Source organism: Chelonoidis abingdonii, chromosome 5, assembly GCF_003597395.2.
Source record: "Chelonoidis abingdonii isolate Lonesome George chromosome 5, CheloAbing_2.0, whole genome shotgun sequence".
Taxonomy (NCBI): Eukaryota; Metazoa; Chordata; order Testudines; family Testudinidae; genus Chelonoidis; species Chelonoidis abingdonii.
In genome coordinates this window covers 42,062,653-42,134,741 of record NC_133773.1, presented here as the reverse complement: position 1 = coordinate 42,134,741, position 72,089 = coordinate 42,062,653, and the positions used below count along the sequence as shown (strand labels likewise).

General features: G+C 39.6%; 2 protein-coding genes across 2 annotated transcripts in view; both read left to right on the top strand.

Moving 5' to 3' along the window:
* Positions 1–11,238, top strand: part of TNIP3 (TNFAIP3 interacting protein 3) — a 123,388-nt gene extending 112,150 nt beyond the window's left edge. Inside the window, exon 14 of the mRNA XM_032762526.2 lies at positions 6,463–11,238. Coding sequence (XP_032618417.2) covers positions 6,463–6,494 — 32 coding nt within the window. The 3' untranslated portion in view covers positions 6,495–11,238. The remainder of the gene's footprint in view (positions 1–6,462) is intronic.
* A 21,100-nt stretch (positions 11,239–32,338) lies between these two features.
* On the top strand, positions 32,339–60,474 carry NDNF (neuron derived neurotrophic factor). Its single transcript, XM_032762533.1, has 4 exons — positions 32,339–32,668; positions 55,433–55,621; positions 56,943–57,067; positions 58,708–60,474. Exons 2-4 carry the CDS (start codon positions 55,434–55,436, stop codon positions 60,099–60,101), a joined length of 1,707 nt encoding a protein of 568 aa, XP_032618424.1. The 5' UTR covers positions 32,339–32,668; position 55,433; the 3' UTR covers positions 60,102–60,474.
* The last annotated feature ends 11,615 nt before the right edge of the window (positions 60,475–72,089 follow it).

Here is a 72,089-nt window from a genome sequence, read left to right as displayed (position 1 = left end):
GCTGTCTTGTCTAGTCAGTTGTCCCCAGAGCAGCACCAAGCTGGCTGGCCATAACTGGGGAGAGCTGTAGAAAGCTGAACTCAGTTGGGAGAATCTGAATGCAGATTATGAAGTCTGCAGCAGCAGCGTACTTGATTATCTCCACCCTCAGTTATTCAAAGGGCTTCACTTGTCTCATGAAAATTTGATCTGGACTACAGCGCTGCAGATTCCTAAACAGTGACACTGGGTTTATAAGGTGTATTTATGTGTAACTGTGTATAGCCAGTTTGTATTTTTTTTTGCTTCAGTCTACCTACTACTGAACATTCCAGTTACTTTGTAAAATTGTGTCTGCAGCTTTCGGGAGTTTAACTTAGATATTAACCAAATAGTCACTCACCCAGAAATTGTTTTAATAGGCCCAAGAGGTTAGGAAAAATGTATCCTCCAGAAAAGCTTAGGAGCCAGGAGACTGCGTAGGCTGCCTCTAGCTGCAGGTTATGGAAACAGTTTAACCACTTGAAGCCTAATTTTAAAAATGTACATTAAATGTGTTTCTCCTTTTATGGTATGTTTAATGACTCAGTGTATTCCAAGCCCTTGCACATTTGCAGGGCAGCATTTCTTAAAGGAGACCCTTGTTGCTGCTAGTGGTCTGGTAAGAAACACCAGGCTGTAGCCCAGGGTAAAGTCAATAGGCCATGAATGTGCCCTTTGGGAGGAAACATGCTCTATGTCCACAGGAACCTAAGTGATTAACCTCCAGGAGTCTTACCAGTGGGATCAAAACTGAATCCAGGACTATTAAAACAGCTAGTTGCAAGTGGAAAGGTATGGGCTGCACTCCTGGTTATTGGTTCTAAGACAATAAGATTTTCTTCCCATTCATATCCCTAAAGGTGCACATTGTATCTTATTAAAACCCCTTAGTGAAGCTCATTTTGTCTGAGGGCATAAATCAATGTGGGGGATTGCAGAGCACAGCTCTTCCTCTTTTGTGTGCTGTGTTCTGTGCCTGCAGAGACATGCATTTAGCAGCCTATGCCCAGAAAGTGGGCAATACGGGATCAGGTTGCCAGCAAGAGACCATTTAATAAGAGCCTCTGATCCAAAAGCCAGTCTCCAGAGCAGAGTAAGAAAAGCAGGGTGACTAGAGGAAAGTGGAAAGGATGGATACTGGGAGTATGGGTAGGAAGAGAGGTGGCCTGTTCTATAACTTACCTCTCCTTTAGGCCTGTGCATCTTTCTCCCCTTGATAATCCAGATGCCATAGATGGGGAAAAACCAGAGGGGAAATAAATCAGTTGGTTAAAAGAGGGAAAAGGCCAATATATAAAAGTGGAGGAGAGGACAGATTTGGGTCCAGGGAAGAACCACGTGCAGGGGAGGTGGAAGTGAGCAAGCATAGCAGTGGCCTGACTTTAATGGAGCTGCACCTGCTTCCAGCAGGGCTGAACCTGGCCCCTCATCTTTTTACTTTGTGCCTGGATTTGTGCTGGATCTGAAGTCTGAGGCTTTCCTCACTTTCTTGCAGTCTAGCCTTGCTCTAATGTTCATGCTGCCCTTGTGTGGCACCAGTTCCTAAACCTCTGCTATATCACTCAGTGTTCTTGGAATTTGTTTTTATTTGCTATAGGGGCAAAGGATAAAGAATTCCAGCAAGTGTATTTAATTTGAGTTTATTTAGCAGGTGTGCAAAATTGAAAAGAAGGTTGGGAAAAAATTGGTTTTGGAGACTTTCCCTGAACCCTCTTTTCATAAAGATTTCTCTGGAAAAGAGATTTTATTGCTCGGAGCTCACATGTCCTTGCTGCTGGCATGTGTTTTCTCTTTTGCTTCCAAGATGCATCTTGGGGTTTTTTGATTTTGGCAGAAATAACTAGTGGTCCCCCAGTAGATGTATTCAAGAACCACACTTATCACTTCAAAACACCTGATCTAAATACAGGAACTCTTAGTCCTAATGTTTATATACTCATTATATATTTTAATTTGGGGTCAAATCAGGCCTGGCTTAGTGCACAAGGAGAGAGTAAAACGAGTCCTTCCTCATCTAACTCCCTGCTCAGTGGGCAGTACTGATTTTGTTGCAAGATCCTAGGAAGAATGGGAGCGGTCAGCTAATGGTGCTAAGTAGGCTTAGATGGGGTAAGCAGAGTTCAGCATGTGGAACTCTAGGCACACCATTTCACAAATGTGGCAGGACATCTGAACATCTCTAGAGGTGAGATGTGTCCAGGTACCCCTAGGGTAGTGCCACCTCTCATTCTCAGGAGCCAATGTTGCCTTTAACATACACATTCTTCTGCTACTAATATTATAATTAGAGCTAGTGGGAGAATGGATTTTTTCCTGTTGAAAATTACAACTTTTCAGAGAAAAAATGAAAACCTGAAAACAAAGTTTTGGTTTTTCAATGAAAAGTCAACACTTTCCACGGAAAGTGCTGAAAACTGTTTTGATGGGAAATTATTGACCGGCTCAAGGCGTGTTTACATCCATGCATATTTGAAACCGCACAAGTATTTCAAAATTGGCCTTTATAAAGCTTGAATCTCTTCCAGCAAACCAGGACATATTCATGAGCTGGTCTTCGCATGGGAAACTAAGGATTTGACAATTTACTCCATGTTTAGCTCTTTCAAACATTTTTAGAAATTCTGCTCAAATAATACTTTCTCCCACTATAATGCAAACTATAAACACATTCAGGATGGCCTACAATTTCTGTTTCCTGAAATGTCAGAAGTTTTCATTTTCTGATTTTTGTTTCAAAATCTACCTTCAACTTAAGATCACAGAAAATTCCATATTGTTTCAGCTGAATACCAGTTGGAGATGACCGCTGAGAAAGTATGATACGAAATGTAAACAGTAGTATGGCTTTAAACGCTAACAGCCCCACCTCCTCAACAGGATGTTCCAATATGTACTCATTTCCTGCTTTTGCTGTCAATACATGGTCCCGGCTATTTTAAATAGCTTCAGATGCATTGATAAGCTAATATTAAATTAGATTGAAGACACTGGGAAGATATCAAGGCATTTTATAGTAACTTGGTTTTCTCTGGTTTCCATTGTGAGTTCATATGGCAGTGGAAATACTGGTATTTCAGTAACATACTGTAAATATGCAGATGTTAATTAATTAGATTCTTTCCTGTTGGTTTCATGAAACATTCGTTTGCCATGTGGAAATTCCTTCTTTCTCATCCGTTATCTGAAGGAGATGCAAAATTAGTTCCATGCTATTTGTTCACTAATATAGATGCACCAACTTTGAAAGTACTGTGTTTATTACTTTAGTCTATCAAAAATACACTATTCCTGCTTAAGTGAGGGCCCAGTTCCCTTTTTCTGTTTTCACCGCAGTGCATTTTTGAAATACAAACTACTGTGGGCTGCTTTGCACTGCTGCAAAGTAGCCAGAAAGCCAAATTAACCAGTTGACAGGGGATTCTTCTTGTGTAAAGGTAATTCTTAAATTGTGGCAGCTGAACATCACCCCATTCCTGACCATCTGTGGAGGGAACATACCTGGAATGCCCTTGCACTTGGCTAATTCTCAACTGCTGGACTGTCCCTTTTGAGGGACACCTCTGTGCTGTTCTAATTTATGCCAGGAACTGAAGTGGTCCCCAGCAGTTATTAGGATCTAGAGATACCAAAGGTGGCTTGAGGCCATCAACACCTCAGTTCTGCACGAAGCACTGAAAATCTAGCTCTTCCATTATAATTTTTTCAATAACTTTTTAAAAAGTTACAGATACTGACACTTCACAGACACCTTTGAAAAATCTTTTTTTTTAGAAATAATTCTACTTATAAAATTATCTTGGTTTTTTTACCTTTGCTTTTTTTTTATTACTGAGGATGTTAACAGGAAAACAGTGAACTGAATTCGCCATTGCCTTGTACCTTGCATAGGTAGTTATGCCTATGTAAAATACTGCCATTCTGATTTGGTAGGGTTTTCCATTCACTTGGATAGGTGTAAAATGACTACAAAAGCCCCCGGGGCCATGGAGAATCAGTCCTACTGCTAGCTTCTTACCTGAAATTATCATTCCTTCTTGTGATAAATACATTTCTGTAACAGTCTTTGCTGATGTTACAGTGTTACGACTTGGGATTCAGCTCTCTATACAAATACAGATTTGGAGTAACACTGATTTATATTTGTCAAGGTTCCTTCCCCACTCTGAACTCTAGGGTACAGATGTGGGGACTTGCATGAGAACCTCTAAGCTTAACTACCAGCTTAGATCTGATTTTGCTGCCACCACCCAAATTATTTATGAGTTATTTGGGAAACTCTGTCTACCTCCCCGCCAGAATATTTCCCTCCTAAGTACTATAACCTTTCCCTGGGTAGCCTTGAGAGATTTCTCCACCAATTTTCTAGTGACCACCGATCCAAACCCTTGGATCTTAAAACAAGTAGAAATTAACCGTTCCCTCTCCTTTCCCCCCACCAATTCCTGATGAGTCCAGATCCAACCCCATTGGATCTTAAAACAAGGAAAAATCAATCAGTTCTTAAAAAGAAGGCTTTTAATTAAAGAAGGAAAGGTAAAAATCATTTCTATAAAATCAGGATGGAAAAACTTTACAAGATAATTGGATTGAAAAAGTTCCAGAGGAACCCCCTCTAGCCTTAGGTTCAAAGTTACAGCAAACAGAGGTAAATCCTCTTAGCAAAAAGGAACATTTACAAGTTGAGAAAACAAAGTTAAACCTAACACACCTTGCCTGGCTGTTACTTACAAGTTTGAAATATGAGAGACTTGTTCAGAAAGATTTGGAGAGCATGGATTGATGTCCTGTCCCTCTTAGTCCCAAGAGTGAACAACCCCCAAAAATAAAGAGCACACAAACAAAAGCCTTCCCCCCATGAAGATTTGAAAGTATCTTGTCTCCTTATTGGTCCTTTGGGTCAGGTGTCAGCCAGGTTACCTGAGCTTCTTAACCCTTTAAAGGTCAAAGGATTTTGGTGTCTCTGGCCAGGAGGGATTTTATAGTATTGCACACAGGAGGGCTGTTACCCTTCCCTTTATAGTTATGACAATATCAGTATAACTGAGATCAGAATCTAGCCACAGGATTGTATGTTTAGGCAAATGTCCCTAGTAAGAAAAAAGAAGGGAAGAAAATATCTCTGTGGTCCTGATCTTGCACTGTCAGGTGTGAGGGGGCCCTAGGCCAGCACAGCAGTCTACCTGCCTTTTAGACAATGTTGAATTAGGCCTAAATAAACCTTTTTCAGAAATTTACCATGAGTCATTGATTGCTTTGTAAATTCTGCTTCTTTTTTTAATTGTGTGGGTACGCCACTGTAATAGTACTGTGGTCAAAGGTGAAGTGATCCTTCCAGGTATGACGATGTGTAATCCATGTGGCATGTCAGATGAATAGACACTCTACATATATACCTTCACAAATGGAAAATAGTCATCAACTAATTGTCATCCATCTCATACTCATCACTTAATTTATCACAGAGACATAAAGTGGCTTCTAACTGTTACAGACAAAGGAAGAGTTCTATTATGTAAACCTGGAATTCCAACAATGTTGTCTCTTCATCTCCTGCCACAAATATGGACCTTTGGATTTAATTTTCTCTTTTCAGCATGTTCATCCAAATTCTTCCCTCAATTGGGAACCAAAGGGCTGGTAGGTTTTGTGATTGGCTTCTGAGTACAGGACTAACTGCATTTGGATGTCATTAGTACTGTACATTTCAGAAGTAAGTGACAGATGTAACATGTTGGAGCAGTACATTATTCTCTCTGACATAGTCAGAACTCAGAATACGCTTGGGAGTATTTCCTATTGTTGTTTTAATGTTTTGCTTGTAAGTGATGCACTGTGTGCTTTTTCATGGTGTTCCTAGCAATATGTTACAACATTTCAGGAACTTCTGCTGAAACTTCTTCAGAAAGGATGTATGTGTTATATTGTCAATCTTGTATTATCCTTTCTGTGGTGACATTTTTTCCACGCTCACTTGCGTTACTATCAGAGACATATGCTTGTACCACAGATGTGCTAAGAGTTAATACCACTAGATGTGTCACTGCCTTATGCCTTGAGTAGTCTTCTACACTTCTGCAAAGTGGACGTAAACCTGTGCCAAATGAGAGTGACACATTTTATTCCCACTTTGCAGAAGTGTAAAAGGCTACACTAGGTGCAAGGCTGTGGCATATAGGTCCTAACATATACTTTAGCAGCTGGTATTTGAGATTGGTCACAATTGACTATGAGATGGTAACCACTGACCACTGTTTAAAATAATGACATTCCTAACCCATCTTGTTTCTCTTTTGGTTTATTGTATACTTATGGGGACTGTAAGCTTTTGATTATATGGAACTTAAATTCTTCAAGGAAAAAATCAAGTAAGAAAAAGGGAAATTAATCACAAGTGAGTTAATATTTTTAATTTTAAAACATTTTGTATTCATTTACTTGCAGATACTCCCTCAGAGAAAGAAGTCCATCACTGAAAGCATATGAACTAGAGAAGTGCAGATGAATTACACATGCTCCCATACTGTGAAAGACTGGGAACTAGCCTGATGTTTCCTCGAAACTTTATTGTTCTTTGTTTTTGCCTATAGCTCCTTATCTCTCCAGTGCATGTTACTTGTACCTGGTAAAATCCCAGTGGGGGTGGTGATGATGATGGAGATACAGATAAATCCTTCACAGATGTGATCTTCAAGAACTGGTTAAATTATCTGGGGAAACATCACTCCTTTCCCTTCCTTTTGTGGAAGATGCTGCCCGTACTGGCTACACGGATCTATAGAAACATCTTATGATACAACATTTAACTACTGCTGGGAATTAAGAGGATGTTGCGTCTGATTTGAATATAAAATGCTTAAGCACATTAATATTGTGATCTTGTATAAGAATGACAATCCATTGTATTTAATTTCTGAAAATTATTTGTTGTGCCATTTTGAATTCTGCACTCATTTCTCTTCATATATATTTATGGAATGATAGCTCTTCAGAGAAGCAACTGTCTACTACTCTATGTTTGTATTGTGCCTAGTATGAATGAGCCCCATATTTAGTTGGTCCTTAGGTGCTTCTGTAATAAACATGATTATTATTAATAATAGGTTGACTGATGAAAATGACAATCCTACTTTTTAACAACATTTGCATAATAACTGTAATTGTATCTCTCGTTGTTCAATTTTCCATGGTAGACACTGAACCTGCTCCCATTTAAGTCATGGCCAATTCTTCCATTTATTTCTATAGCAGAAAGCCTGGGTCTGAGGCTTGCAAAGGATATGATCATAATTCTGTGTTTGTATATATATTTGTATAAATGGAATATTAATAGAAATATTCCACTGATTTATATTGAGAGTTGAAACAAGTTTCAACTTATAGAGGATTTTAGTAATTAATAATGCTAAACATAATGGTCCAACCTTTAATTTGAGAACACAATTACATTTTAGATAGAATAGTTTATATAGAATATTTAAACCATGAAACATTATGGGAAATCAGCATGACAGATGTTTAGCCAACACTGCATGATGTAATCTGCTCACAGTATTACTGCTCTTTCCCTTCATATATTTTAGTAGGACAATTCTTGTAGGGATTCTGCCACAGCCTGTTAGGGCTCTGCCTTACATAGGGGGAAGTCTTGTACCTTAAGCCGTAGGTCACATGAAAAGTCTAATGGATGTTCTTGCTGGATCAGTAGAAATTTCTTAGTGTGAGTCTAATTTCACACCACACCTTCCTAAATTGTACCAAGGCAGAATTTTCAAGTGGACCTACCAGCCCTCATGGCCATATGCAGGATAATTCCCACATTAATAACAATCCATTTTTATTCCCATTAATGTACAAAGACTTTTGCATTAAAATAATAAGCTTCATGGATTAAATGTTTTCAGCATTTGAATTCAGACCCAATGGAAAACAATCCCTGGGAAAGGATTTCTCTGCAATTAAATTAATTCCTCCAACAGCTTTGTTTTTTTCATTCAAGGAGACAAATCCCACCCTATTTGGTCATGCAGACCAAGAGAAACATGACTAAAATCCTAAATTAACCATTCTCTTAGAATAACTATTTTTTCTTGATTTTTTTAGAAACCTGTGGCATAAAAGCCCAAGTGTCCATTGAAGCTGCTATCTCTGCATGGGTATGAAGCTGGCTTACAGATACTGTAGCAGCAGATAATTTAACTAGCAGACAACTGATTAATGATTTGGCTAATAAGGGTGAGATCATGGAAAATGCTAATGCAGTACCTTAGGAAAATCCAATTATAATGTAACCTAATTCAATTCAAACTCTCAGCAGGTGACCAATGTTGTGGGAAGAATATCCCACACTCGGCTGTAGTGAATGTTCAAAACAGACAAGCTTCTGTATATTTAGTGTTACAGCCAACAAACCTCCATTTGATTCACTTCAGCCCTTCTGCTCAACTAACTATGAAGGTTGTGCCTTCTATTTGTGAAGCTTAACTCATTATATAGTTTGAGGAACCATTATCTGACCTAAGCAGAGATGACTCAACGTGAGTCATTCACGCTAAGAAAACAGAGTTTGCAGTGCTAACTTTTTTTTTCTTGGTATGGACGCAAGGTTTTTAATGGTTAGTTGGCTAGGACCTGATGCTGTAAATATTTACTTGCACAAATCCCAGTGAAGCTAATTGTGAGACTTTGCTTCTAATATGGTGGGAGTGGAAGGAAGGCGTCTGTTTACCTTTTGTGTGATGCTACATTCCCCAAATCCAGGCACTGTCTTCTCTCTGAATTAGTGTTGTCACATTAGGACAGCACACACCAAAGAACTGTTTTTTCTGTTTGGTGGGGGGAGGGGGAAATCAATTAGATTAAACCTATGGTGATTCATTTCTACAGAATTGTTGTCTCCAGTTCCAGTGCTTTGTCTGATCTGAATAATGGATCTTCTTTCACTTTCTTTGGAAGATTATTGCACCTTTTATCAGATCTCCTGTTACTCCCCTATCTTCAGTCAATATTTTTATTTCCCAAATATCATCCCATTTCTCCTTTTTAACCTTCTCATTTAGCTTTCTCAACTTATTTGTATTGCAGCAGTGGATAAGGGAGACCAAATATACAATCAAGGATGTGACATACTTTTGTGGCAGGCTAGCTTTTTCATAAAGGTGTCCATTGGAAGCTGTTTAAAGTTTGTGAGTCTTAAAATAAATTCTAGAGAAGGGAGATTAGTGGGCCGCATAAATCAAGCCATCAGTGTTGACATATGATGATGATAAAGAATTGCTGAAAGAGTCATTTTTTTAAATACTGAATACAGAACTTTATTCGAGTAAGGAAAAGAGTATTTATTAACCCTAAAACTATTGCTTCTCTCTGCTTTACTGTAGAGCTGCTGCCTTACAGCCTTTCTCAGCCCCATCACACTTCCCTTTCTGCTACAGATTTAATGAAATAGTACATGCACTCCCAAAATGCAGATACTAAATACAGCATACCACACAGCTCTGCAGTTTACCTCATGGGGAGAGAGGAATAAATATGTATTCTATATAATATTCTATACTTAGATACCTTGAGATGTGATGTAAAAGTTTCCCGGGCATAAATTTGTGATGGCTGTATTACTCACTGAATAGTTTCCTGCCTTCATTTCAGGCCATACTGTACTTTAGGGATGAAGAAAATATTTTTGTCCAGATTAATGAAAAGGAAAAGGTGAGAGCTGTTTGAAGTTGCTCAGAAGTTCTGAATACTAGAACAAGTGTTTGAGGATATGGATTAATGAAAAGAACATGGGCAGGGCAGTGAAAGGTATCTGGTACAATTTGTCTGATGGGTCTGCACATAGTAACACAGATATGACAACCTATGTGTGCAATTCTGTAAATAAAAAAGGAAAAACCTGAACCACTTTACTCTCTGCTTTGAATTCATTCGTTGGTTTTCTTGCTTGCCACATCAGTCCACATAAACTGAACCCCAACTACATCTCTGATCTTGACTCAAACTTTTCCTTCTACTGTCTAACCTTCTCCCAGTTTTCTCTCGTTGTTCCCTTTGTCTCCTTCCAGTCTTTTGTATTGCATCTTTTGTCATGCAGTCTTATTTGCTTGAACTGTCTTCAACATTTTACCTGCCAAGCACCCTTTTCCTTCCTCCTCCAAATCTTCCCTTAAACCTCACTTCCAGGAGTCCTTCCAAATTTGACTTCTTCATCATTAAGTTTCTATGCCCTCCTGCACCTGCACTGCTATTTCATGTTCTGTCTTACCTATTTTAGTCCATGTCTATGCAGTGGTTTAAGCTCCTTGGGGGATTGGGGCCTTAGACTGTAATCTCTTTGGAGAAGAAAATTGGGTGGTATTCTGCATTGTGTAAAGTGTTATGTTGCTGTGTAAATGGTCATTAATTATAGCAAGAATGCTTTCAAGCAGCTCAGCAACAAAGGCCTTATTGTCTGTGAAAACAGTAGTTTATTATACCCAATTAATTAAAAAAAGAGTTTATACATGAATTATATAGGTGTACTGGCAAAAGATTATTCTATTTGATGGCCCATGTTGTATGCCAGCCATGAGTCTGGGGAGCTCTTGATGATAAAATGCTTTGAGGTTCTAGGAGCATGAAAGGCCATGTAAAAACCTTAGTCTAGTCTAAGCATTAGCAAGAGTTTGGCATCACATGAATACGATGTATGGTAAGCTAAAGCTTCGCCTTCCTTGCTCCTGTTTGTCTGTCTTACCTTACCTTGATAAACTGCAAGTTACATGTTCAACCCTACCCCTCTCACCACCCTCGCACTGCGTTTACAATATACACCTCTACCTCGATATAACGCTGTCCTTGGGAGCCAAAAAATCTTACCGCATTATAGGTGAAACCATGTTATATTGAACATGCTTTGATCTGCGAGAGTACACAGTCCCGCCCCCACAGAGCACTGCTTTACCGCGTTATATCCAAATTTGTGTTATATCGGGTGGCATTATATCAAGGTAGCGGTGTACCTTTGCTTTGGTTAAAATAATCCCCCAAATTCAAAAATACTTGTGAGATTTATTTAAACCAGATCTTAGTATTTTAACTTTACAAAAGAAATTTTTTTCTTCCCTTGCTGTAAATTGTAGACAGTGTCTTTGATTTTGCAGATAAAAGTTGAAAGGTATATAAGACACCATGGCAAAATAATGTATTTTCTTGATTAATAAAACACACTCCCACCATAAACCTGGGTGCTGGTTAATTCTGTGTTTTCATTTACAGCAGCCACTGCCTCTGTTACTTCTCCACCTGCCCCATAAATGGAGAACACCCAGGTGCTTCCTGTTTTGAGTATTGCTTCTGGGAGAGCAATGGCCCCACGCTAATTACAGATCATGCAATAAGCTTGTGGGGAAAGTTGTGTGTATGGAGACAGAGGGGTCAGATAAATGAAAGCAAACAAGTCAGGTATGTGGTGAAGCACATTTATTAAAGCAGTCTGTCAATCAGCATGTGACATGAGACCTATGGGCTTGAAAACGTGGCTCAGAACTGTGTTGGCCCAATAAAAGGCAAGAGACTAGATTAACTATCCAGCTTTTCCAGGACTGATATGGCTGATGGCATTTCTCATAGCTGATGGACATGCACTTGGGCAGGGAGAAGGGTAACCTGATAAAAGGATAGGTTACATCTCCAAGGGAAGAACAAATCTGCTTTTTGGCACCTCTGTCACCAGTCCATGATATCATTCAATTACTGTTATGGGTTAGTTGGGATAGAAAAGCGTCTGTCAGAGAAATGTATTGGGAGGAAGTTTCTGTTCCAGCCTACAAGCAGTGTTCCTTCTGCATGCACAGTGGGTCTGATTATCAGCACACACTGGCGTAAACCGAGTTAATCTATTCAAGTCAATGGCATTACACTGGTGTAACTGGTATAAGCACAATGCTTCTGCTGAGAGCTGTTGCTGGTGCCCACCCAGCTCCCACTGGCCCCCGCTAACTGTGGCAGTGGCTTAAAGCCACAGTGTAGCCCTAAGAATAGGCAAACTGGCATGGATTTAATAAAAACCAGTTTGACCATTTCCCCAAACTAGGACTTGACCTGAACTGAATGCTCTTGGAGTCTAGAGAAAGTTCAGGTCACATCTACAAAAATATTTATATTTGCTGAGTCTCTTCTTGCCGGTTCACATTCAGCCTGGAGGCTGCAGACCAGACCAGAAACTAGAGGTACTAGAAATATTGCTAGAAAGCCTGTCCTAATATTCAGATAAAGCTCAGACGAGTTTCTGAACATTTAGGTGCTATCCAAACTTAACCTGAGATTTACCTACAGGGTTTATTGATCAGGTGCTGGCTGGGTCACACAATACTAACATCATTGCTTTGCTGATCCATCTAAAACTAAACATATGTACTTTGGTGGCTAGTACACACACACACACACACACACACACACACACACACACACACACACACACACACACACACACACACACACACACACACCCTTGAGCTGGAAATTACATCTCTAGCTCCAGTGTAGACATACCTTGAATCTGCAGATCAAAATAATGGGCCAAATTTATCCCTGATATAATTCCACTGAGGACATAGTCACACTGACTAGGATGCTATGGCGATGCACAAGGTATATGAATCTAGATGGAAGAGCATAGAACAGACATTCAAATAGAGATCTTAATTCCACAGAAGTCAGTTGATTTATACCAGGAATGAATTTGGTCCAAATGAGCAATATATGTGACTTGCCCAATCATATTCTCTCTAGTGCTTAATGTCAACAATTTAAATAGCAGTATTGTTAAATATTTCACTATGGATAATTTTTGCAGAAGCAGCCAGGTATTTTGGGGCTATGGGTGTAGCTGGGGCAGACTATTAGTGCTGTGTATCTATTTTAGCCTGGTAGACAATAGATTTAGGATGTCTTTGACCCACGCCCCTCAAAAAAAAGTCTCCAGTATAGGAATACACCTGTTAACCAAGGCTTTGTATTAACATATATCTGTTGAGCCATATAAAATATATTGCCAGAAAAGTGCTGGTTAATCTGAGTGTGCCATTAATTTAATAGTGCTCCCATGGAGATGCTTTGACAGGGCTGCTACTGACAAACTTTCCGTAAATTCTCACTGTTCCACAGATGCTTATGACAGTGTCCGGTTTTCTCACTCCTTTCTCTAAAGTCTTTTGCTTTGTAGTCACAGCAAACCATCCCTTTACATTTTATGAGCCAATTGAGAGTTGAGAAGTAGAATTCCCATGTGCAGGGGGCTTGGAATGCTATTGCTGTGCTGATAGAAATCTTTCCCCCTTCCCCGCCCCAAAGAACTGAACCCTGATTAATAAAAGTGTTCTCTTTAGTGAGTGCAAACTTTGAAGCTATAAAGCACTTGCAACCCATTTGTAGTCAGGTGTTACCATTAAATCATGGATAAGAGACACACAGGAAAAGCAAACAAAAAACTTTCTGTGGTGGATGGAGTGAAGGGTGCTGGTAGGAAAGTGAACTTCCTTACAGCTTTCAAGTTTAGTGTGAACCAAATCCATGTTATGAAAATCTAACTAGCTCCGCAGCTCAACTTAGTTTCTCCCCATCATTGTGGGTCTGGGCGTTTTTAATAGCCTGCCTAATGTTTGAACATGCTGGCTCTTTCCATCATCATTTTAAAAGAAAATGACAAATATATAATGTATATTGAGTCGTACAAATTAGATGATATGTCAATACTATATGTTGTATTTATAATACCGAGGGCCTTCAGGATCACTAAATATATGCTATTCATTCTGGCTAACCTTTGTTTAGAATGCTATATTTGACTGAGTCTATACATTTCTACTGAAGGGATATTAATTTCTATTAAATTCTATAGGCTGTTTAAAATTTTTTCTCTTATTCTCTTCATTCTACAGTCTTTTAGAATACATTCTATAGACACCTATTGAAGTTCTATACAGTTCTATTGGTTTTGTCACTATTAAATTCTACATGACTTCTCCGTAGTCACATGCAAAAAATGCATGCACATAGCTCAAGTACTCAGCACTGTGAGTGTATGCGAGATGTGGGTTGCATGTACACGTGTATGGAATCCCCATTTGTGCACACATTGGATACTTGCATGCTAAATTATGTCCATTCAAGTGTGTATATACCTATATGAAGATTTGAGCCTTACAAACAAACACAGAAGTATACACATGCTCTTTTCCCAATGTACGTGTTGTGTTTCCTTAACACACAACTTTTCATGGTCCTTAATTTGAGTAGGAGCAACTGTCCTGCAGTGCACTAAGTGGACTAAGACTGAGACACAGGAATGTTGGTAAGAGGTTGCTCTCTGTTTACTGGCCCCAGTCACAGGATGTGGTTACTAAAAGTTTTAACTGTAATATGCCAAGGGTCAGTGTCCACTGTCTCAAGTGGCTAGTGTAGTACAGAGAGTGAATATGATTTGTTTAATGCCATTGAGCTCCAGCTTCATCAGGCCTCACCCAAAGCAGTGCCAGTCCAAAGACTTTCCCCCACTCAGAATATTTTCTTTTCTAGGCTAATGGTGTCTCCATAGCCAGAACTTCAAAGTACTGGCCACTAGATTTTCTTTTTCAGCTGCTATTTGCTTTACAATAATTATACATCAGTGAAGGGGAAGGACTCAGCCACAAACTGGTCTCCACACTAGGGTACATCAGGCTCCTTTCCATGACTGTCCACATGGGGTAGTGGTTGATTAGCTCCAGGAGGCCTACTGCAAGCGTAACACCAACAGACCCCAGGCATTGGTGGTCAGGATTGAACCAGGGACCTCTGGAGCTTAGTGCCTAAGCCTGTACCGCATGAGCTAAAAGCCGACTGGCTGTTAGCTAAGGCTTTAGAGCAGACTCATTTAACTCTCTTTAAGTGGTCTCAGTGTCACTAGATGGGACAGAACACTGCCCCCAGATGATGTGTATGTTACATCAGTTTTGTGTGATGACTTCTTTCCAGCACCCTTTTGCTGCTCAGATCCAAAGTTATAGAACATCTCCTATGGGTAACAGGAGATTCCTATGTTCTATGTTTATTTGACCCTGCCTTGTCTCAGGTTTGATCTTGTATACCAGAAGAGTTCCTTATGTTTCCACTATCACGTAATGTAGTGTCTTCAATGTCTGCTATCATGTGTCTGCCAGTAACACCCATATTTTTCAACAGAACTCCATCCCCTGGCTGGAGCATTTGGGAATACACCCTAGCATCATGCTAGTGGTTATTTCTAAAGGCTCCTATGGACTCCAGTTAGAGCTAGGCAGCAAGCATTTCTTAATTTTTCTCTTAAATGGGCAACATTGTGATGATGCATTTCATAAGCTATCTCCATTCTCTGATATGTCAAAGCATGAGTCTATAGAGGATCAAGATTCTTGCCCAAACATCAGGAAATACAGCCTGACTCCAGTAGCAACATTCTTTGTGGAATTGTATGCATGCACCAAAAATGCAACATGCTGACTCCAATTTGGTTTCTGCTCCAGTCATAAGGTCTTTAGCGTATTCAAATAGATCTAATTCAGGGGTAGGCAACCTATGGCACACATGCCGAAGGCACGCGAGCTGATTTTCAGTGGCACTCACACTGCCCAGGTCCTGGCCACCGCTCTGGGGGACTCTGCATTTTAATTTAATTTTAAATGAAATTTCTTAAACACTTTAAAAACCTTGTTTACTTTACATACAATAGTTCAGTTATATATTATAAACTTATAGAAAGAGACCTTCTAAAAATGTTAAAATTTATTACTGGCATGCGAAATCTTTAAATTAGAGTGAATAAATAAAGACTCAGCAACATCATGTCTGAAGGTTGCCGACCCCTTGATCTAATTAAACTGCTCTGATTGAGAATCACCTTGCGTGATAGGGGTTGTTCTGGGCTTAATTCTGTCATCTTTCAAGAGGTGACTTTCAAAATCCCTTGCTTGTACAGATGCATATCCAAGTTTCTAGAAATCCATACACTGAAATCTATTTCTCCTAGCACTTCGAGCAACAGCGGGTCTCTATGGTCTTGGGTTGGATATGCCTGTTTGTATAATGAATATAGTCAGTCATGCTAGAAAATTTCCAGCATTCTTTTTGTCCACTTCTAGAATTGGGTGTGGTATGCCACTGACATCTAGGTCTGCTGCTGGTAATGTTCTCCGGCACACAGCCCATCTACACTGCGACTTTAAATCGGTAATGCCGATATACCGATTTAACGCTGTATCCGTTCACATGACGTCGTCATTAATATCGATTTTACCGCCTCCTTAAATCGATTTCGGAACTCCTCCCAACGAGAGGAGTAGCGCTAAATTAGATAGATTAACTCGGATTAGGGTTCGTGTGGACGAAATCGACGTTATTGGCCTTCGCGTGGCGGTATCCCAGAGTGCACCACTGACCGCTCTGGACAGCAATCTGAACTCGGAATGCAGCGGCAGGTAACAGGAAGAACCCGGAACTTTTGAATTACATTTCCTGCTTGTCCAGCGTGGAGCTTTGATCGCACGGTGGCGATGCCAGTCTCAAATCCAAAAAGAGCTCCAGCATGGACTGTACGGGAGATACTCGGTCTGATCGCTGTATTAGGAGACAAATCTGTTGTATCCTGCTCCGTTACAGAACACGAAATGCCAAAGCGTTTGAATAAAAAACTGCAGGTACACAGCGCTGCGTGACAAGCGTAACGGGAAGCCAGAGACTCAAATGGACGCTCATGAAGGGAGGGAGGGGTACTGAGGACTCCCGCTATCCCACAGTCCACAGCAGTCTCTGAAAATTATTTCCATTCTTGGCTGAGCTCCAAATGCTGTAGGTTCAAACACAGTGTCTGGCGTGGTTCAGGGAAAAGCTCCTCAGTTTATTTCCCCCCCCCCCACCAAGTGAAAAAAAGGGAAAGATTGCTGTGCTATGCGTTTGCTCATGCACTCTACGAAAAAAGGCGCCAAAGGTTGTCTGCTGCCTTCACAAAGGGAGGGGTGAGGCTTTACCAGCCCACTCCGGGCAATGTTTTCTGCCCCATCAGGCACTGTGCTCTCAACACGGAAGTGGGAACTATGGGATAGCTGAGGAACAGCTACCCACAGTGCACCGCTCCTTAAATCGATGGTAGCCTTGGACCAGGGACGCAAGCAATCGATTTTGTGATTGCACTGTGGACGCGCAAACCTGATTTTATAACATCGGTTTTGTAATATCGGTTTAAACTACTTCGAATTAATCGTGCAGTGTAGACGTAGCCCTAGTGACTAGAGTTTTTCTTTGAACCCACTGAGCATGTCTCACATTTCCTGCAAATGTTCCTAGCCCTCCAGGGCCAGTAGAACCTAGTCCAAATAAATTCCAGAGTTCTCTCCCTTCCCAAATGTTCAAGGTTGTCATGCAGGGCTCTCATGGCAAGAGCTCTTCACTTCCTTGGCTGCACTAGTAGTTTTGCTGAATTTGTTATTTGGTGTAGCTCTCTCTCTTGATCAGCTTTGCTTTACTCCATTCTCTCAATAATAGTTTAACTTCAATTAAACTGACTGGCTGGATTTCGTCCCTTCTTTTTAGCAGTCAGTGTGTCCTGGATATCACTGTCCTACAACTGGGCTTCTTGCCAGTCAGCCACATTGCGCTGAGACAATGGAGGTTGATCCAACACAACGGAGTTCAGAGACTAATTGAACACTTTCAGAGACCAGACCCAAAGTTTCTGTGACCCTAGATGACTTATACTGTAAACATTTCTTACTCCTTCCATAGGAATCACAACATCTCTATTGCATGTGGGTGGCAGGACAATGCATCAGATCTATATAATTTCTCCTTGGTTGGTATTGAATTCATACCTAGCTAGCCAAAGTGGATACCCATCTCTGCTCTGTAGCATCCAGGTTGACACTTGTTAAGACATAAGTCAGTAAATTGTTGTCCATTCACGTTTTAAGACCATTTTCTTAAGACAATTTTAAGACCAAAATTCCAGCTTGTGAATGGAGCATCGAGTCTCATTATAAGAATTCTCAGCTGGCAAAAGTGACAGGTTTCTCATTTGCCTTCACCTTCTTACTTTAGCACTGCTCTCATACCTTCAAAATTAACATTAATTTGTAGAATAAAAGGCTTGTTTGGTTCAGCAAAGACTAGGACTGGGGCATGAATTAAGGAGTTGTTTATTCCCTGAAAGGCCTTGTCTCATCTCATCTGGTCCCAAAGGCTTTCCAGGGATCATAATGTTTCTGTTCAAGAAGTAGGGTTGCCAGGTATCCAGTTTTCAACAGAACACCTGGTCAAAAATGTACCCTCCCTATCATGGTGAAAATGAGTGAGTGAGTGACTGAGGGTGGGTGGGGGAGAGCAAGCAATGAAGGGGAGGGGAGATAGAGTGAGCGGGACCTCGGAGAAGGTGCGGGGCAAGGGTGTTCGGTTTTGTTTGATCAGAAAGTTGGCAACCCTTTCAAGAAGCTTTGTGACTTCTTAGTTTTTTACTTGCATTTCCTTTTCTCTGTGCTGGGCTGGTATTCATTCAATGGCTTCACACTAACAGCATAATTCTTCACAGATCTGGAGTAGTAGCCACTAAATCGTAGGAAGATCTTGATGTCTATATAATGTTGTGGGCACTGCCATATAAGTGTGTGCCCATATTTTATCAGGATCTGTACCTTCATCTTTTTAAGACACAATATGACCCACCTATTTGACTGATCTCTGACAGAGGTGGTATTTATCAATTAATAGCTTCAGTCTATAGGCTTCTAACCAGTCTAATGCTTTTAGAAATCTTTCTTCATCTTCAGCCAGAGTTCTTCCAAATGCAATCAGGATATCCAGAAAAACTAATACTTGTAACAAATTCATGTCTCCCACAACTTTCTTTCTGAAACGTTAAACATGGCAGGAAAGAAGTAAACTTCAAATCCTACCTTTGGTGGGAAGAAAGCTCTCATTCCTATATTACATTGATTCAGTTAGAGTCAGAATCAGAGCCAGCCTCTACCCCACAACTAGAGTTACAAACACCTCAGGAATGGAGGTTGTTCATAACTCTGAACAAAACATTATGGTTGTTCTTCCAAAAGTGTATGACTGAACATTGACTTAATGCAGCTTTGAAACTTTACTATGCAGAAGAAAAATGCTGTTTTTACCATGTAAATTTAAATGAAACACGCACAAAAAGTTTCCTTACCTTGTTAAATCTGTTTTCAAACTTTCCCTTTATTTTTTAGTAGTTTACATTTGACACAGTACTATATTTTTATTTTATTTTATTTGTCTCTGCTGTATATTTGCAGTTCCAAACGAGGTGTGTGGTTGACCGGTCAGTTCATAACTCTGAGGTTCTACTGTACCTGGAAATGTTAGAGCCAGTCTCAGTTTTCCATTATTTTTATTTTAAAGGACGTTTGTTGCAGCTAGAAGGTGAGAAGCTCTCAAAGCTCCTTGAAAATGTAACCAATGCAAACCTTTACCTGAGGATGAAAGCTGGTTGCTGATTTTTAAGATATAAGGACCTTGTTTTAATTCACATTCCCTCTGTGATGTGGTGTCCTCCTCACACTTGCCCTGACCGGGTTAAGGCAGGTCAGAGGGGCCAATTAGTCTATGAGGCAGCAAGATGGGGCGGGGGGATTAAGGGGCAAGAGAAGCCTTAATTAGAAGAATGTCATCTGGGCAGGAACAGGTGAGGCCTATATAAGCCCAGAAGCTGGCAACAGATGGTAGTGCTGTAGTCATTCCCTGGAAAGAGGGAGGAGTATTTGAGAGGCTGCAGAAATGTGCAGGCTGCAGTTGCTCTCTGGGAGGAGGGAGCAGTAAAGCTGGCAGGCCCAGAGAGGGAACGAAAAGCAGGTAGGTTAGGAAAGGGCTCAGGGAAATACACCAAGGTACAGGGTGGAACAGACCTTGACTGCTGAGTAGAGGATCCCTGAGCTGGAACCTGGAGTAGAGGGCAGGCCTGGGTTCCCCAATGCATAGGCAGGCTGAGTCACAAAGAGGCCACAGCAGCTCCTGGAGCAAGAGAGGGGCTGAAGACAAAGAGACAGAGGTGGAGGGAGCCATGGGGAGAAATGTCAACCTGGAGAGCTGTTCCCCAGAATGCCCAGGAGGAGGTGCCTTAACTATGGTGAGTACAGCACTCTGTCACACAACCACACAGGGCTGCCCTTTGGGGACTGTTGAATCTATAGATGCGAGTCCCTTGATTTGGGTGAGGAACCTCACCCCTGTGAGCAGCACTGCTGCCCAGGCTGCCACCGGTGAGACTAAGGTCATTCCAAACCTGCTTCCAGAAGGGCAGCTCAACAACATGAGGGCTGGTGTGGTCTCCTGGACGGAGCATGGGCCGAAAAACAAAAAGATGCCTACATTTTAACCCCCACCTCAGCTTTAACATGTACTCTATCTACAGCCTTGTTCATGGAGTTTAATCTTTCCTACACTGTAAAATGGGTATTATAATAATAGTGCTTCCTCACTGCCTAGTTTTAGCAGTGCATGTTTGCATATAGCTGTATTAGTGTTTATAGTCGCCAGAAGGTGGGTCTCTGCAGTGGTCTCCCAGACCTGGCTTATTTGGATAGTTCTCCCTTACAATTTTTTTTTTTTAAAAGATTGTCATGTTTGTATAAACCCTACCCCTAGCTGCTTGGACTCCAATTCTCCTGCAATAGGTGGTTTGGGGTTCATGAAAATTCTTGCATGTGTATTTTTATATTAAAGTAGATTGATTAAATGTTGGGTTGTCCCAAAGAATCATCTTGATAACCATCTTCAGAATCCTCAGGTCTAGTGGTGTTTACAATGGACAAATGTTGGTTATGTTTGCTGGGTGTGAAGATTGGAGGGCAAACTGATCAGGCATGAAAAATTGTTTCACTGGCCTGTCCAAAAATGCTTACAGTGACTCTACATAGAGTAACCTATCTTTAAGTAGATGATTCCAGTTTTTCCAGGCTTTTAGTTCAAGAATATTCTTTCATCCTGTATATCTGGTTTATCTGATTCTGTGCTCCTGCAATCGGCATTATAAAAATGAGAGGGAGGATTCAATAAGTTTATCCTGTCCATTCCTTGCTGGTCTTTAGGACTTTGGTTGTGTGTCTACACAGATTTCTTAATATCTTAAGGAATATCCATTACCATGGTTCTCCATAAGACCACACATCTCTTCAGTTCTTACTCCAGTTATCTTTGCTAACTGTCCATCTTCAAGCAATCCTCACTGTTCTCAGGATATTCAAAACAGATTTATTTGGAAATCCTCTGGTGTGCTGCAGAGCTTCCCCCAGGAAACTGTAAATAGAATTTCTCTCTGTCTTTTGTTTTTTATGAAACATTAATAATAAGGGAAAACTCCATTAACAATGTTTGCTAACTGTACATGAACATGCAAGGCTTAGCTATATGCATCTTGTTGCTTTGGCTGATTTCTGGTGGCTCCCATCGCATAGAACACAGTGAGCTCCACTAGAGGGCTCAGGAAGCTATTTAAAGGGCTACTCCTTTATTCCTATACACGATGCTCTTTTTTTTTTTAACCAAGAAGAGATTGCTGGTGTGGTGGGTATCTATATAGTCTAATTTTTCTAGTTGTTACATGACTGTGTATTCTTTGGATTTGCACATGTACCCAGGTACACTGTACTGGGCAAAAACAAGGAGGGAAATATTACAGATCAAATATTAGTTATTGATTTCCTGGCCAATAAAGTCAATGAAGTGTTTTTTTCAGTTTTAGAATTAATTTGTAATCTTCTGCATTGGCTTTTAACTTCCATTAACTTAAGACAGGAAGCACAGATCCTTGAAATAGCTTCTGTAAGTAAACTCAGCAAAATATCCGTAATAGTAACTAGACACTGACTCAATGTCCTATTATTGAATTCACAACTATAACAACAGTCTTAAGAACAAATCTGGAAACTCTCTCTGGAATATCTGTTTGTCCCATTAGGTGAGTTATACAGATAGGCTGGAGTAGGCAACTGAGAATGGTTTCCACTCCTGATACTGTCACTGACTTGTGTTGCCTGATGCAAGTCACTTACACTCTCTGTGCCTCATTTTCCCCATCAGTAAAATGATAATACCTGCCTCATAAGGATGTTGTAAAGTGTATTTAATATTTTCAAAATGCTGTAAGATCATTGTATAGGTTATTTTCATGTTGCGTAAAGAGGGAGACTTTCTCACCAAAGCTTATTTGTGACTTTGTCTTGCAAGATCTAAATGTTTAGGTGGTGGGAATGCTTTTATAATATCTTTTTATGCTTTTATAATTACACACACAGAGCACAAGCTGTGAAAAGAATACTTTAGTTATATAAAAATAAAGTGAACAATTAAAATATGACTTAAAAATGGAAAATAGAGAGCTGTTTGTTAGAATTGTTCTCGTGACAAAATCTTGCTCTCAACAAATCAGATAGTAAAATAATCATCAACCGCATTGTGGCCCGGATTTGGCCCGTAGAAAAAAGCGCTATCCCGTGCTATTTTGACCATTTTATGATAACCCACTAGATGGAGCTGTTGTTTTGATGGATAAAGCTCTTCCAAAGAGGTTACTGGAAAAGCTGATAAAATAGTATGTAGAACAGATCTGCACTGAATTTTTCATGTCAGAGCTGAACTGAACGACAGTTCTGACTTTTAGAGATGCTTCCCTTTAATGGACAACTCCATTGGGGTTAAACTTCCATATCTGAGAAAGAAATGCTTTTCTGCAGCCATCCATATTTGTCTGCTTCAACCCTCTTTGATTTTTTTTTTTATCTCTAGTTTGGAGGTGAGGGAGCCTGCTGAAAAGTTGCTGTGTTCATTCTTAAATTTATCCCTCTCCCACTTCACGGACAATAATTTAAAACAACTTAAAACACCTTTAGTTATAAAACATGTCTAAAGTCAGTGCACTGAGAAGCTTGCTTAATGGGTTAGAGAGAGAAATATACCATTGGGAAGGGGGGAAAGAAACCAACCGTAAGCTTACAGTGCTTAACAAAAAAGTTATTCAAACCTTTAAGTGTGGGAAGGAAAACAAGTATTAAGTGTGATTGTCTATTAAGCATGTTTGTCAACTTTTTCCAAAAGAATAATAATGTGTATTCAGAAACCACAGATACATTCACACGCCACTGCCACCGGGTACCTCAGTATATGCTATGCAGGTACCCATGGCAGCCCACAGAACTGTCTCAAACCTTTTCAGAAGCACATTTGTTATCCAGGTAACCAAATAACTAACTTAATACATTACTGAATAGTGTAAACAGTTTGCCTGGGAAGGCATTATGCTTATCTTCAATATGGGTGGTGCAGGCAACAATGAGATTACCCTCCCACTCCAAGAGTATAATGTGTAGCAACCTGTCCTAAGAATACTTCAAGATAAGAAGGAATGACTGTACACCAGTTATACAACATTATAATAGGAAAGAATAGAATTTAGCCAGTATTTCTGAATTATTACCCTTATGTAACTCTTCTAACATCAGTGGAGTTGCTCTGAGTACATGAGAGCAGAATTTGGCCCATTAGTTCTAAGGCTTACTTTAGGCTTGGCGTTTAAGCACGCAATCAATGTTTAATCTTTCTGTTTATCTGATTCCATGGCAACAAATTTCCCTGGTACCTAGGTTGGACCCAGTGCCGTTCAGATTAGGATTGCACCACTGGGAGTCTTTTATGGGAGAATTATTTGGTACCAATAAGTAGCTTCAGCCTCATTTGAAGCTACCTAGAATGAGTTTTCTAAAACTGAAAGCTGTTAGACACAAATTCCAAAGTTCAAAAGCATCTAAAGTATCTTTCTGTAGCCCAAACTTCCAGAAGAGGCTTTCCAGAATCCGGAAACATCCAGAACAGGCTTTGCATGAATCATCCCAGGTTCTCTCTACAGTTCCATGACACTCTTATAACAGCAGCTCTCCTTGGTTTATAACACTTCTCTCCACTTATTTTTCTTTTTTTAAATGTTAGATGTCAGAAAGGAACTAATATGCAACTTTTCAAAAGGAAAAATAGTAAATCCCTGTTCTATGGGGAAAGTGTGATGTAAACCAACACCTCAGAGAGAAATGAAAAGTTTCAACCATGTGGTGAACTCTGCACAAAGCACCATGGCTTGAAAGGCACTTGTGGCCAGATTTTTAAAGGTATTTAGGCACCTACGGGGATTTTCAAAAGCACCTAGGCACTAAAACTCACTGATTTCAGTGGGAGATAGGCAACTAGATGCTTTTGAGAATAGGGTCTAAATATCTTGTAAAAAACAGACCCTTGTTGGTCATCTACTGTATTTGTGTGTAACGCTTTTCATTCTTATGTTTACTTCAGTTTGTCTAGATGTTAGTCAGATGCTGCTCATAACCACCAGAAGTATGTTCATTTGGCTCTGTATTTGTACCTCTGAATTCAATCTTAAAGCAGTAGCTTCTATCTTCAACAACGCCTTTGCTGTAATTTGCTAACTGGTATGTTGTACCTTTCTGTCCTTTTCCTGCATAAATGAATGTCTAGCACACATGAAATGTTGTAATCAGTTGTTACACCCACTGGGAGCGCTTGGGTGAGAAAAAAGTAGGACATCTAAGTTAGCATAGATGGATACACTCTTTGATCTAAGTGCTTTATAGCTGCTAGTTATTATTTTATAGAAGCCACATGCTCTATCATGCCTAATTTAGTGTGTTTTGTAGTTTCTAAAGTTAATAATGCAGAATTTGAATTAAAACAAATAAGGCTGAAGCCCAGGGGCCATTTTCTTTTATTTTCAGTTACTAGCATACTCCCTAGTCATGATACCAGCTTGTCGTCTTCTATTGCTCCATGTCAATAATTAGGGAGAATCAAATATGATTTGAACTCTTCCAGACAAAGACAATAACGTTACCTTATTTTCCAGGATCTGGCCAATAACCAGCTATTTTCCTTTAGGTTCTTTTTTGGTGTTATGCATAAAATAAGCTGTTCCTTCCAGACCGTGTGTGAAGATTTTCTCAAACATAGTTACTCATCAATTAAATAATCCTGTTACGAGAGTTTGATCAATGTAGCTTCAGTGTTATCTTATAAAGTGCTATATACATTTATGGTGATATTGTATAGAAATGTTAATCCTCCTAATAATTCTGAATTTCGTTACCTGTGGTGGGCACTACATGATCCCTTGTGGATCCTGCTTTTTCTGGGGAAATTATGATAGAAAAAGCCCATCACTAGTTAATTCCAGATACTTTTATGCAGTTCTGATGATGTCAGTTTTCAAACTGTTTTCCCAATGTCACTGGAGTTACCAAATGGTCTTAAAAGGGCAGTGCAAGATGCCTAAGGACCATATATTGCCTTAAGATCGATGGAAGTTCCATGCACAGACTGAAGGCAATATATAGCCTTTAATGCCATTAACAGGTACCAGAATTATATTCCTTGGCCTTGAGAGTGTCACAAATGCTTTTGCAGTGTCATAGGTTCTATACAATAGCTATTCCTTCTGAGTCATGAAATATAAAATAAAACCAAATTCCCAGTAGTTTAAAACTATTCTGATTTTGTTTGTTTGGTCTTTTTTTTACCTATACATATTAAGTTAAAACCATATATAAAGAGGGAGAGAAATGTTTAAGGGGGCCTTAGGCTGGACCTCAGAACTGTAGATGTCATTTTCAATTTAGGATTTTTCATATGCAAAAAGTCAAACTTGTGTATGCAGGCTGCATTTGCACATGTCAGGTAACAAGTTTTGTGTGCAAGTTCATAACTTGGGTTTTGGGTACACAAATTAGACAAACAATTTGAGATACAATTTTAAATGCCACGTCTGAATATCTGGCCATTAGTGTCAAGAAATCAATTTATTGGCCACTGCAAGAATACATAATACATATACTTCAAATAATAACCTACATAAACAGCTTTGGACAAAGGGCTTAAGAAGAAAATTAACAAAAGAGAAAGTACAATAGAAATTGTGGCCTGGAGTAGCTCTATGTGAGAATCTAGTGCCATCAAAATTAAAGAACAAGTGCTCAGGATCAAAGTGGACTACATGTCTTATTTAGTGCACTGAATTCTCACACCTTCTCACCTTTAACAAACTCGCATGTTTTAACTAGAGCAATACACAATCTTACATCAAATTTTAATGGGGCCATTGTGTACTTGAAATCATTTAAATGATTCATAGACAATTTATTATCCAGAAAATCGTTTAATCTTTTTTAAACAGCTTGTTATAATGCATTTTTTTCTTCCCCTCAGAATGTAATTAAGATTTGCGAAACAGTACTTGGAACATGAGGAAGCCCTGTTTCTCATTACCATGCACATGCAGATTTTGGATTTTACAGTGAAGCCACTCATTTTTGATCTGGTTTTATACTATTTTTCAGATTTGGCAAAGCTAAAACAAATACCCACACATTCTCTTCACAAGAGATGTTTTTCAGTTGAGATGTGACAGCCCTGTGTTAACTAGTCTGATTTAATAAGCCATATTTTAGTGTTTATATTAATCAGTTCATAATACAGTAGGACTTTAGGGTGAATACACTATAGATATAAAACTAGCTACATGAAGAGACTTTAAAAGGTGTCCCCAATAAATAAAACATGATGTGTATACATATTGTCCACATTTTATTAACAGATTGGATAATGAATCCAAAACCAGCCCCAGATAAAGAATCAAAAACAGCCCTCGTGTAAAGTGGCTTAACTCCATTGATTTAAATGTTAACATGCCATTTTAAACCACAACTGGATTTGGCTTATTGGGTGTGTCTTAAATTTACATAAATCACTGTTTGCTGCTGAGTCTTCTCATTTCATCCTGACCTTTACTCACACCAATGCATTTAAGTAATGCAGCATAAATATTCTGTTGAATCACAAGCTGTGCTCAAACTGCTGCATGTGCTTTTGATTTGTTTTCTTGCTCTTGTGAGAGAAAATAAAATGTCTCATTAAAATCTATAAGAAACCATAATTGAAATGACAGTAGATCCAAGACAACATTGATAGAAATATTATAGTCCTGCCATTGATTGTAGTGGTTGTTGTGAAGTATTATGATCTGAGTGGAAGTGTTAGACACATTGCTTTATGCTCTTTGAGGATTTGAGTTGTCAAAGTGGCAGTGTAGCTAATGCAAAGATTCAAATAACTCAACAAATTTATCAGTCTGATTAAAACTTATGCAGTGTATACAGAGGCCATTATTTCATCCATCTCTGAAATGCAACCACCTGTCAGGTGCATGCAAGCCATCATACTTTAAGCCACACCCGCTCCAAGCCACACAACAGTTGAGGAAAGAAAGCTGATGTCTGTCTTATGCAATTGAAACTACAGGACAACCTTAAGTAAGCCAATATAATTATCAAAGTAGAATGTATTTAGGACACTACCATTAACACTTCTATTTTACTGAAAAGTGCCATCACAAGCTCTTTCAGCTTATGACTCATGTGAAAGACAACAGTAGCCAGAAGGATGGTCCCACTAAGACATACCAGAGCACTAGTTCTCTGCTGAGTTAGAAAAGTGACAACTAGAGAATCTCAAACTCCACTTCCTAGACTTCTATGGAGGCCTCCACTTGGACCTGCTTTGCTCAGGTGATGAGGTGATCACAGCCTGAGGTGGTACGGCAGCAAACCTTGATGGTCCATGAAGCATTCCCAAAGCGCCTCGTAATGGACTGACAGATAGTTAAAAATCCTCTAATTGCCCATTATGGTGGGAATTTGTTAGTCTGCCATCCCAGTGGTTACTTGGGGAATCTTTAATTTGCTGAATGTTGGCACATCAGACTGTAAGTGTTTCTGTTTTGTCAACATATATTTAGAAAATTTTAATCTATGGATAATTGACTTAATAGACCTTCAGTAGCTACTTAGCTTTCATTTAGATGCTAGACAACACACTTTGGAAAAAAAAATATTGTCACTGCAAGCATGAGTGTTAAATTTCTTTTGGAAAATGCCTTTAAGGTAAATTAGCACTGAAAAAACAATTTGCAAGGAATTATTTAATGGATGAATTCAGCCTCTTTCTCTGCTTTTGAAATTTTCAAATGCTGATTGATATTTTCTCAAAGGTATTTGTTCAATTTTATTCAATAGATGTATTTCTGAACTCTTACTATTTTTATGACAATAATTAATACATTTTTATGATGGGAGCATCTAAGAACTCTAGTCTAGTAAATAATAAAAAGTCAGTTCTTGTTTCAGAGAGCTGGCAATCTACTCCATGCACTCATTGCAAATATTCAAGATATTTGCAGTTGGTCAGATAAGTCACATGGTATTAATTTTCTGTTCCCTGACTGAATGAATGCTCAACAGCTTCTAATGGCAGTAAATGTACATGTGAATGCATCATTTGATTTCCATTAATACTTGCATGTACAACTTTGATACTTTTACTGGCAAAAATACTCACAAAAACTAGATTGCTTTAAAGTTCGTAGTGAACACAAACAGGGAAGAAGAAACATGTCCAAAGTAAATTAATTTAAAAGTTCAAAAAATATTCATAGAAAATGTTTTGTATTTTACTCAGCTCTACTGCACATACATAAATAATTGCCTTTCAAACCTGCATTGTATTGCATGCCATTAGATGACATACTCTGACTCCAATCCTGCAAAGACTTACTTTGCAAGATTCAGGTGAAAAAGCACCTGTGACCATGGGAGTTAAAAAGTCCCTAACATCAACAGGTTTTCAAAAATCTTTGTCCAACAGAAATATTCCTTATTGTAGATTAACATCATTTGATTTTTTTTTTTTAAATTAAAAGTTGGTATTCTTACTGTAGGTATTGAAACCCAAAATGTGTCTTTAGACTACAATTCTATATTTCTGCTCACTAAAAAGTTTTATGCTTCCTAAATTTACAAAAGTATAATTGTTCTTTTGCCTGAGAAACTTCATACCATCCTTTCAAACCCAGCAAATATTAATAGCATTGTACACATCTAAAACTTGTTCTTCCCAGCAAATCACATCCCTTGTGTGTTATCTTACTTCCACTGAAATCACAAATAGTCATACACTCCAAGAACAATAGCACTAAAAATTGTCCTCAGGTTAAAAATAGTCTGCTTGTTTGTGCATATAACACAATCTCATGAACTGTAGGGGGGGGAGTTGTTTTGTCCCCCGCCTTCCCCCTCAGCAATATTTTACTACTATTGACCACAGAGAAGCAAAATCAAAGCCAGCCTTAGCGTTTTGGGCAGGTTCTAAAAATATGTTGCTGCTATCATCCCAAACGTAACTGCTGCCCCTACTTTGATCAGAGATCACTCCAGTATGTTCAGAGCTGGCCTGATGGTTTAGGAGAGAGTTAGTGAGATCATTCTTTATACACACTCCCAATTTAACTGACTCATGTTACATAAAAAGTGTGCATGCAGGCATCCATAAGTGAGAGATCGTTAGGCCACCTGAATCCCTGAGGCAGAAGTGAAGTCTGTCTGACTTAATCTGAGATTCTGGCAGATATGCCATTATTTGAAAAGATTTCCTTTTCCAAGAGCAATTGTCAAAATAAGAGGGGGTCTTGGAGTCCCTGCAGGGCTGTGTATGAATTCTGGTGACTATTAGCTTTTCTACAATCACAAATTAATTATGAATGCCTGTTGCTACCCACCATGTGAATCAGATAAATATTATCTCAGTTTTTAAATAGGGAAACTAAGGGAGAAAAGTTCAATGATTTGACCAAGGCTCTAGGAGGGGCCTTTTTCTTAATCCCATGTTTTGTATTTTTGAGCTACCCCTTGCAAGAATTCTACCAGTTGTAGAAGAATTAAGTCACCTTCAGGTAGCCAGGTGTGAGGAAGTTTGCAGCAGTCCTAGTGTCTTTAGCAACTATCTGGCAGAATTGGCCCCTAGAGCACTGAATTTTCTATTATAATATTTATGTCAGCTCACCTCCCTGGGAATATAATTTACACTCTGATGATCTGCCCCTAGATTTATATTCAAATCCTCCCTTCAAAAATCTATAGCTTGTGTACTCCAAAGGCCAAAATGTGGGCCGGCATAGGAACAAGAATGAATAAACTGATCTTTAGGAAAAATCAGTAGCAGACTTTTATTACTAGTGATTAGTTTAAATATGTTTGCAGCAGTTCATAATTTCAAGAATAAATTACCAAGACACAGCAATACAGATTCTCTTTCACATTACTGCCCCCAATAAATAGTGAGCCATGTGCTTCCTTTCACAAATGCCAAAGCTGTCTCTAGTTGTGACATCAATGTGATAAATTCCATTTATCATGGACTCTTGACTACTTCACCTGCTCTTTTCTTACTCATCTATCTCTTCTGGGATGTTTTGTAACATTCCAACAACCTGAGCAGCTTCAAATGGATCTCGCTTTGTAAAAAAACTAGAGCAATGTTTCCTCTTTTACCCCAATTTGCAATTTACTCCCCAAGCAACGCTGGCTTGAATTTCAGGATGAATAATAGTCCTTTTCAAGTCTGACATCTTGATATACAACTCATTTCTATCCCAGTATTAGAGGGGTAGCCGTGTTAGTCTGGATCTGTAAAAGCAGCAAAGAATCCTGTGGCATCTTATAGACTAAGAGACGTTTTGGAGCATGAGCTTTCGTGGCTGAATACCCACTTCTTCGGATGCAGCCGATGAAGTGGGTATTCACTCACGAAACCTCATGCTCCAAAAGTCTCTTAGTCTATAAGATGCCACAGGATTCTTTGCTATTTCTATACCAATTATATATAAGGCCCTACTTAAATTGTGGGCTGACAGTCAAAAAAATTGCAGCCGAGGTGTGGACAAGCCATGGAAAATTGCAGAAAAATAATTATGGACCTTATTGTTTGCAGTAATAAATTCTCATTATTTTTCTGAAATTTTTTTTCTGCTGTTGGCTGCCCAAGGCTGAAAGCAGGGGCTCCCACTGTCAAAATTGAGTTGGAAGCCTAATATTGCAGATTCTGCAATATTGCAAGTTAAGTAGAGGCTTAGTTATATATCATTTAGAAATATGAATCTATTTTCCAAAGAGCTGTTGGACTTTTTTTTTCTCGCTGGCATATGCAGAACCCATGACAGTGTGGTGTGGTATAATTTTTTTTGGCACTCATTTGGGATAACTCATTGTTTTGTGACTCTTGAGTAATGTTGCTATCCCAAACTTTCATATCAATCTAGATCAATACAGCTCTTCTAGAGATGAGTCTGAGCCAAACCTCCAGAACTGATCAACCCAGAATACTGGAAAGAGGTAAAAGAGCTCAGATCAGAACTGAGATCAACTTCTAAACTTCACAGCTGGTCCCCATGTCCTTAGTCGACTGAAGTAAAATCATGTCTCCAAACACCCACAAACTTTAATAGATTTGTATCCACTCATCTTTTTTACAAATGAGGGCCTCCTTCCATCATTATTTATACAGTGCTATAAAAGAAACATGCCTCCCTCAGTGACTTACTGTGTGACCTTGGGCAAATCACTTAACCTTTCTGTGCCTCTGTTCCCCATCTATACAATGGGGATCCTATTAAAGACAATGCTAATCATAATCTTTTACCAACTTGGGACAGGTGCAGCAAGGGTATATTTAACTATATATTAGTGAGCCAGTGGGCTGCTCTATGGACACAGGTACAAAGGGAGTTAGGAGTGTTGCAGGACCAGGCTAAGAGCAGGCCTGTTGAGGCCAGTGGAACTATGCTTGCCCGTAGACATTGAACCTATGAGCAGTGGCCTGGAGGGTCAGCTCCTAGCTAAACTAGGTTCCCTGTTCTGCATGCCAAGTGCCATGCTCTAGCCCGGAAAGCGCTCACTCCCTAGTGGGGGTGAGTTGGTCTATAGCCCCAGGCTCTCCAGCCGGGGGAAGCCCTGGCCCTGGCGCTTCTCCACCCTGGCAGAGCCCCCACCCTTGTTCTCCAGCCGGGTGGGCTGCGTTCCCTGCGGGCCGGGGCGGTGATAGGCTTTGCCTAGCTCGGTGTCCCTGCGCTGTGTGTGTGGCAGCGAGCGGAGGAAGGGAGGAGGGAGGGGAGCGGGCTGGCTGGGGGAGCGGCTCTGCGCTGCACCAGTGACACTCGGTGCGAACACGCTCCTCACCCAGCAGCCGGGGCTCCGCGCAGCGCCGAGAGCGTCACCCAGCGCTTCGCGTGGCAGCCCCACGCCCAGAGCATCTGCCGGGCGGCGGCCGAAGGACCCTGCTCGCCCAGCCGCCGCTGCCTCTGCCCGCGCCGTAGCATCCTCAGCCCCGCGCCGCCGGCCGGCGCTGCCCCTCTCCGCCTCCGGCTGATGCTGCTCCAGCCGGGGGCTCGCCAGGAGTTGCAAAGAGCCGAAAACACCTTGTCGCCGGCTGGCGCGGTCCCGCCCGGGCCACTTGTGCGCTTCTGCAAACTTTGTCCGCCCTCCTGCCCCCGCTGCTCTCTCCTGGGGGCTGAGCTTCCTTGCCCAGGTCGCTGAAAGGCAAAGCGGGGACTCGCCTTCCCTTGCCGCTGGGATCCTGGCTGTGCTTGGGGGGAGGGAGGCCAGAAAGCAGGACAGACGTTCCCAGTGTCTTGTAACCAGCACCTGCGAGCCCGGGGCTTTTACACACCTCCCCGGGAGGAGCAAGACTTTTAAAGGTAAGCAAAGCGGAGCGACGTGGAGTTCCTCTTGTGTGTGTCCCGGGAGGAGCTGAGACCAGACCCCGGGAGAGGGGGCTCATCGGGGGCGTTAGAGAGGAGGGTCACCCATGGATGGGGAGGGAGGGAGTCATGCAGTGGGTGTCCTGCATCGCAGGGCTATGAGGAGAGGGGGACCACGCACTGGGCGCCAGGAGTATTAGAAGAGGTCCGATGTGTTTTAGGCGGTCGCCCATCTGGTCCCATGACTGCCTCCCAGTCTGTGCGCAGGGCTAAGGACTCTGGGGAGTGGGATGAACTCTTGGGCAGCAATGTAATGAGGAGTGGGGCCCCTGACTCCTGGGAATCCCGGGGCTGAGCAGTTGCCTTGCCTGAGAATTACCAGGGTTGAGGGGCAGGAAGATGGGACGATTGGGTACCAGGAACGTTCCTGCTTGATCAGGCACCGGTGCTGCTTTACTCCAGATTTGGAATGAGCTTTGGAAAGCAGGATGGTGGATGGGGGCTGGTTGGTTAACCTTGTGTGCCCCGCCTCCCCCCAGACACACACCTCTTCCAGCTGCGGGGCTTTTCACTTAACACACCAACCCAACCCACGGGGATCCAGTGGCAGGAAACGTTTGCCTTATGAATAGATTGAAGCAAAGCCCCATTTAATGAGCAAAACCTCGTGTCGGTCTGCCCTGATCCTGCGTCTGATCTTTTGTGGCTTCTTCCCTGCAGGGGCGGAGGGGTGAGAATTAGCCCAGCCACAATTAAAACCCCTTTAACTATTCAGGGTGCCAGCTGCCATGCTGGAAACTCTTTGTAAGGTGCTCTTGTTTTATGAGTACTTCTTGCTAAGGGAGAGCGATGATACGGGTGATGAGATGCAGACAGCTCAGCTGAAGGGATCAACACAAGTTCAGCCACTGGAGGCCTCTATATACCAGCTGCAGATACTTGTCTAAACGGGATGCCATCCGCTCCCCCACGGGATTGGATTTCTCCCCTCTCACAATCCTCGATCCAGTCCCGTCCTGTCCCTTCTTCCCATCCTATGCACGGTCAAATCTCTGGGGCCTCAGGTGGGGTTGTGGATCAAGCGGTCACACAGCTTCGGCTGTGGAAGGCTGCTTCGTAAAGTCACCAGGAGCATGTGGCTCTGATCAGATTTCCTCTTTTCTGTGACGTTCGTTCGGTAGTCTTGTTTTGTGTCTCTTTCTACTTTCTTTAAACTCCCAATGGCTCTCCCTGCATTTCTCTGCCGCATCGCAATACAATCCACTTGAGAAAAACCACTTTGGCTCCCTATAGTCTTTCTCTCCCCGCACCGGGAGCAGTTGTTGGGGATTTGCTGGGGTTTAATTTTTTATTATGATTATTATCTCGAAGAATAGGATGGATGGAAAGGTGAGAAGGAAATAGGCAGGGATATAGGCCAGGGAAAGTCATGCTTTTTAATGTACTTTAATGCCCCCCCCCTTCTGTCAAGCTCTGATCAAACAGTGCTAAAAGCTCTGTTTGGGGGAGTGCTCTGGGTATGACACTTTCCCGCAGCTCACCGCATGCTGCTCAGAATAAATATCAGACAAACTACATTTTAACGCTGAAGTTGCAATGATTACTTGAAATGCTGGGCTAAGGTTTTCAGTGGGATCTCAAGGTTCTTATTTTTCTCCTTCCTTTTTTAAAAAAAAATTTAACCCTAAAAGAGACAACTAAATTATTTACATTCCCATTTTCAATGTCAATGTGTTTTAGGGATTATTTTGAATTTCTTCCAATACATTTTTATTTTGAAAGGATGAGATAAGATGTTTTAGATAAAGTTATATTCAATCCTTCTGGGAAACACTCCTATTCAAGACAAAGAAAGCTGGCTGCTGACACCTTACAGCCCCCCCCCCCAACTCTAAACTATGAATCCTTACCAAACACTCTAGAAACAAACATTGTTTTCAGACAGCCTGTGTTATTTTTATTTTTGTCTGCACTTTTTAACATAGAGTGAACGGGTACATCAAGGAAGCAAGCAGGTCAGGCAGTCACACCATTTGAATTAGTAACTATAATTTAAAAAGAAGGCTGTAGCAAGATGAAATTGCTACAAATTATATGTAGTTTGGGTTACACTTATTTCAAAAGAACAGACAAAGACAATACATAATCTTTTAATCACTTGCAGATACAGCTGTTATCTCTTTTAAAAAGTATTTAATTGAAGGGTGTCCCTAATCTAAAAAAGCCACTTCCACAAATTTATTTGTTCTGGACCCTTTTAACATTCAAGTGGTAAAGCATTGTGCTTATTGTTATGGATAAATGTAATATCCTTGCCAGTGTCATAATGACAGAATGCTGCATTAGAAATAGCCACAGCGGGTCACTCTAGGGATAAGGTAGTTTCTTTAATTATTGGTTTCAGGGACCCGCTGGTGCAGTTTTCAGTGTCTTCTTCCCCAACCAAAGAGTGGGGAAGAGTGTCTTCTTCCCCAGACTCACAGAATTATATCATTATAATTGCTTTTTTTATTGATGTCTATTAGTGTGCTGGACAAAATCTAGAAGAAGACAGGGGCCCTAACAGTAAATATATTCTGTTTGTTTGTCAGTCCATCAGACAAGGTTTTATGACTCAAATGGAGAATCCGTTCTCAATGCTGGGATCTATGCCAAGGCCCATGTAAGGCAGTGGTTACTCCAGCTTTACACGCATGTAATTCTGCTGATTTTTAAATCTGATGAAATTTAAATCAGTAGTTATATCTGGGTAACACTGATGTCCCATCACAGTGAATCAGATACAAGATATCCAGCTGTAGGCTAATATTGAGCTATTATATATCAGCTGCTGACAGGTAATGCTGATTTACTCATAGTCTACCTTGCATAAAATAGTACTTAGATCTGTGGTGATGAATGCTATCAGCAAGTGGAATTAGAGATTTTCAGATCCACTTGAAGCCCCATGTTCCTATTCTATCCACACCCAATTGCTGTGATTTACCTATTTTAAGAATGGCAAGTTTCAGTTGATCCTTGTCAAGAATAACTTGTGCTCCCCACGCCTTTCTCATATTTACTCAGGAGATATGCAGAGATATGTGCCTGTAGAAGTAGATCTGCTGAGGTCAAGCTCACAGTACCACTGAAAAAGCCTTTTTTATGTATTTGGAACATTGTCAAGAATTTGTTTAATATTTGAGGGTGAAGGGATTTTTGACTGATGTTGTCTCCTCTTTCTCCTACAGTTTTGACCTTGTTAAACAGAACTTGATGCTACAGAATATATGCACAATCTTGCTTCTACATATTATGCTATTTAAAGGGGAACTGTAACAACTTTTCTTAGACCTACATTCTCATATGTCAAAAGATGACAAGTATGTCTCAACTTGTATAAACTCTAAAATGTGCCAGAAATGTGTTTGAGTTTTGTTGCTGTTTGGTTGGGGGTTTTTTTAGTGTCATCTTTAGGCATGTCATATTTCCAAGATGAGAACGAAACGGTAGAGATCACAGCAAAATAAAAATTGTTTCTCTAATTTTAGTGTGGGTAATTCAGCTCTTTGTCATATGCATGTAAATGAAGTGAAGATATGTCACACATCTGTGTATAGACTGCTACATGCTATCTAAACTGTATCAGTCTTATACCAAATTAGCAGAAGCATTTCATGGCATACGTGACATGTCCGAGCCAACAGCATGTGTATGACATGTTTTTAATTTCATGGAAATATACCACGTTACATAATGCTGCAACCAACTTTCTTTCTTTTGGAAGCTTGGCACAATGATAATAAGCACAATGTAATTGAGAACAGAAACGTTACACAGTCCAGGGCTGAACAGCATCTACGTTGTGGAGCAGTTACTCATGCAAGTAGTTCGGTTGAAATTAATAGGGCTGCTCACCAATATCAGGAAGAGTTCCATAGTCTAGTTGTGTGTGACTATTTAGTTTTGGCTGACTGCTTTGGAAAACATTATCTGAGTATGGAACAATATTTAGGTTTCCACAACATTTAGGTTACAAACAGCCAAGCAAGCTGTTTAAAATCATGTAGTGCCTGCGCTATGTCGCCAATTAAGTTTAGATGCATTATCCACCATATATTCAACATTCGGCTGCTAATTGAAGATCCCAGCATAAAACTATGGACTATCTGTCCTGTTTCCCGTGTTTTACAAGGTGCTTCTAATTTTCATATCAGCTCCATTGGAGGTTCAGGATTAGAAAGAGTCAGATCTCCGAGTATTAATTTACTAAAAGGTCTAATCCTGCAAGGTGCTGAGTAGCAACTCCCATTTAGGGCAGTAGAAGTAGAAGATGCCTAAAGTCTTTCAGGTTCGAGCTCCAAAATTGTAAAGGCAGAGGGGTGTGTGTAAGCTCAATCTGTCACCCACTATGTCCTTAGTCTTTTTTGTTTGTTTAATTTTGAATTAAATTTATTACACTCAGAACTATGCTTTTTTCTTCTGTACTTTGTTTTGAAAAGACCTTAATAACAGTTTACTAAACGAAATCCCAGTTCATTTCTACAAGTGGTTACACTTTAAGATGGCATCATACAGATCTGTAAGAGACCACCTTTTATGCGTCTCATGTCAGTTAAAAGATTGCTAGAAAAACAATCCAAAAATCTGACCAGGTTTGGATAAAGGAGAGCCAGTAATGTGTTTCACTGTATGTGGTATTTTTATGCAATGAAGCGACAGATTTAACCACAGAACATCTGGGTACTGGCTTCTGTTACAGTAAAGATTTTTAGGGGAATAACAAGCCTTGTTTGACTTTGCATTCATTTTGAAGTCATTAAACTTTACATTAATAATAAAAGCATAAAACCATTACATCACTATTTTCAAGGGGGAATGTCAATCTTCCCTCAATATTTTACTTTTCAGAATCTGTATTTGTTTTGCTATGTATGTATTTATCTTTTCACTCATTCTTCAAATTTCTTTTCAGGAGGTAGACTTAGTAATTTATGCCAGTGGATACGGTATAGATTTAGTGTTTCCACACATTTTTGCTAACTTGGCACTTTTCCCTGCATTATAGGTAGTCTAATGGAAACAGCACATTTAACACTGTTCAATACATAGAAAACTTAATTAATGTGGAACAGTATGTAGGTTCTTCGGACAGCCTTTTCAAACACTAATATTTTAAAATAAAATATATTTGGGTTGTTTTTAGCTTTCACTGCTTGACTATTTCAATCCCACTCTGTCTGTTAAAGGATAGAGGGTGTGCATTTTATTTACAAATATGCTTGTAAACAGCAGAAATGCCTTAGACTACTCTTGATGTATGGTTTTTATTTAATTACAAATAAGTAATATGCAGCTGGAATAAGGGGTATATAATATAATGCATGCACTATACATATGATGTAATTATTACAAATGCAATGAACCTGATAAAGTCAAAGTACTTTTAAATTGTACAGTTCAATATCTTTTAGTGTGCCTTATTTTAAATGAAAATAGAAAATATTCTCCTTTCTCTTATATCAGTGCAAATCAGGAGTCACTCCATTCAAGTCCATAGAGTTGCTTTATTTTTACATCTTTGTAAGTAAGACTAGAAGAGAATCAAGTCCTGTGTATTTAATGTTTATAAATGTTATGTTTCCCCAAATGCACTTTTCTTCATAATTGGAAATAAACTCACTGATAACAATGTTTAGCCCTTACAAAACAGAAATATCTTCTATATGCAGATGCTTTACAAGGTGAAATGAATGATAGTTTATTTTAGTGCTTGTTTCGGAAAGAAACTAACGATGTTATAAAGAACTGCGAAGGCTGAGGAATGCTTTATTTTTGAAAACTTGAATGTGGGGGAAGTATTTGCCCCTTAATCTGGGAAATGAGTTAGAGAAATCAAAACTCAATAAGAACATTTTTAAAAGATGAAAATAAATGAAGCTCTAGGAGAGGTATGCAGTTACTCTGAAATCTGTAAAGAACAAGAGTAAATACAAAAATAATTTTGTTATTTTAGGATAAATTACTTAACCTTAGCTTTGTTAGTTCACCCACTGGACTGTAGAAGAATCAATGTTTTAGCACACTGTAGTGAAATGTAACCAAAATAAATTCATATGAGCTACATAGATGGCTTTGATTGTACTCTTGCGCGCAGGTCATGTGTGAGGTATGTCAAAAGCACAAAGTTCTTGCCAGGGATGACAACATATTTTTCAGAGTAACTTTCTGGATTTCAAAATGCATGTTTAAGGAAACAGGTGTGAAATCTGATACTACTTTTTTTGAGAGAGAACAGAAGTGTTTTATGAGAGGGATACTCAGCGTGTATAAATCAGCATAGCTCTATTAAAGTCAATAGATATATACCAATTTTCACTAGCTAAGAATCTGGACCTCTAAGTTTTCTGATAAAACAAAAATGTATTGTGTTAGCTTGAAAACATCATTTGTATTGTCTAACACTAAATGTTACTGTATACTTAACGGATACCCAGTGTGACTTTTATTTTCTGCATCTCATGGGTACGCTGAATAAATTCAGATAATTTTCAGTGTAACTAATAGTCTATTGAAAGTTGGAATAGTCTATTGAGATTCTGATAACTGAGGTTCTGGTAATCGGTTTTACTGTATGACAAATTATACCACCCTGTTTTTTGGATAATGGAATCCAGTAATTGAGAAGATGTTTGTCTGCATTATGGCTGAGATCAGAAGCAGTAGTGCTAGCCCGCAACACCTGGAAATCTGAAAAACAAAAGGCAATAATTTATTTCTTCCACTTCATTCCCCTCACCACTGGTCCCGGATATGAGTGCCCTTCTAAGTATGACCCTCAGACACTTACAACGTGGCACACTAATGAAACTGACACTTCTACCATGAATCATTTGTCTTCTTAATTAAGTATATTATTACTTCTTTCCAAAAAATAACTTTAAAGAATGTTATAATTTTATTAGGCTCAAAGTTCGATACTTTTTAATCTCCTTCAATTTTAAACTCATCGCTGCCAAAAGAACAGTGTTAGAGAAACTGTTTCTTCTTCTATAAACTTTAGTAAGTATGACTCATTTAACTATTAATGGGGTGTAACAGAGTCCCAGGTTATTTGCACAGATCAACAAGAACGAAATAGACTGCCTCATTTTCCAAAATTTCCGTGATGGCATGAGGTTGAGAGCACTTTGCTTATTTGTTTAGATAGGGTATATTTAGACTAATTTGTTTATATTCAGCCATTCTAAATTTAATTTGCATCAGGATTCTGGATTTCAAAATACTGAGAAACTGTTTACAAACTGGGGTGGTGATGATTGTTTAAGAAAGCCAAATATCTTAGAACTGCCAGCTGGGGTTAGGGTGCAAAGGGAAACAAAAGGAAACAGACTTAAAGGTTCCTATTCTACACTAGTTCTGTTCCTCTAACAAAACATAGGGTTAAAGAAAATAATTATTCCTGAAATGGGGGATTGGCTACTAAAGCTAGGCTCAATTCTCATGAGAGTATGTTCCTGAGTAGAAATTGTGTGTATGAGTAAAGGTTGTAGGACTAACAGTGACTTGTATTTATTTGGGGAAGAACTCTCTCTGTGTCTGCTTTTTCGCCAATGGCAAATAATTAATAAAAAAACAGGTATAGTCATGTGGGATATCGAACTTCTAATTTCATAAGAAAGAGTTTATGTCAGTCAATTAAAACATTTATACTAAAGTTAAGGAGTAGTTAAGAAGTTTTTAAAAATTACCATATTAAAAATAAGTATAGTTAAAACCTTTTCACCTTGCATGAATAAAGCAAACAGGTTTTGGCATTATAATTCAGTAAGAGACTCTTTTTTTTTTTTAAACTTAATGTAACATATGGAATAATCAGGCATTTTAATCCAAAATATCACATGTTCCTTGAAAACATGAAATATTTGAGATGGAATGGCTCAGAGTAAACTCTGTAACAGAAGCATATCAGTTTAAGGGTACGTCTACACTACCTGCCAATCCGGCGGGTAGCGATTGATCTATCGGGGATCGATTTATTGCGTGTAGTGTAAATGTAATAAATCGATCCCTGATCACTCTGCCATTGACTACTGAACTCCAGCAGTGCGAGAGGTGGAAGCAAAGTCGACGGGGGAGCCACGGCCATCAATCCAGTGTTGCGAGGATGCAAAGTAAGTAATTTTAATTCAGTCTAAGATACATTGACTTCAGCTACAAGAATAGTGTAGCTGAAGTTGCGTATCTTAGTTCAGCACCCCTCCCCCCCCGAAGTGTAGCCCAGGCCTAAGAAAAGGAAGCATTTTCAAACTCTCCATCAAAATAAAACAATACGATAGCATTTCCAAAAAAATTTGGACAACTGCTTGTTTCGATAGAAAGCTCTCAAAGTTCCTAACTCCCTGTATTAGAGCATGTATGTACAATGGGCAGTAAATTATGCTTTCATGTAAACTTATTCTCACTCAGTGATTCAGAATTGTATATGATATTGTGAAACCTCTAAGGGTATGTGTACACTGCATGCTGTGCCTGGGGCCTATGAGACTTGGGCTTGTGAATTTGGTGTTTCCAGGCCCATGCTTGAGCGGCCACACTGAATTGTAAATATAACTTTACAATTGCTGCATCTGGGTCCCATAATCATGATGATATGTCCATACTGCATAAAGCAGACCTCTGACTCAGTTCTATATCCACACTGCAAAGTGACAGGGCTGGGACCCAAGTCACAGCAGGATCCAGGCTCTAACTTACCCCCTAACAAAGTGCTAGGACCCAGGCCTGAGTGTTTGCTGATCTGAGTCAGACTCTTCTGGGTGTAGATGGAAGGAGGGGCTTGGGCTCAAAATATACAACAGTCACATCAGGAACAAAAATTGACTTGAAGTTCTTGGAGATATTTGGGGTCTGATTCTGACCTTATTATCATCAGTGTAAATTAACAGTAACCTACTGAAGTCACATTATGGTAATGCATTCATATGATAACTGGGACCAAAATCAGGTTCTTTTCTAGTTAAGTTTTTAGTCCTAAATTAAAAAATAACAAACAGATGATTTATTTGGCAGTATGGAATTTACATTCTGACAAATGTAACATTCTTTGACCCTGAAATCTCATCATTGTCAGCCTACCTTTTTGCTGATAGTGAAGAAAACATTTAGCCAGGTTTCTGAATCTTCATGTCTGGATACAATAACAGACAGCAGTAACTGGGTCCCCTCTTTAATTTTACAGTAGCTGCATTAACAATAAAACAATATTTTGTGTTGATTAGTAACTTTCATCCAAGGATCTCAAAGTGCTTCACAAACATTAGCTAAGCCTCATAACATCCTTCTAAGGCAGGCCTTTGGCCCTCATCAAAGCTCTCACCACATCTTCTTTTTCTGGAAAATGAAATTCCCTTGACACACATACCAATCATCTCTTAATCCAGAAATAATAATGCAAGACAAGAAAGAACTGAGGCAGATCTCCCACTGCCTAGTCTCTACATATGTCCTCGAAATCCCCCCTCTTTGCCAGAAGCATGAACATCCTGAACTTTGAACTAATTAAAGCCTTTCTTCCAGAAACTGTTTTCATTCCCTTTTTTTTTTTTTTTTTTTAAGCAATGTTAAAGCTCACAGATGAGGAGGTGGCATGGTGAACATATAGAAGGTCTGAAGTTTCCATGGCCGTTCACCCAGAACAGTCTGACCTATCTCCCTGTATCTGTTCCTTCTGGTTTTGTTCAGAGAAACTACATAAAGAACTAACCTTTTCACCTGCAAGGCTGGACAAATAAACACTAGATCAGCAGCAGGGTGAAGCTGATACCTATCCCCTTGATAATCTGATTTTGAAACCTCTTATCACAGCTCTGTATTTGACCATGACAGTTTTGAATACCCCTTAGCATTCATGTTTAGACCGTAAGTCTTTTCAGTCTCAGCAGAGTTTTTGCAGCTTGATCTCACAGTAAGTACATGACTAGAGCTGTTTAGAAAACAGACACCAATCAATCAAAAAGCATCACAGTGACTCGGTCAATGTACTCAGGCCTCAAATATGTCTCCATCCCATGTCACTCTTACATGGTTCTAGTCTCAATATGACTCTGGAAGGAAAGTTACAGCATCTTAAAGTCAAAGGAACTAATATTTTCCCCTACTTATACTTCTGCCTAGGAAGGAGCACAGAGGAAAGGATGTTATTCCACCAAAACAGTGTGTGCAGCCACTGAAATGGTCATGGGCAGGGTTGGGCTTGACAGCAGTGATTCAACTTCAGAAAGAGCCACAGATGCTTACATAGGAGATTTCCCTCCAGCTGCCCATTATAGCAAAATTGTGGTGATACTGAAGAAGCCTCACAGGGAAAATAGGATAGGTTCAAAAGATGTAAAACTAAGCTAAGCAATCTAAGAAAGGAAAAGAGCTCAAGGGCATATGGAGGGTTAATGTGAATATCACACTGTTTGGTCTAGCACTGTCAGCTGTGTTCTTCCACTCACGCACCACATGTACTACTTAAGGCTCACCCTCAGGTTAGAACTCTGAATGCAGACTGACCTGTGTGGGAGGAGTTTCAGGGTCTGCTCTTTGGGCACAGTTTCACCATATGGAGGCTAGTACCTTCTCTGCTGCCTGGGTTCTTGGTCCTGGAAGCATGGAGTGAAGCTGCCTGCTTCTAGCTACTTAAGAGCACACTCCATTGTCAGACAGACTACCTCTGGGAGTGTGGTGTGCAGGTCGTTGTCTTGTGGCTCCTCCGGGAAGTGAGCGTGTCTCTTTTTCTGATAACACAGTGGCTTTTTGGGCAGTACAGTAGCTTGGAATACTCCATGTCTGGGGATTACCCATGGGAATAATATCAGTGCACTCTTTTGGGGGCTGAGCTCCCCTTTTAGATGATCAAGAGGTGCATGTTGCTTGTTATTTTTCTCTCCCTTGTACAGAGTGACTAGGCAGCGAACACCAGTTCCTTAAATTTTAGGATTCACAACCCACACACAACATGGCCAAGACTTGGTGAAACATTCGACATTCCATTTCCTTACTGGCAAAACAAGAGAACCTTAGAAATATTAGAAGCTGAACATTCTGGAGGTAGAGTATGGTGGTCAGTTCCCACAGCTAGAATGCTTTGTTTCTAGTATTATTTTTTAATGATGCTGATGCATCATTAATAGAATGATATAAAAATTACTGTAGATGCAGATAATTTGTATTGACAAAGAGGATATTAATGTCCATAGCTATTGCAAGCTCTTTTGTCCTGTAGCAAAGCAATTATAGCAGAAAACATGACAACTGGGTTCATAGGTGTTCGGGTAATGCAAATAATAATTGCCAGGGAAAATGTTGTCAGCACAACTGGGGGGGGAAAACAAACAAAAACAAAACAATCATCCCCATCTGGACTAAGCAGAGACACTTATAGGAAAAAGTCATCAGTGGTGAAACAGAAAGTAAGTCTAAACCTGCAAGTTTCACTCATGTGACTAGCCCTATTGATGTCAGTGAGACTACCAATGTGAAGAGAGTCCTGTGTGAGTAATGCTGAAGATGGTAAGCAAGGGCTATGAGCGCAAGTAAAGCTATGCAAGACTTTCTCTCTCTTTAATCCAGATGGGGATGCTTGTTTTGGTTTCGGGGTGGGGGTTTTTCCAGTTGTACATATCAATGAACAAAACAAATTATGCAAAGAATCTCCCAGCGAAGCTATAGAGAACTTAATATACAATAAACATTCAGGGAAGAAATTGCAGGGATAACAGTTTAATTTATATTATGGACATATTTGTATGTTAAGGACCATGCTGTGCTCTTGTTCCACATACACAACTCCCAATGACATCAGCTGCAGCTGCACCTAAGGACCAAAAGCTGTATGGCCATGAGTATGACATTTTTCAGGAGTGATGGGAATCAATTTAGTGTTTATCGACCTTCACAGTGTCATAAAAGTCTTTGTTTCTGTAACTATGGATGATGTCTGAGTGTATAAAGAAGGGACCATCCCATCTCTTCGGTGCTGATATGATAGAGATATGTAAATAGTTGTTAATATTCTTAGCACGTACATAACACTTTCCCATTTCATAATGCTCTAATACATCCCTCCTAGCAACACTCCATTTTATAGCTAGGGAAAATTAAGGACAGAGAATTTGTAACTAATAACAATAAGAAGCAAATAATTAAACCATCAGGCATAGCATTTGGTCCCATATTCAGTAAGGACTAGTAGGGGTACTCTCATGCCTGTGCAGTTTGAATGATATAATGTTAGAGATAATCCAAAATTTGGCTCATAAATTCAAATTCAGATTAAATTTTGTAATTTTGGATTCTAGTAAGTGGCTGAATTATAAAAACAAAACTTCTGTAATCCAGCTGTATAATTTATATTTATGTGCCCAGTAAAGAGACAAGTCCTAACTCTCAGCTAATGTAAATTGGCATAGCTGAGGATCTGGCCTATACAATTCAGCTATATCCAAAAATAAGGCAGGTGAAATGCCAAAAAGAGTAAAACAGGCAAAATTTACAAATTTAAATATTTTTTCCAAAATTAAATAGTCTCCTCTCGCTCACAACTACTAAATAAATTACCGAGCCTTCCAGAATTAACAAAAGCCAGTAGCCCCAGTTTACAGATGTATTTGGAGTGGGTTGTCAAAGTTTTTGCATTGTGCTCCATGGCTAGCTCACTATTCCAAAGGACAAGGGTTCATGTGAGAGCCATAACAAGCCACCCATACAGGACACTGCTTCACTTGCATTTCAGTCACTGGGTCAATTACCATGGAAGCAGGGAATAGCCTATTGGATACATGCAGTGTGGTATGGGCCATTACAAAGGCTACTGCTCTAGTGCTTTGCTCTTACAACTGAGAGATAGCTGAGAGAGCTGTTGTTGTTACCACCCTGGGTGTTCTGGATGTTTGTGCTAGTAGTTGTTATCTTTTAGACAGGAACCACTTGTCAACCATTGAGAAACAATAACCACAAATGCAAGGTATTGTAAAATTACAAATGAGGAATTTGAGTAGCTATTCAAGGAAAACAATTAAGAAAGGAGAGAGAAATAGCCTTTGTGTGCTTTCCAGACTCTTCATAAAATAGTGGAACAACCTCTCCCTACCTCTAACCCACCAAAAAGTAATAACAAAAATGTGAGGAGTTTCAGTGCACTCACAACCACTGTGCACATGACAAGCACTCCTTTGTAGACACACACCTTTGTGGACTCAGCCCGTTTAACAACAGAATGAGATGCAGAGGTAATTCATATCCAGATTGGCCCTGCCTTTGTGCCGTGCTTCTGCTTTGGGCCCTGTAAATCAGAGTTAGCCTGGAGACAGGCTCAGTGCTTCAGTGCTTGCTCTCTCATAACTCCCTCTGTACTCAGTCCTTTTATTTTTTTCCCTCTTCTATAAACAACCTCCTCAGCAGCTGGCATCTGCCAAGGCTCGGCAAACAAGTGCTCCAAGGTTACTAAAAATGGTTCAAGTAACTATAGCTGCTGGTTTATACAGGTTGTTGTTTATTCATGTGGAGAGCCTTCTGAAGATCCTCTCTTACCTCCAGCCACAAATCCCAGTAGACTGATAATGGCATCCAGCAAGAAGCGTAGGCCCTGTTAACGCCCCCAAATCTCTGTTTGGCTTTTCATGCTAATTTCAGGTCATTTTAAAGTCACCATTGATAGTCCAGGGTTTCTGCAAAGGCATTTAGTCCCATCATTCAGAACTGCCCATATCTGTGCTTCTATAATAATAGTGACAAACTTGGTTTGATCCGAAGTCCATTTAACTCAATGGAAAGATTTCCATTAACTTCAATGGGCTTTGGATCAGACCTCAACGAAGCATTCTGAGATCAGTATTTGACATGGAAGACTAGACTTCTGTCAGGGGAAGTAATGAGCTTTGAGATTTTTTTTTTCAAATCATTTAAAAAAGATGTTGAGGGCTTTTGTAAGGTTTTTGCAGGGTGAGTTAATATGATGGTAACAGTTGGACCAACTTTTATTCAGTCTGCAAAGTGAAACTCTAGGCTGCTTTGGAGACTAGCAATGAGCAGGTGCTCATCATCATTACTACAGTGACACGAAACACAACTCTCACAAGGTGCTCTAATTCCTCCAGGGCAGTGTTTCCCAAACTTGTTCCACTGCTTCTTCTGTGGTCAGTGCCTTCCTCGGCCCGCGCCGCTTCCAGCAGCTCCCATTGGCCTAGAGCAGCGAACCACGACCACTGGGACCCGCGATCAGCCGAACCTGTACGCGGCAGGTACACAAACTGGCTCAGCCTGCCAGGGGTTTTCCCTGCACAAGTGGCAGAACAAGTTTGGGAACCACTGCTCCAGGGAATTAGATTCTCTCCATAGAAAGATATACAAAAAAGTCAATTCATAATTGCAGTGCTGTGTGCGTTTACAAAGGGATTATTGCCAAACAGGAGGCCAGAGTCTCCTTTCATTTTCACCAGTGTAAATCAGAAGTGATTCCACTGAGTCACACCAGTGTAAATGAGAGAAGAATCAGGAACATTGTATGTGTGTGTGTGTATGTAATATATCTCTAATGTCTTTCCTCACAATTTACCTTCCTGGAGCTCTAACCTTTTGACGGCAGTATGTAGAGGTTGAAATGTGCTGGTTAACCTTTCTCTGTAGCATCAGACAAGTTGGACCAGTGGTCTGCTCCAGAATGGCAGCTCCACAGTAGTCATAAGCTATTGTAATCACATGAAAAGTAGAAATATAAATCTTCATTTAGAAAACAAAATACTCATAACTTTTGATATTTTTGGTACTATATTTTCATGAGTATTTCTATTTTCCTTTTCACCATGCCTACACTGAGACATTTCCTGAATATTACTATAACAAAATCTCATCACTTTGCAGGTAATGTACCCTATTTGTTGCAATACAAATCTCTAGTGGTGTTTAATCCATTGAAAATATAAACCTGACGTTTATTGTATTTTTATTTTTCTAGAGATTTTTCTTTTGTATGCTACTGTGATTCCCTTTTTTAAACCAACATTTTACAGCAAAAGAAAAACAAGGTTTGAATTTGAATTGCAAGAGAAGGTCTCTTAATCCACAGATGATTGACATGATGGACCCTAAAATCTTCAAAGGGGCCATTATAGTCCATTTTGTCAGTCTGGATTTAGAGAGCTTTAATCCACGGATTATGGAAACAATAGTGCATAAGTGCTCTTTCCCCCACAGTTATAGACTGCCACACCAATGAAAGATCGGATGTTAATCTGGACACTGTGCTGTGCAAGCCCATTCACTATGTGTATTAAAAAAAATCTTCTGAGAAAAGTAAATACTGTGCATGCCCTTATAGCTGTTTTCTTTTGTTTGTCTTTCTAATCTATACTTCTGGACAAAGGGGCAGATTCTGAAAGGTGCCAAGCACTTTCTTCAGTAGTCCATGTGAATTGAAGTGAATGGAGTAGGGGGGAAGAGGGAGTTTGCTGAGCACCTTTCACAAAACCCTGAGCACTAGGAGGATCAGACCTAAATATGCAAAATTAAACTATTTTAAAAAACAGATACTTGCTGGAGAAACAAGTAACCCTTCCTCAAGTAATTTGAAAATACAAATTGTCCATTTTTCTCCCTTATATACTAATAGCCAAATACATTTCAACCAAATTTGATAAATAATTTAAAATAAACGCTCTGTAGCTGAGACTCTGTATTGTTCTCTGAGAAATTTTTTTGCAGATGAGTTATAAAACCCTGAAAAATAGGAGTTTATAATGGAAAAGCTTGTAGATCCTTAACACTAGCGTTCCTACAGTAAAGAGATGACATAGCATGTCCTTTTATTTTCCAAGGCTATGTTTTCTTTACAGTTAAATCTGATTCTACAGATTTATTATCAGATGTGGCATCGTTAACACAAAGGAAAAATGAATGCCCTTAATTTTAAAAATAGGACGTAGATTAAAAAAAAGTTAACCATTCATACAATAAAAAGAAAAGAAATGCAAAACAGGAACCTCTGCGGCAGACTGTGCCTTGAAATTATCCTCACTAAATTACAATCATGCACTTTCTACTCCTTGTAATTAAACATTAGGTTTTATTTATTCCAGATGCATTTGCTTCAAGTAAACCCAGATCCTTTTTTGTTATTGTAAATCTTTTACAGGACTCTCTGACCTGCAGATAGTTGGGGAATAAAGGAAATATTTTCCATAGATAAGGCATTTGATGAATAATTTGTGTATTATAATTTATGATCAATGCAATTTGTTTGGCAAATCTCTATTGGTTAATATAATATTCATGCAACCTTGTAAGAGAGTATTGTGTGCCTTGTAAGAGAATCATGTGTATATGTGTCTATATTCAGACCTGTGTGTGTATGAAGTAGATGTGCAAGGAAATTTTTTTTAAGTATTTATTTTCACCTTCGCTCTGACCACAAACAGCAAAGCAAAATGGAATCACAAGCAAGCAAGTTTCATAAGAGATTTACGAAAATCCAGAATCCTAGGGATAGTATATCATATCACATCTCTTACTATCCTTGGTAGATTAGTGAGTTTTAAGACGTTTTTTATTTATTCTGCTCAGAGAATGATGTTTTATTTGCAAATAAGCATGTAGTTTAGATCTGTCCGAAAATGTTTGAAACTCAAATTTTTTAGATGAAAAAAGGGACTTTTTGTTCACAAATTACAGAACAAAATGTATTCCTTTTTTCAACCAGCTCTAATTTAAATCAGTGTGTGTGTTGTCGAGAAAGACAATGTGATGCTATAACTAATTTAGGGATAACACCTGACTTTCACAGAAGCAATTCCATAGACCTGAAAACTGGATGGGCCCAAGCTGGAAGCTAAAATATGAAACATGCACCCTAAATTTTGGGAGAGGTCTCCATATGCTGGAAACTACTACCCCTAAGGTTTTGTTTCTAGGTTTGACCAAAACCAGGAGGAGTCTATTTTTGGATCTGGTTCAGATGCAGCCCAACTTGTAAAAATTTCTTACTACCTGCTTATCTGTAAGAATACTACCATTTTGGCTCAATATTTTGTGAGAATATCTTGTATGGTTTTGTTGCTGTTGGACCTAAACTCTAATCTAGTTTGGCCCCAAACATAAATTCAAAACACAGGCTAAACCGAAATCTAATCCAGATCCAAATACAGAGACTTATTTCTCTCATCATTCTCCCCTTCCCGCTCTACTTTAAAAATACAAATTATCCAGATGTTTGTATTCACTTTCTGAGCCCTAAGTATATAGGTAAAGTGCAATTATATAAATGTTTTGAAGACCGTCCAAAATGTTTATGTGATTGGACTTTTGGATAAATGAGATTGTTTGCATATGAATTTTGCATTCAGGAGACAGACATGAATTATAGATAATCACAGCCGAGATGATCAGGTTTAACCTATATAATTTTCATGTGTGTGTTTTTGTTCATAATAATATACAATATGTCATACAATATTCATTTATTATGGCATTTTTGAAGGAACAGTATTCTATCTGTCTGTCCATCTAAAGGTGCCTGCCATTGTGGCCTCTAAGCTGTTTTATTTGCTATTTTGAATTTACAAATTAATAGTACTGTATGCATCCATTGATATATTTAGATAACTGTTCAGAAGCATATATTTTTAGCCTATTACACAGTGTAGCCTGGTATTGTATTTCTATTAGAATGAGTGAGTATTCAAACTGTTTTAAAAGCGGTTAATTTCTTCAGTGGCGATTTGTTTGGCTCTTTTTATTTTAGGTCTAGGGCCTGTGTGTGTATGTTTGTTCTTTCTGTATATCTGTCTGTCTCTGTCATTCAGATGGTGACTTATTTTTCTTGTCCTTCAGTGAGCTATTTTCCTTGCTTCGCAATATTTTTCTTCTTTGCTTTGTAAATTAGAAAGATTGGAGTTATGACATTGTAAGAGTGACAAATGGTCCCATTTCTTTTTGAAGTTAGCAGGAAAGGCCATGTCAGTATTTGCCCTTCTGAGGAACAGCAGCACAAGCCATGTCTCCTACTCTCCTGTCTTCCAGTTCTAAATATCCAGAATTTAGAGATCAGACTCACAGAGGCGACCAAGCATCACATTCACATCCAGATTCAGGCTTGCAACTGGAGAGAGAGTTGTGGGAGGTGGGAGGGGAGGGAAGAGGAGGGGGAGGTAAAGATGGGCCATTAGAGGGCACTTTTGCAATCCTAGAGAAGGAAAACTGTGTTTATTATTTCACTTAGGACTGTCTGCTCTAGCTTTTGCTTAAAATCAGTGATAAACAGCAGGCAAATCCTTCCAGTCAGCAGGAATATATCAATAAAATATTGATTCTTGCTTTAAAAACCAATCAAACAAAAAAGTAACCAAGATAAACCTGCAGAAAAGGGAATAAAAGATATTTAGGAGGTGGCACAGCCAGGAGAACAAGAAGTCACACAACATATTTCAGATAGTTGTACAGTTTTAGAATAGCAAAGTTTAGGCCTCTTCTTGTACATGTGTTCTAAAAATAAACCAGGCTCCGACCTGGTTACACAGAACAAATAAAAACATTCTTGGTTGAATGTTTCCAAGAAGTGGGGATGGGGAAGGGGTGAGGTGGTTTGGCAATAATTATGCACTCTCAAGCAGTAAGTGAATTTTAAGAGAGATGTCATTGAAATCAATGGAGTTTCACCCACCAGTGCCAGTGGTGAATCTGACCAAAAATATATTTACAAGGAAATAAAACAAGAAGGATTTACGGGCACAATGCATATGTTGTGTTAGCAATCTGTACAGGGTGTAACTCAGTCTATGCCAAAACGTAACTGCTCTGTTGTAGAAAATTCTGTTAATTAGGTTTAGTATGAAAGGATTGTGCAAAACTAGTGCCTTAAATTTTCAAAACCAAATAATGATTTTGAATGCCTCAGTTTTCCCATGTCCAATTTCAGAAAGTGTTGTCCAAGCAAATTAATCCCCTTTAAAGTACCTCAGGTTGGGTATTTGAAAATGAAGGCACCTAAAATCACTATTCACCTTTAAATATCAAGGCGAGGGATTATAAACCATTCATTTTTCATTTACAATTTTAAAAGATATAGAATGGGCTAGGGCTGTCGTCCTCACTCAGGTAAAATTCCCATTGACTTCGTTGGGTGTCATGCCTGAGTAAGCACTACAGAACTGAACCCAACATATCTCCAGTGTTGTTTTTAATCCAAGGAATACTTTGATAATTAGATACAGAAAATGAAGGTAAAACTAAATCTTTTCTACCTCTCCAGTTGTTAAAGTTGACAACCCATCCACAAGGGTATTTAAAGTGGATTATCTGGTGAAATAATTTAAGAAGTCTAGCTAATCTTATAATCAAAAGTAGTTTATTTTAATAAAGGTTAAATTGCATTGGAGCTGACACTGAGAATATACAGTATTGGGATATCAGGGGGGTTAATTTAGAGGATGCTGTCTTCAGAAACTGTCAGCGTTTCTTACCTTACCATCGTCTGCTGTAATTGTTCTGGTTAATTCAGAATTCTTCTCCCATTAGTTGAGGATAATACTGGAAACACCAATAAACAAAGTGTTTCATTATACCCACAACTCATTCAACATAGTATAAGGAAGGAGGGTTTTTTTGCTGACTTTGGTGATTTGAGTCAGCAACTATTTTGATTTACAATCTTTTTTTCAAACATGTCAAATACCATTAGCTTTGCTGGTAAGTATCTATGTTTCAATCTGAATTCAAGAAAACAGGAACTAGTTAGGATGAAATGTGACAAATTTTGGAGAGATGGAATCATGATTTGACTATAAAAGAGGCTAAGATTTTGCGACAGAGGTCATGGAAGTCATGGAATTCGTGACTTCCAGAGACCTCCATGACATTTGTTCTTCAGCCCCAGGGCAGCGGGGCTGGAGCTGTCAGCAAGGATCCCTTGCAACTCCCAGCTACTGTGGAGAGGTCGGTGGTGGGGCCTGCAGTCCCAAGCTGCTGCAGCTCCCAGCTCCCATGTGCAGCAGAGACTCCTGCAGCTCCAAGCCACTGCCAGCAGGGGGATTCCGCAGCTCCCAGCCAGCATGGGTGGCAGATGAAGGACCCCGCAGTTCCCAGCCACCGTGGGCAGCTCCCACAGCTCAAAGCTGCTGCTGGTGACAGGGGGGACCCCATGCTCTCAGCCACCATGGGTGGGGAACCCTGGAGCCCCAGCAGCAGTGGGTGCTGGACTCTCCTCCCTTCCTATTTCCTCATAGTTATTTTTAATAAAAGTCAGGGACAGGTCACAGACTTCTGTGGATTTTTGGTTATTGCCCATGACCTGTCCCTGACTTTTCCTAAAAATAACTGTGACAAAAATCTTAGCCTTAACTGCAAACAGTAATGACATTTTCTTAAATAAAGGACCCATGCCTTTTTCCTACCAAAGTGCTTAGCACACTGCAGCATAATAACAATATAATTAATGAAAAATCAGTGAAGAAGAAGAATAAAATGTGCATTTTAAAATACTACAAGTGATATATATGCAGAGGAAAGTCACATGCAAAGAACGGGAGGGTACATGAAGGTAGAAGGTTTAAAAGGACCATGTGGATGGAAGGAGCAATTAAATGGCAATGATATTATAGGCAGATGTAGCAATTTAAGGGAACAAGAATAGTATCAGATTTCATGAGAGTTGAAGCAATCTATAGTTCTTGCTGTGTATGAAAGGGGAACTGACTATATCCCAGAGAGACGATCTCTGAAGCTGTTCTCAGAGCAGAACTGGTGAAGGTGAAGATGGAAAAGAGGAAGAGGCCTTGCGTGTGCTCCATGTGACAGGAGTAGAGAGGAGAGAGCTGTTGGGGCCCAATGTCCCTATGCAAGTTCTACCAAAAGTCTGTGTGGAGGGAGGAGAGGGAGGCTGCCAGTCACCTCCCCTGTTGATTGCCTGCTACCACTCTTCAGAGGGAAGTGGAACCTGTGGTAGACTGGCCCCCAGAAGGGAGACCCTGCTGGGGTTCCATAATGTGGAAGGGAGTGAAGGGGGAACCCTTGGGATCTTGTGTCTTTGGTAATCTCTGCTGAGGGTCCAAAGAAAGAGAACAGGGGCTGGGATTAGAGAGAAGGGGGTACACTGGCTGGCAGGGACCTGCATTCAACTCCTTCTGGCTGCTGCTGTTCTTTGGGAGCTTGTAGTAGGCCATCCTCTGGAATGGGAAGGAGGAGGCCTCTGGTGCTCCCATTGGGGCTGAGTGTTTATATTTTCATAAAGAAGTTGAAGGGAAAGAGTAGGTTTATTATGATTGAAATTACATACTCTGCTTCTCAAGGAGCCATGGGTTTGATATTTCACATAAACTGTCAGAGAATGGTCAAGAAGGGGTAAAAAATACTTTGTAAGATTTGATCTAAAGAAGAAAGTGTGTGGTATAGAGATATAATCAACCTACCCTGTAGAATAGAAAAATATTGTAAACCCATATGCATAGCCCTAGTAATAGCAAGGAAAGTAAAATAAAAATGACACTACAAATTAGTTCCCCAAACTCACTGAAATACACATGGCTTAGGAAGCGGACTAGAAATCTCTCAACTAATTTTGTAACTTCTATCAAAATATAATTTAAATGCCCTTTACTATTCTTGTAATTGGGGTGTTCTTTTTTTATTTTTCTGTACCACATCCATTGCATATTAGATCACGTACTGTATTGAATGGAGAATTTAATTCCATCCCACTGTATATCTAGGGATAGTCATTACTGACCTAGTTATAGGCATAATAATGAAAGTCTGGTCTTATGAATTATTGTGCCTAATTTGTAAAGGATTCTTTGCCTTTGTGTTTTGGAATCCCCATCAGGCCTAAGGATTAAGCGCTGCTGAATTGCATGCTAATATCAATGTGCTTTAAATGTATACGGGATAATATTTCATATTTTCCTAATTCACTATTTATATAAAGGGTAATTTGACTGGAAATATTTACTTGTCGAAAGGATTGCTAGGAGTCCAACCAAAATCTATGGAAAGTGAAGTTGATATAACCTCTATCTACTATGTGTTAGTCTCACTCCCAGGTCCAGCAAGTTATATTTCATTGTGGCAAAATGTCACATTATAGATCTACAAAAATATGTGGAAGGCTTTGCTCACTGTTACTGAGTAGAAAGAGAGAGAAATACTAGACAATGGCTCATTTTGAAATCGGTGGGTGAGTTCAACTTCATAGAAGTTGGAGATGGAAAAAAATTCTATTTAGATACTTTAGTCAGTCCCTCTGGTAAGATTGTTCCTTACCATACTATATTACTAATGCTTGTATAGTTGTCCACATGAACTGAAGGCTCCCTTGAAATATAAAGCGCATGTGTAACTACTAACATTAGTGCTGTATGTGCATATCAGGAATATATTAGACTCTTCAGTTTGGATCCTTGCTAAAAAAAATTATTTTTTTTTTACAGCTTTGGAAAACATCTACATATTCGAGTACCATTTATTTTAAATATGACTTGTTTAAGAACACAGTAGGTATAAAGGGCCAGATCCTCAACTGAGGTGAATTGGTGTAAAGTGCAACATCAGCTTACACTACCTAAGAATCTGACCCAAAGTCATGAGAAAAATATTGCTTTATCAAAATTTCATCTTTTCTGAGTCGATATATTTGCATAATAATAAAGCCATACAATTAAAATCAAACAACACTGTGTATCAAAAAGTAGCAGTTACTAGTGAACTTTTCATTTAGAATTCATCAGACATGAATCCCTTTTGTTGCTGTAGGATGCTCTTGCTCCATTGGTTTGTGTTCTTGCTGCTGCTCCCGCTCAACTCCAGGACACAGAAGCTGCCTACCAGAGATGAGGAACTTTTTCAGATGCAGATCCAGGACAAAGCATTTTTCCATGATTCATCAGTAATCCCAGATGGAGCAGAAATTAGCAGCTTTCTCTTCAGAGATACACCTAAAAGGTACGTTGACTAGTATAATTATTAGGGCTGTACGTGGAACTTAATATTTATATTTGTTTTGAATTTTTTAGAATCAAGTTTTAGATCCAAATATGAAAAATACAAATATCTTCTTGTATCAAAAAATAACTGTGTTTCAGTCCCACTAGGTCACACTGACCAGGCTGAACCCCAACCCCATTCAATTTATTTTCACTTTCTGTGTGATTCCAGAGGCCACACAAACCACAAAATTTTCCTGAAGTGAGGCCACAAAACAAGTCGGGGGGTGGGTGGGGGAAGGAAAAGGAAACTAATTTTGTAGGGGGTCTCTAACCACCCTATTTTCATATACTTTTACTGAGACCCAAATACACACAAAACAAACCCCAATCACCCCACCAAAAATAAAACAAAAAATAACAACAATCTTCAATAGAATTCTCTCTGGTATGTGGAAACCAGAGTATTAATTTCACTTTACAGTGCCTGTTTAATCCATTTAGTGATGTGATAAATTGAAGAGAACTAGTCATATCCTACTGAAAAACAAAACAAAAACCAACCAAAGAAACAAACAAAAAACACCAAATAAGTCCAGGAATATACATAATATTTAACCAACCACAAATAAAGGGTTAAGTGAACACTTTTTGCTTTTTGATATTTTGACACCCCACTTTGAACTAACTATGGAGAAAATAAATTTTCAGTTGGTCTGAAAGGACATTGAAGGACTACATCAAGTGTGAAATCAAATCTATGGGAGTTTTGCCAGTGACTTGAATGAGGGCTGGATGTCACCTCCAAGTAAAAATTGTTGTAGTTTAGAGCGGATGATATACAAAACAGAAAACATTGCTTTTCAAGGATTTGTGTTCTCCAGTTTTCCCTTTTTTCCCCCCTATGTAAAAATATCTACAGAAAGGAATATAAAATAAAAGCAAAATATGATTGTTCATTTGAAAGCACAAAATATTTTCACTCACTTTGGGGGTAAAGCAAGAACTGTTTACATGGACTTCATGGTACTTGGTACACATCAAACAGTTAATAAAAGCATTTTAATATGCCAGAAAGAGAGAGGCAGTTGTGTGTGTGTGATATTTTATATGCTTAAAGTCCCATTGTGCTAGACACTGTACAAGCACATGATGAAGAGATGGTCCCTGCCTCAAAGAGCTTTCATCTTAAGTGGTAGGTAACATCATGTTTGTCCTCATTTACACCTTTCTTGCTTTGTCTCAGTTACCCTTGAGCACCAGTCCAGAAAATTTCATGTCAACTGCTGTTTCTTGTCATTATAGTTTATTAATGTTATACTTTTGTTAATCTGTCATAGGTATTTCTTTGTGGTTGAAGAAGATAACACTGCCTTAGCAGTTACTGTAACACCATGTGATGCTCCTTTGGAATGGAAGCTGAGCTTGCAGGAACTTCCAGAAGAGGCCAGTGCAGAAGGTTCAGGTAAAAAAAAAACCCTGTGAAAACTAATTCTGGGACTTTATGGGTCAGAGAATTGATAATGGGAGACTTTAATCTCTACTTGATTCAAGTCTGCCCAAATCAGTAGTGATGTGATACACACACCACAAAATTGTGTGTAACATTTAAGAGGATGTCTGAGTCCTTACTGTTTGAATATGAATCCCAACCTTGCATTAGTTTAGAAGGCAGGCAACAGCCAGTGACATGGAGAGTGAAAGAGAGGAATACACTCCCCTTGGGTTAAATAAAGAAAAAGGTGACTCTGTCAGTCTCCAGGTGAGTCTGACACATTGGGATGCACTAATCTCATCTAAAGGGAGCTTCAAGAGGAAGAACTAGGAGTAAACAGATCAGAAAGTATGTTATAAATCTAAGCAGAGCAATGATCAGGGAATGTAATGGAGAGCAGAGGGAGGGAGTATGCATATTTGAAAATAAAACATTTCATTTTATATGGAAATATGATAAAGTAAAACTTTGCTTATTGATATCATGTGGATTTCATTTGTTAACAAACCACATCATTCTGAACACTCAGCCTGATCTCCTGTGTAACATTGGCCATAAAAGTTCCCCAAAATTATTCCTAGAGCATTCCTTCTGGAAAAACATCCAATCTTCATTTAACAATTGTTAGTGATGGAGATTCTACTCAAATCCTTGGTAAATTGTTCCAATGATTACTTATTCTCATTGTTAAAGATGATTTATTTCCAGTCTGAAATTGCCTAGCTTCAACTTCCAGCCATTGGATTGTTTTTAGACTGAAGAGCCCATTATCAAACATTTGTCCCCCATACAGGTATTTATAGACTGTCATCAAGTCACCCCTTAACTGTCTCTTTGTTAAGCTAAATAGATTGAGTTCCCTAAGTCTGTTACTAGAGTATCAGAGGAGTAGCCATGTTAGTCTGGATCTGTAAAAAGCAACAAAGAGTCCTGTGGCACCTTAAAGACTAACAGATCTATCTTTAAGGTGCCACAGGACTCTGTCTATTACTAGAAGCCACATTTTATAATACTTGTGGCTCTTCTCTGAACTCTCTCCAGTTAATCAACATCCTTCTTGAATTGTGGGCACCAGAACTGGACACAGTATTCCATCAGCTGTTTCACCAGTGCCAAATGGATTTGAGTTCTCTCACTTCCCTCTCACCCCTAGTGTGTTTCTTTGAGAACATACCTATTGTGGGCTATTGATATGGGGAAGCCTGCAACTGGGGCTTCTCTCCAGGCAGTAGCTGTTCTATAGAGAAAGAATGTGATATTTGGTTTCCAGAACCTTTTGTAGAAGCATTAAAAACCAAATACCTGCCTTTAAATACAAAGTGAATCAGTCTTCAAAAAAAATATCATATACCGTACAATTTCTGTTGTACTTGTAAATAATAGGATCTCTAAATCAGTTTCACTGTGTATTAAGACTCAAGTACTACTTGCTCAAAAGTGGATTGATTTCACTAATGCCTGATCATTATTTATGATTGGAGTATCCTATTCTCCAGAAACTGTTTCATCTGGCTCTGACGTTTTACTTACAAGTAGCTATTAGAGTTTCATTTTCCTATATCATCATATGTTGACACATTTTTTAACATTTTTCTATGTTCATATTCTAGGTGAACCAGAACCACTTGAGCAGCAGAAACAACAGATTATTAATGAAGAAGGCACAGAGCTGTTCTCTTACAAAGGCAATGATGTTGAATACTTTGTTTCTCCTAGTTCCCCATCTGGTTTGTACCAATTAGAACTGCTGTCAACTGAGAAAGATACACATTTTAAAGTATATGCCACGACAACTCCAGAATCAGACCAGCCTTATCCCGAATTACCTTATGATCCAAGAGTTGATGTCACCTCTCTTGGACGCACAACAGTCACATTGGCCTGGAAACCAAGCCCTACAGCATCTTTACTGAAACAGCCAATTCAGTATTGCATCGTCATCAGTAAAGAACACAATTTCAAAAGTCTCTGTGCTGTTGAAGCCAAACTCAGTTCTGATGATGCCTTCATGATGGCGCCAAAACCAGGCCTGGATTTCAGCCTCTTTGATTTTGCTCATTTTGGCTTCCCTTCAGACAACAATTCTGGCAAAGAACGTAGCTTCTTAAAATCATCATCAAAGCTTAGTCGCCAAATGTCTTCGAAGCCAAGAGTTGACCTGCAGAAGATTTGCATTGGGAACAAGAACATTTTCACACTATCTGATCTGAAACCTGATACACAGTACTACTTTGACATGTTTGCAGTAAATGTTAACACAAATATGAGCACTGCCTATGTTGGCACCTTTGCCAGAACTAAAGAGGAAGCCAAACAGAAGACAGTTGAACTGAAAGATGGGAAAGTTACAAATGTGTTTATCAAGAGAAAGGGAGCCAAATTTCTACGGTTTGCTCCTGTTTCGTCACACCAAAAAGTCACCTTCTTTGTTCATTCATGCCTGGATGCTGTTCAGATCCAAATTAGAAGAGATGGAAAACTACTCTTGTCTCAAAATGTTGAGGAGGTCCGTCAGTTCCAACTTAGAGGAAAACCAAAAGCTAAATATCTAATTAGGCTGAAAGGAAGTAAGAAAGGTGCTTCCATGTTGAAGATCTTAGCTACTACAAGACCTAATAAGCAATCATTTCCTTCTCTTCCTGACGACACAAGAATCAAAGCCTTCGATAAACTTCGCACATGTTCTTCAGCCACAGTGGCCTGGCTAGGCACACAAGAAAGAAACAAATTTTGCATCTACAAAAAGGAAGTGGGTGACAATTATAGTGACGAGCAAAAGAAAAGAGAACAGAACCAGTGCTTGGGTCCAGATACAAGGAAGAAATCAGAAAAAGTCCTCTGTAAATATTTTCATAGCCAGAATCTACAGAAAGCAGTTACCACAGAGACAATTAAAGGCCTGCAGCCTGGCAAGTCCTACCTGCTGGATGTTTATGTTATAGGGCATGGAGGACACTCAGCCAAATATCAGAGCAAACTGGTGAAAACAAGGAAGTTCTGTTAGTGACCTTGTGTATAGAATATATGGAACTCCAGTCTGAACATTATCCTACTTTCAATAAAGAGATTGACTACTTTCACAACTGAGAAGTTGTGACCTGTATTTGTACTGTGTAGAAAAATATCAACTTGTATATTTATCTTTACATAAGTAATTGTCCGGAGAGACTAAGCCTGGTGCTTTCTGACGGCATCTGGCAGTTGTATTATGTGTTCGCTGGTCCACGTTTGATGCTCAGTAGATGTTCGAGGTAGCAAGAAACCTTGAAGGAACTTCCATTCTTTTGCTTCCATATTGCATGAACTGCTTCTAAATTATTTTATTACTTAAAAGGCTGAGACAAGTCATTCAACTGCCTTGTTATTCACACACACATAAACACTTCTGCTTTACATAGATGGTAGGATTTCTGTAAATTATTTTATAAAGTTTCATTTTAAATGTTTATATGATTGTAAACTAATTAAAATCATGCCCATCAAAATACAGATTTAAACTAAGTATTAACTGGGCTGCACATGAGTCTGTTTCATTGCTAATGTAAATTCTTATCTGGTTGATTTTAACGTTTAAATACTGTATGTATTTCGTGTACAAAGTTGTCATACATTATATTCCTGTACATAAAATTAAAAATATTAGATTATATATTATTTCTCTTCTCTCGGTATTCTCAAGAGGAACCTAGGCACCTGATACATAAAAGTGTGACCATGAACTAAGAGACGGGGTAAAGCCGATTGCTGCAGAGGAGAGTCTATTGATAGAGAGTCTCGAGGTTTTAGTCAGAAGGAGAGGATGGAAGAGGCTAAAGTAGGGGCCAGATCAGACAAACATTCACGTAAAAAAAATCTGATACATCAGAAAAGGGCAAACAAATAAACAGTGACAAATTTTTAAAGTGCTTGTACACAAATGCTGGAGTCTAAATAATAAGATGGGTGAACTAGAGTGCCTCGTGTTAAAGGAGGCTAGTGATATAATAGGCATCACAGAAACCTGGTGGAGGGAGGACAATCAATGGGGTACAAAATATATTGGAAGGACAGAACAGGTCATGCGGGCGGGGGGAAGTGGCACTATATTCTTTGCTTCAGTCTTCATGGCTGAGGATGTTAGAGAGATTCCCAAACCTGAACTATCCTTTGTAGGTGACAAATGTGAGGAATTGTCACAGATTGAAGTGTCATTAGAGAAGGTTTTGGAATTAATTGTTAAACTTAACAGTAACAAGTCACCAGGACCAGATGGCATTCACCCAAGAGTTCTGAATGAACTCAAATGTGAAATTGCAGAACTATTAACTATGGTTTGTAACCTGTCCTTTAAATCAGCTTCTGAACCCAATGACTGGAAGATAGCTAATGTAATGCCAATATTTAAAAAGGGCTCTAGAGGTCATCCCAGCAATTACAGACTGGTAAGTCTAATGTCAGTACCGGGCAAATTAGTTGAAATAATAGTAAAGAATAAAATTGCCAGACACATAGGAGAACATAAATTGTTGGGCAAAAGTCAACATGGTTTCTGTAAAGGGAAATCATGTCTTACTAATCTATTAGAGTTCTTTGAAGGGGTCAACAAACATGTAGACAAGGAGGATCCAGTGGACATAGTGTACTTTGATTTCCAGAAAGCCTGTGACAAGGTCCCTCACCAAAGGCTCTTACGTAAATTAAGTTGTCATAAGGATAAGAGGAAAGATCCTTTCATGGATTAAAACCTGGTTAAAAGAAAGGGAATAAAGGGTAGGAATAAATGATACATTTTCAGAATGGAGAGGGGTAACTAGTGGTGTTCCCCAAGGGTCAGTCCTAGGATCAATCCTATTCAACATATTCGTAAATGATCTGGAGAAAGGGGTAAACAGTGAGGTGTCAAAGTTTGCAGACGATACTAAACTGCTCAAAATAGTTAAGACCAAAGCAGACTGTGAAGAACTTCAAAAAGATCTCACAAAACAAAGTGATTGGGCAACAAAATGGCAAATGAAATTTAATGTGGATAAATGAAAAGTAATGCACATTGGAAAAAATAACCCCAACTATACATATAATACAGTAGGATGGGGGCTAATTTAGCTACAGCTAATCAGGAAAGAGATCTTGGAGTCATCGTGCATAGTTCTTTAAAGACATCCACGCAGTGTGCAGCGGCAGTCAAAAAGCAAATAAGATGTTAGGAAACACTAAAAAAAGGCTAGAGAATAAGATGGAGAATATCTTATTGCCCTTATGTAAATCCATTGTATGCCCACATTTTGAATACTGCATAGAGATATGGTATCCTCATCTCAAAAAAGATATACTAGCATTAGAAAAGGTTCAGAGAAGGACAACTGAAATGCCTAGGCGGTAGGAATGGATCCCATATGAGGAGAGATTAAAGCGGCTCGACTTTTCAACTTGGAAAAGAGGAGACTAAGGGGAGGGAGTAGAGAGGTTAACCAGGGTTCGTCTCTCCCTCTAGGGTGGTGGGGCCCCACACCGCCTCACTAAATTGGGGAACAGATGTTGCGGGGAATTAATCCGGCCGCAGGAGTCATCCTCCGAGGCCTTTGTGAAGGTAGAAACAACAAAGTAAGCCCAGGCCTTAGGTAAGGGCAGGGCAATGGTGAGTCAGGTGCTCAGGCCCTCAGGTAGGGGCTGAGCAATAACAGTATTTAATAGCTGTAGGTCCAGGCCCTTGGCTCCGAAGGGCCTGGGAGAGGGGGAGACTGCCACCCGCGAATTGGGTGGCAGGGGGGATGCAGGCCCTCCCACTCCACTGCATCCCAGCCCGGGACCCTAGCAGTGGCAGAAGACACGCTACTGTGTCAGTGGGGATCCTGGCCACAACACACTGACGTGGGCTATGGCAGTAATGCAGCTAGACTAGGATTGGCTGCCCCCAGGCCACTTCCAGATTCCCCCTCTTGCGGTACCTGGGTCAGGGTGGTGCCCTCAGGGCGGGGGTCCAGCACCATGGGTTCCTCAGGATAGCTGGCAAGGAGTAGACTTGGCAACTCCTTCTGGTAGCTGGCGAGGGGTAGACTTGGCAACTCCTCCGGGTAGCTGGTAAGGGGCAGGCTCGACCACTCCTCCAGGTAGCTGGCATCAGGCAGGTTGGGACAGTCCTCAGGTTTACTGCAGGCTGCTGGGGTTTCCCAACTGTGAGCTATGCCAGAGGCATCTGGCCTCCCTGGCAGCTGCTCTCTCAGTGAGCCCTGAGGTCGGACCTTTATACTTCCAGGGCAATGCCTGACCCTGTGGGGGGTGGGCTCAGAGCTCCCTGGCTCTGCCCACTTGTCTGGAGGGACTTATCTGTCTCTCGGGTGGTGGGAAATCGTAATGCCTCACTACAGGGGATATGATAGAGGTATATAAAATCATGAGTGATGTGGAGAAAGTGAATAAGGAAAAGTTATTTACTTGTTCCGATAATATAAGAACTAGGGGCCACCAAATGAAATTAATGGGCAGCAGGTTTAAAACATTGTATCCAACGAAGTGGGTATTCACCCACGAAAGCTCATGCTCCAATAGTTCTGTTAGTCTATAAGGTACCACAGGACTCTTTGCTGCTTTTACAGATCAAGAGTAACACGGCTACCCCTCTGATACTAAATAAAAGGAAATTCTTCACACAGCGCACAGTCAACCTGTGGAACTCCTTGCCTGAGGAGGTTGTGAAAACTAGGACTATAACAGGGTTTAAAAGAGAACTAGATAAATTCATAGAGGTTAAGTACATTAATAGCTATTAGCGAGGATGGCTGAGAAATGGTGTCCCTAGCCTCTGTTTGTCAGAGGGTGGAGAAGGATGGCAAGAGAGAGATCACTCGATAATTACCTTTTAGGTTCACATCCTCAGGGGCACCTAGCATTGGCCACTGTCAGTAGACAGGATACTGGACTGGATAGACCTTTGGTCTGACCCAGTATGGCCATTCTTATGTTCAGTTAGGGCTTGTGTGTAGTTGAGTTTTTAATGTGTTTAGAAAAGGATGTCTGAAGAGCTCTAGAATTACTAACGCTATTGAGGAAGTTTGTTAGCATTTGTAATTGAATATAGGACATTGAAAAAAGGGCTGCTGTTGCAACATTGAGATTGCCCTGATATAAGTGTTAGAAGTACAGGACAGCATAGAAAGTCTTTAAAATATACTTTGTGATTGAAAATAGATTCCATTTTGTTGTGGATTTTTTTTTTGAGTGCTGATAGTATGCTTGGCACTATACATTGTCTCACAATCTAAACTTAACAGACAGTATAGTTCAAAGATATAACATGCTGGAGGACCTAATGATATGAAAATGGTTTACATATGTATTTTAAAAATATTTTTGACAGATTATAATTGAAAGCTTTTGTCTTTTGGACAGATACACCTTCTGTTATAAACCACAGAAGTAAGAAACTCAGAGGATTTTTTTCCATTGATTCAATCGCTGTTGCTAAAGTATTACATTTAAATGAAAATATTCTTCAGTTCATACCATGGTGAGCCATGGTTGCTAACAGGAGAATTATGTAAAACTTTCTATTGCACATATTTAACTCCTAGGTTTAACTTGTTTCCAATCTTTTTTAATTCCATTGGTTTTAAGATTTCATTTGTTTAGACTCAAATCTTTAGGCTTGATATTAGGAAAATTGCTTAACAGTAGTAAGAACAAATGGGTAGTGAAAAGCACCCCTAAGAGAGGTAGATAACACAGTGTCACTCTAGATGTTTAAGAGAAGGTTAGCTACAGCATTGGTGGGAATACTACAATAAGATTCAGGGCATCAGAAAAAGATGTCCCAAGTGCTCATTGTGTTATTTTCTGGTCCTATATTACATATGAGTGCACTGACATATTACAATGTATATTTGAAAAGGCATTTTCATGACCATTTTGGGTCATATAGGTACACTTGAGCCTTCTTTCTCTATTTGGACTTGCAGCCAATGCACCTTACTCTTCCATGCTCCAAGCATTTCCTTAGCTGGTCAGAAAGTGGAAATTTTCAAACACAAAAATGTGTCCCTCTTTTTTTACTGAAACATTTCAAGAGTGATTTTTTTCATGAAAATGTTCACCAAAAATTGTCCCTTTTTGTTGGAAGAAATTTGTGGGATTTTTCGGGTTTTTTTTGACCAGCTCTATTTATTTTTTCTACAGCAGAGAGAATACTTACATTGTTAATAATCACTCTAGTATGGGCAGCCTGTAATGCAGTCAGGTAAAGTAGGCAAGAAGGCAGGTCGGTCTCACTTTCGAGGATGGATTAGAAGAAGAGTATGGATCTTTGTATGAAAATATGTCCATAAACTGGAGGTGGAAACAGAGTGAAGAGCATTTTAATGTGAAGTAAGTGCTGACAGAAAGGTCCATTTTGGCAGTGCTGGAAAGCAATGCCCTCAGATGGACCGTAACGGGCAGCAGAACAAACTTTCTTGTCATCGGTATACCTCAACCTTGATCTGAACTGATCACTTCTGAACCACAGTTCAGACTACGTATCTGTCCACTCTTTGGGTTTTTTTTGCTGATGTCTCTCCACTGAGAGCTAAAAATGAGCTTATTAACTCATTTCACACAGTCCACAAAATAGTTGTTAGATGGCAGTACCTTTTACGCTACTGTCATGGACGGGATTTAATTCCCTGAAATATCCAGTATCCCAATTTTTATAACAAAACCTGAATATGAAGCACCTCAAAAGTATCACAGATGAGGCTCTGTCATGGGAGGAGCTTTTTTTTTTTTAAATCTACATCTTTTAAATCATATGGTTCAAGACAGGATAAAAAAACAAGACTCTGAACCTGGAAACAAGAAAGTGCAAGGAAAATCATGCTTTGGGAGCGAAACCAATATCACATGCTGGAATCTGCTGGTGGGGAAAGAGCCAGGCTATGGGAAAACAGCATATTTTAGTGAATGTGGGTGACAGACTCTCATTCAGAAATATGTAGGGCAGGAATGTGTAATAGAGAAGATATACTGTGTCTTTTTTTCATCTCAAAACCAGTGAAGAGTCACAGAGCCATTTCACACCACATCAAGACAATCTTTAACATCTTCTTCAATCAAAGCCAATCTAATTTGACTGATTTACTTACTCACAGAAGCCTTACATTTACAAGCTTCAAACAGCCCAGAGACAAAATGCTTTATGATTTACAAAACTCAAATGAAGTTTTTGATGGTAGGAGCAGTGAGAGAATAAATCAATGAGCTATAAATAGCTTTATAATTATACTTTAAGAACAACAGCTATGAAAATTATCTCTTTGCCTCAAAGCAACAGTTGCTTGTGTAGTAATTTTATGACCTGAAGCATACAACGGAAAAATTCCCCCTTCAGAGCAACAAACTATTTCCTACCATAACACCTTGCAAAATGTCTTGATACATTGTGTGTTGTTTGCATCAAACATGTAGAAATAATAATAATGACGATAAAAAGAAAAGAAACAACATAACCAAACAATAACACTGCATTTGGGGTTATAATTTTTGGCCTAAAATTTGAACTGTCAAACAATTATTATAATCTGGTAGGGAAGAGCTTCTGGATTCTAAGTGCCACATTCAGTGGAATCATTATTCAGTGGGCCAATGATTTCAATGGAGTTATATGAGGGAAAGCCCTCATTCTGTTTCTTAAATAAATAACCAACCCCAAAAGTCACTTTTTAGGTAATGCTTACATATTATCTCATCACACCCATGCAAGTCCAGTGATTTCATTAGTATGTCATAGATGTATAAAGTCTCAGTGTCTTTTGTCTGCTTCAGCAGAGCCAGCCCATTCACCCAGAGGAGTCAAACACACCTCCTCAGAGCTGTTCTGACATCATGGATGAATATAGCATGCAGACACGACAATATGCAAGGAAGAGCCGTATTGCTAACAGCTCTGGAGATTGGTTTGTATCTAAACTGTTTTGTCTGTATATTTTAGGCGCTACAATGGGATCCTCATACATTGACTAGGGCAGGGGTCTGTCCAGGCAGATCCAGTTACAGGATTTGGGTTTTAGATTGTAAACAGAAGAGGGACTCTGGTCCAGATCCTGAGGAGCTGGGCCTATGTCTTCCTCTATGGATTGTACAGGGCCATGCAAAGTGACAGCACTCAATAAATAATAAAAGGTGTGAGATAAATTATATGAAAATTATGTTGCATTTTCCAAGACTATATTTGACTGAGACTTTTTGCAGTAATAAATTTTACTCTTCTTAACCCCAAAGTAATTGCTTTCTGTGAACTAAAATTGACCATTTAATTGTATTTTTCTGTTCTATTTCCTTGCTCCAATTTTACAGTGCAAGCATTCCTGCAGGTCTAAGTTAAAATGCACATTTAAATTCCTGGGCTATGCAAAGAAAATATTTGATAAAGTTTTGTGTGCCAAAGAATACAGGAGGCTCATGCACCATTCTGGAAAGTTAGAAAGGGAAGGAGCACCTCTGAGGCATTAATATTTTCTTTTATGTACTATTCTGTTTCACAGTGTTAGCTATTACTTTAAAACACTTTTGGCATTCAATGATCATATAAAGGGGATGGGGAAGTGTGAATGTTCTTTCTTGCCTTTTTTTTGCAATTCTAGCCCTCTGAATTTAAATCAAATACATCTGCTTAAAAGTAGGCAGTAGCATTAGAAGGGAATATACCAATACATTAAACAAACTCAGAATCGTTTCACCAGTGGCAAAGCAAACACCCAATATCTTGGTGAAAGATGAGTGGCCACATAAAGGCTGTTGGAGGTGGCCTGTGAAGCCAGTTACTGTTCACAGAAAATTCAAAGACACATATGGCCTGATTCTCTATTGTCCTGCAATTTGTATAGTCATGTTCAACAATGCAAAGTGAGAGCAAAATGGGTGTAAAATGCTACCAGATCAGAGTGGTGGTATTTCACTCCCACTTTGATCTCACTTTATACTGGTGTAAATGACTATGCAAGGTGCAAGGCAATGGAGAATTAGGCCCCTTGGGCCAGATCCAAAAAAGGACTTAGGTGCTTAAAGCTCAGATTTAAGCACCTAAGTCTCACTTTTCTGCAATCCACAAAACCTCTGCTGGGCTGCAGCCTAACTCTGTAGGCACCTAAACTCACTCAGGCCTGGTCTACACTGTGGGGAGGGGGGGGTCGATCTAAGATACGCTACTTCAGCTACAAGAATAGCGTAGCTGAAGTTGCCATATCTTAGATCAACTTAGAATCACTTACTTCACGTCCTCATGGCGCAGGATCGACATCCGTCACTCCCCCGTTGACTTTGCTTCCGCCTCTTGCCGAGCTGGAGTTCAGCAGTTGACAGGATAGCGATCGGAGATTGATTTATTGTGTCTACACTACACGCGATAAATGGATCTCCGATAGATCAATTGCTACCTGCTGATCCGGCGGGTAGTGTAGATGTACCCTCAGTGCCTACTGTAAAAGTTACCTAGCTGCCTAAGTTTCTGTCTCTGGTCACGTGTACCCAAGGAATATAGACATTTCTCTGCCTGAGGGTTCCCTCCATCTCAGGCAAGTGGACTATAGGATATTGTGATGTGGGCCTTTCTCCATTTCTCTTGTTGAGTCATTCCATGTTAGTGAAATTTAAGTGGGCCAGAGAGCGAGTCTGGAGGCCAGTAGTTAGGGCATTCACTCACCTAAGAGGTGAGAAACCCCTGTTCAGATCCCTTTTCCTCATCAGGCAGAGGGGGGAATTGAACCAAGGTCTTTTACATTCTAGGTCAGTACCTGCACCCATGCCTTCTCCCCTAGCCAGTTTGTGGCAAGTCCCTAAGCCATTCTCACAATAAACAGCTCTACCTAAGCCTAGCCTAACAGGAGCCTAAACCGCCTCCAGAAGAGAGGTTCCTAGTTTTGGATAACAAGCACAGATAGGTACCTTCCTCCAGCCCAGATTTGGCACTGAACTCTGGAGGGGGGGGGGGGGAGAAGAGCTTAGGACACATTTTTTTCATCAGCCTCTCCCATTGGCTAGTTTAGGGAGCTCCCTGCATAGCATGCTGGCTTTTGTGGATCCCATTCTCAGCATCTATGTCTCCCCCTCTGTTCATTGTATAGAAGTCTTGGCGCCTAAATAAGGCTTTTTAGATCCCTGTGCTTTTCTAGGTGCCTAAATCTCTTTGATTCTACTGGAGTCTCCTGGGTCTCTGGTAGTGGAACTCTTGAAGATTAGCTGGGTTTGAGTTCTACTCTCTCCAGTTCGTCTAGGGCTACGTGAAGGCAAGAATGCCTCATTACTAACTCAAATAGTATGGTCAGGTGACCTTGTTTCCTCAAACAAGCCTTTTAAGGTGAACTATAGAAGGTGCGTATCCTGGTTTAGAAAGGTAGGGAAGTTGGAGAGTAGTGTTAGGTTTTATTCTGTAGGGAGTGCTGTACTACAGAAGTTGTGTTCTAGTTTTTGTTTGCTATTAGTTTTGTTGGGGGGAGTATAGCCTTACAGTACTGCTGTTATTTCAGCCAGATGTTTATAAACACACTGTAAATATAACACTATTAGGGTTTTTTTTCTTTCACCTGAAAACCTGTATCTGTATCACCTTGTCTTTTTATCCCTATTAGATCTCTCAAGCTAGTCTGGGTCTCTGCTTAACTGTTCCCAGGAGAGGACTCTTCAATGTGGCAAGTGCTGCAAAAAGTCTTTATTTCTGGATGTGATTCTCTGTCCTCTGAGTGAGCAGTGACTTAATGTCTGTGGAATGGTATATCTGTCTCCAAAAGTATTGTAAACCTGTTACAGAAAAGTAATTCTAACAATACACTACTCCCTAGCAGCAGGTGAGGATGCTGACTCAAAGGGTAGAATATTACCTAACGGATATTACAATACTTCCTACAACATCTGAGACCTATATATCTATCTAGGTTCTTATACTGTGCCCATATCTGAGCGCTGAATTCAGATGTCTCCCAACCATATACTGAGGAGCAACCCAGATCCGTCTTAGTTGAGAGGATCATAGCTCTAGGTAGCAGAGCTGCAGGTCAGGCATTGATTTATTTCTTGCTACTAAATGTTGTTTGCTTTCTTGCCTTTTCTTTTTTGTTTAATTACAGTTAAGTCAACTGTAAGTGCTGGATGTACTATTAGCTTTATATCTATTAATCTGTTCTATAAACCTTAAAATGCTTTCTCAGGAAGGGATATAATTTATCTTCCTTAGCAACAGGTATGCCAATATGTTCCTTGGTGTCATTATAGCCTATAAATATCTGCAGGAAACAATTTCCTGTTTCATACAGCTGGGGTGAAATTTGGCCCCAGTGAAGTCAATGGATTTTATCTCTGTTCTTTACCAATCATGTATTTGTCCAATAATAAATCTTACCAGCACAGGCAATTCTGAAAGTAACCTCAGACATTAACTTATTTTTTGCATTGTAAAGCAAATGGGATTTAGGAAGTAGTAAGTAGTCTTAGTAATAAGAGGAGGCGTTTTCAGAACCAGTGAGCCCCTTATCCCATTGTTTTCAATTGTGATAGAGTTTGACAAATACTGAGATGTAGATCCGAAAAGGTATTGAGGCACCAACTTACACTGATATCATTGGAAGTTGGGAATCTAAATGCCTCTATGAATCTGGGCCTGAGTTCTTCAGAAAATCTCACTTGCGGTGTCCAAGTCAAGAGTGAATAAGTATCTGGAAAGTACAGAGCTTGTACAGCAGTTTGGCCTGACTTGGTTGTAGTTATCCTGCTGCACCCATCTGAATCTCCTCTCAGATTTAAGCAAGGTATAAGAGGACATCCTCCCAACAGAAAAAGATGTGTGCAGTTGGGTAAATCTGTGTTCATTGACAACTGAGGTAAGTGACAACTGCTTTTATGGTTTAGTTAAAATAAGTTTGCTGTAACAGGATTATTAACTGTTAATTTTAATAAACTTGTTACATGCACTTTAAGTGTAGCAAGGGTGTGTCTTTGACTCTAATGACTAAGCTCCTGTCCTGCAGTCCCCAAGAGTCTGGCCTCTCAGACCCAACTGTAGGACAGGGCCCAAGATGACTCTCCTGCTGTAGAAGGAAGAGCATCTCTTTGTTAGATGATTCAGGAAGCCTCTTTATATCCTGTTGTCTGTGAATTTAATTAACCTGCTTTGTTTCCTCACACGCGAGTGGGACTATAAACACAAGAGAAATAAGCTCTGCTTGTTTTAAAAACAAAATGTACTTTTCAGACAGCACAAAAGCTAGGAGGACCTGAATTAGAACATGCAATATGATTAAATATGATTCAACGCCTGTTACTCATTGGTCCCATGTGTGGTAAACGTCTGTCCAGGCTAGGAGGAGCTGAATTAGAACATGCAATATGATTAAATATGATTCAACTCCTGTTACTCATTGGTCCCATGTAAGTCCTGAAGCTTATAACAGTTTTGATATCTGTGCTCTTGTAAAGCATGGGATTGCTTTAAATGTAACTGAACTTCATGAATATAGAGTTAAAGCTAAGTGAAGTGCAAAGTATCATGAATAAAAGAGCATCTCTTATTTTGAGGTTATAATGCTTTGCTAAATGAAAGGTTTTCACAATTTCTAACAGCTTATTTTTCAGTTGCTTTAAATGTTTCCAGCGTGCTTATTTCTATTTGTTTTGTTCACTCAAAGCTGCTGTTTTGTATATGTAGCCTTCTTCTGCTGAGCAGCAGCAGCCGTTGATGGCTATGTAATTTAAGACCACATGTAGTACAGGCGGCTCAGTTTTCACATAATTTTCTTATTAATTTTTTTCCAGTTGTTCCATATTTATGCCTGTCATTGGGGAAAGCCTTTGATTAGTCTCCTTTGGCTACAATATGGATTTACAATACATTTAACAGCTTTGGAGTAAAGGAGATATATGCTAATATTAGCAATTGGTACAATAAAGAGAAGATTTAGCCTACTAAACAAAATAAAGTTTAAAGTAATTTACAAACATACAGTATTTCAGCTGGTGATGATACAAATTCTTATTCGACTTCAATTATTAAACAGTT

Excerpts from the sequence above, each read along its gene's own strand:
- NDNF (XM_032762533.1), top strand. The coding sequence starts at position 55,434 with ATGCTCTTGCTCCATTGGTTTGTGTTCTTGCTGCTGCTCCCGCTCAAC. Across the intron at positions 55,622-56,942 it reads TTCAGAGATACACCTAAAAG|GTATTTCTTTGTGGTTGAAG; the intron begins GTACGTTGACTA and ends AATCTGTCATAG. Across the intron at positions 57,068-58,707 it reads GGCCAGTGCAGAAGGTTCAG|GTGAACCAGAACCACTTGAG; the intron begins GTAAAAAAAAAA and ends TTCATATTCTAG.